This window comes from Benincasa hispida, chromosome 7, assembly GCF_027475165.1.
Source record: "Benincasa hispida cultivar pf3 chromosome 7, pf3_genome.v1.1, whole genome shotgun sequence".
Taxonomy (NCBI): Eukaryota; Viridiplantae; Streptophyta; class Magnoliopsida; order Cucurbitales; family Cucurbitaceae; genus Benincasa; species Benincasa hispida.
In genome coordinates this window covers 45,508,138-45,580,226 of record NC_143484.1, presented here as the reverse complement: position 1 = coordinate 45,580,226, position 72,089 = coordinate 45,508,138, and the positions used below count along the sequence as shown (strand labels likewise).

At 38.5% G+C, this 72,089-nt stretch overlaps 1 protein-coding gene and 2 pseudogenes across 3 annotated transcripts; 1 reads left to right on the top strand and 2 right to left on the bottom strand.

The window, feature by feature from the left end:
- Positions 1–17,304: 17,304 nt before the first annotated feature.
- Positions 17,305–59,665, top strand: LOC120068800 (pentatricopeptide repeat-containing protein At1g11290, chloroplastic pseudogene; annotated as a pseudogene). Its single transcript, XR_016530488.1, has 3 exons — positions 17,305–17,405; positions 55,901–56,000; positions 56,757–59,665. The product of XR_016530488.1 is annotated as a pentatricopeptide repeat-containing protein At1g11290, chloroplastic pseudogene (transcript).
- Positions 57,898–64,697, bottom strand: LOC120068801 (uncharacterized). The gene is made up of 2 exons (XM_039020434.2): positions 63,456–64,697; positions 57,898–58,440 (listed from the first exon to the last, which is right to left on the bottom strand). Exon 1 carries the CDS (start codon positions 64,566–64,568, stop codon positions 63,465–63,467), a length of 1,104 nt encoding a protein of 367 aa, XP_038876362.1. The 5' UTR covers positions 64,569–64,697; the 3' UTR covers positions 57,898–58,440; positions 63,456–63,464.
- LOC120068802 (uncharacterized) lies at positions 59,684–62,426 on the bottom strand (annotated as a pseudogene). Its single transcript, XR_016530824.1, has one exon. The product of XR_016530824.1 is annotated as an uncharacterized LOC120068802 (transcript).
- Positions 64,698–72,089: the final 7,392 nt, after the last annotated feature.

The window sequence follows — 72,089 nt, the reverse complement described above, 5'->3', positions numbered from 1 at the left end:
GGTTGAAATTCAGCGCTGGATTGACTGTCGCATTGCGCCGTCATTGCGTTGATCGTCTCTTCATTGTGGTTCGACAGGTGCAATGTGAAAGAGATGCGTTGGTCAGTTCGTCTTGAGCCTTGATCGCAAACGGTGACTTGGTTTCCAGCAAAACAGAGTGGAAATCTCCTTTTCTTTCATCTTAATGATGTTAATGGGTGTAATTGCAATAATTCATAATTATTGTATTTCTGAGCTAATTTTCATACAATCGACACATATTTACTCACTTTTGGCCGCAATATCTGAATAAGGCAACATAAATAGCTTGTATTTCTACAAGTTATCATTTAGTCCTTTCTGAATCTCTGCTGCTAACGGCATGGTAGGTGAAATGTCAACATCAACTTTTGATTTTCCCGAGATGTACATTGATGCGTTCATTCCACCAACCTTGCATTGATCCCATTAGTATGTGTTATCTTGTAGTCACAATCATGCAGTGACTGCATTCGCTTAATACCGCAACTCTACAGATGACCTCGCTTGACGAGTGCAACTCCCATGCGATGGACGCATACGGTTGATTACCGCAACATCCATGTGTTGATCAAACGCGTTCGCCTTTGCGATGGAGAGTTTCTTTGCATGTGGTCGTCTATGCGATGGTCCGACTTCCGCGTTTGCGTCCACTTCCTGTGTTAGCTACAAAAATAGAACATTGAACACATAATAACGCATAATAATGGGTTAGCCGAGATTTATCATGCTGAACGACGTAAGCTCATTTTCTCATGAATTCCTAACATAATTGCTGCATATTCTACTTAACAGCCCTCATAATTCTTAATAAAAGGCCTAAGATGACATGCAGAAATGCATGTCATCAGGAACCTACCTAGAAAGGTGAATTAGATAGATTTTCAACAAGCATGCGACGATTTGGTCAAAGACTCCGTTACAAAATTTAATGAATGATGATCAAAAGTTGTTTTTACTATCCAAGGTAAAAGTTACTCTTGGAAAAACCTAAAAGTCACTTAGTTAAAATCCTTAGCCGTGTTTTTTTTCTAAGTAAGCTAAACCCTAGGTTATAAAACACTCAGTGGGAGGATGAGGTGTATCTGATGTATCCATGATTTCACTCACGTTTCTTCCTGTATGTTCACACCACGAGATTCATGTTTGGCCTCATGGTGCCCTGGAAGCACCCCCCCTTCGGATGGTGTTTGCATGAGTCAATATCAAGGTGAACAAAGATAGTGTTTATAGTAAGTGGGTGAAGGGTGTGTGTCAACACGTCCTATGATCTCTGTCATTGGTTCACACTGTGAGATCATTCTATACTCCCTCATGTCGCCTTTGAGCATCCCCCTTCGGATGTGTTTTGTGTAGTTGGTCAAGATCAAGGTGAACTCTAGAAATGGATAGAGTTGCTTTAGTTTTTACCTTAATCGGATTTTTTCCCTTCGGATTGGATTTTTGGGCGGACCTCTAGGGCCTAAAATGGCGGGTCTCTTACGGGAGATTGTTAAATATGTTAATGATCTCTTGGCCAAATCAATGATGGCTAGTCGTTATAGGAGCAAGAGTTGTTCTGGTATTAATGACTGGTTGAGAACTTCTCCATTAAGAGGAGGGATAACTTACCTCCCTTCGGCGACTTTTGTCCTAAACCTTTGAAGCATCATTGTGAAACTAGATGTCACACAGGGTTCATATTAGTTTTGCTAAAACCTTATTGGATGTTGTTTTGTTTTACAACGGGTATTTGCTTAAAACCTAACATAGGTCAATGTGTTTTTGTTTCAGCAACTCGTTAGTATTTTCGTTTAAAGCTTTTAAAATGACCGGCTACTTACAGTGGAAAGAATCATGTGAAACGAATTTCGTGGCAAACAACCTCGATCCCATTACTCTCCAAAAGAAGAGGCAAGATAGCAAATATGATTTATTGGTCTTGGAGACATGTCTGGTAGAGAATGATGATTCTGCCTGGATCCTTGATTCGGGTGCTACCAATCATGTAAGTTTCTCTTACCAAGGATTTAGTTCTTGGCAAATGTTGCCACAGAGAGAGATGACTGTTCGAGTCGGTACTGGTGAGGTTGTTTCAGCTGTTGTTGTAGGCAGGCTGAAGTTATTTGTTGACAAGAAACGTTATCTGTTATTGGAAAATGTTTTTGTAGTTCCTCATATTAAGAGGAACTTAATCTCAGTTTCTTGTCTCATTGAACAAGGCTATACTGTCTCCTAGAATAAAGTGTTTATTTCAAGAGTGGAATGGAGATTGGTTCTGGTTCATTGGAGAATAACTTATATGTACTAAGGTCGTTAGTCATAAAAGCCTTGTTTAACACTGAAATGTTCAGTACGCCAATAACAGCTAAAAGTCCAAAGGTTTCTCCTAAGGAAAACGCCCATCTTTGGAATCTTAGGTTAGGTCACATCAACCTCAATAGGATTGAGAAGTTATTGAAAAGTGGACTTCTAAAGAGTTTAGAAGAAAACTCCTTGCCGGTATGTGAATCATGCCTCGAATGCAAGATGACCAAACGACCTTTTACTAGAAAAGGTTACAGAGCCAAGGAAGCCTTGGAGCTTGTACATTCAGACCTTTGTGGTCCGATGAATGTTAGAGCTCGAGGTGGGTATGAATATTTCATCTCTTTCATGGATGATTATTCAAGGTTTGGGTATCTCTACCTAATGCAACGTAAGTCTAAAGCCCTTGACAAGTTCAAGGAGTATAAAGCTTAAGTTGAAAACTTGTTAGGTAAGAAGATAAAAACACTACGATCTAATCGTGGTGGAGAGTACATGGACCTCCAATTCCAGAACTATATGAAAGAACATGCAATTGTGTTCCAACTCTTGGCCCCTGGTACACCTCAGTGGAATGGTGTATCTAAAAGGAGAAATATAACCTTGTTGAACATGGTTCGGTCTATGATGATTTATGCTCATCTTCTAGACTCGTTTTGGGGTTTTGTAGTGGAGACTGCATGTTATATCCTGAACAATGTTCTCTCGAAAAGTGTTTCTGAAACACCTTTTGAGTTATGGAGAGGCTGTAAAGGTAGTTTACGCCACTTCAGAATTTGGGGCTGTCCGACACATGTGTTAGCAACTAATCCAAAGAAGTTGGAACCACGTTCAGGGGTTTGCCTCTTTGTAGGCTACTCCAAGGAAACGAGAGGTGGATACTTCTATGATTCGAGTGAGAACAAAGTGTTTGTTTCTACAAATTCTATCTTCTTGGAAGAAGACCACATGAGGGATCATAAGCCACGGAGTAAGATCGTTTTGCGTGAGATATCTAGTGAGACTGAGACTGCTGAGGGTTCAACAAGAGTTGTTGAACAGGCCAACAGATCAACAAGAGTTGTTGAGGTTGGAACATCTAGTCAACCAACTCAAGAGTTGAGACTACCTCGACGTAGTGGGAGGGTTATGAACCCACCGGATCGTTACATGGGTTTGACTGAAGCCCAAAACATCATTACGAATGATGGGGTCGAGGATCTATTGTCTTTTAAGAAAGCAATGGAGGATGTTTACAAAGATGAATGGGTTAAAGCCATGAACCAGGAAATGGAGTCTATGTACTTCAATAACATCTGGGAGCTTGTTGATCCACCGATGGGGTAAGACCTATTGGGTGTAAGTGGATCTTTAAGCGAAAGAGAGGTGTAGATGGAAAGGTTCAAACCTTTAAGGCTAGACTCGTGGCAAAGGGTAATACCCAGGTCGAGGGAGTTGACTACGAGGAAACTTTCTCACCTGTTGTCATGCTCAAGTCTATTAGGATTCTCTTGTCCATAGCCACATTTTATGATTATGAAATATGGAAAATGGACGTCAAGACTGCCTTTATTAATGGTAATCTTGAGGAGACCATCTATATGACTCAACTAGAGGGGTTCATCGTTCCAGATCAAGAGCAAAGAGTTTGCAAGCTTAATAGGTCCACTTATGGGTTGAAACAAGCATTTAGATCTTGGAACATCATATTTGACACTGCGGTCAAGTCATTTGGCTTTGATCAGAACGTTGATGAGCCTTGTGTATACAAGAACATCATCAATAGCTCAGTAGCTTTCCTGGTACTGTATGTGGATGATATCCTACTCATTGGGAATGATGTAGAGTATCTGACTGACATTAAGAAGTGGCTAGCTGCCTAGTTCCAAATGAAAGATTTGGGTGAGGCACAACATGTTCTAGGGATCCAGATCATTCGGGATCGTAAGAACAAATAGTTAGCCTATCTCAGGCATCGTACATTGATCAAATATTGATCAGGTACAGGATGCAGGATTCCAAGAGGGGTTTATTACCCTTCAGGCATGAAATCATTTTGTCTAAGGATCAATGTCCTAAGACACCTCAAGAGGTTGACGAGATGAGACGAATTCCCTACGGTTCTACTGTAGGAAGCTTGATGTATGCAATGTTGTATACCAGACCCGAAATTTGCTATGCAGTAGGGATTGTCAGTTGGTATCAGTCCAATCTAGGATTTCATCACTGGACGGTGATCAAGACGATCCTCAAGTATCTTCAGAGAACGAAGACTACATGCTTGTGTATGGCGATAAGGATCTGATCCTTACAGGATACACTGACTCTAACTTTCAGATCGATAGAGATTCTCGCAAATCGACATCGGGGTCAGTTTTCATTCTGAATGGAGGAGTTGTAGTCTGGCGAAGCATCAAGCAAGGATGCATCAAGGACTCCACTATGCAAGCCGAATACATAGCCGCTTGTGAAGCAGCTAAGGAGGCTGTTTGGCTGAGGAAGTTCCTTTCAGATTTGAAAGTTGTTCCAAATATGGATTCGCCTATCACTCTATATTGTGATAATAGCGGGGTTGTGGAAAATTCGAAGGATCCTCGGAATCATCATCGGGGTAAGCACATCGAACGAAAAATATCACCTGATCAGGGAGATTGTGCATCGCGGTGATGTGATAGTCACAAAGATCGCATTGGAGCACAACGTTGCTGATCCCTTTACAAAGGCCCTCACGGCTAAAGTGTTCGAGAGTCACTTGGAGAGTCTGGGTCTGTTGGACATGTGCCATCTTGTCTAGGGCAAATGGGAGATGATACTGGGGTATGCCCTAGTTTATTTATATTGTACATTTTTATATTGTATTGTACATTAGTCTCCCGAGTCATTAGGACAAGTGGGAGATTGTTGGGATTGGTGTCCTAATTCTCCCGAGGTCTCGTTGTTTTGTAAAGATATACATTTTTTTATGAATAAAATAAATGTTATTTAATTCTAGCATTTACTCATATCCAATAAACAAAGCTCCATGGTTATCTTATGTGAACTTAAGCATGTATATGTGATATACAAGTGGATCATGCCTTAAGTGATAACCTAAATAGGTCTGTAGTATAAGGATTAAGGTGGGATACCTGATCCTGGTGACACTATGGATACGACCCGCTTTGTAGAGGTTTACAAGTGTTGTAAACTAATACAGATGGTAGATCCTGACCATTCATGTGGAGAGTGCGAGCGAGGGTGTCCTATACAAAGAGTTTGTATAAGACCTAGACCATGAGATGACTAGATTATGTATATAACGTCGTTGATACTAGAGACTTACATCTCACCTAAACTACCATAGTTGACACGACCTCAATCCTGAGTGTTTTGGGAACTTCTTCCTTTAAGGGTGGTCCTTTGATTAGTATGGGTGAGAGTGGCCAGATTGCCAACTTAACATGCCTACCTTTTTGGGGACTTTTCTGATCTGGGAGCTAGAAACTCATCCACAAGATGGAATTCACTCCTTTCCCGAAGCAGGGATAAGTAGAGAGATTGCTCCCTTAAGGGCTGATTCAGTGGTTTTACATAGTGGCCACAGCTTCTCTTTGGAAGAGAGGACTCAGTCATAGTAGGACTAAGACTTATGTTCATTAGAGGGATCAATGGTACTTAAGGAGTTAGATGTAACTACAGGGGCATAACGGTCCAGCTGTACTTACCAGCGATCTGTGAAGGGTTGTCGCACTTCTGATTGGTTAAGATGGACACATAATATATCTATGGTAAGGAGAGTTCAGTTGTCGATCTTTAGTAGAGTGCCTGGTAGTTAACGGATGGTGGATCTTGTGACTAAAGAGTTTAGTCAGTTATTCACGTACCGTTGGAGCTTCGAGCTACAGGTCCATAAGGCCCCTTTGGTAGCTCAATGGATTCAGTTGAGGATTAGTTATTGGTGTTGATTCGAAATGTTCAAATTGACAAGAGATAATTTGATTATATATGATATGATTGGTATGATGTATGAGATACATCTAATGGAGGATTGATGTAAATGAGATTTACATTAAGTACCATGGAATAGAAAAAGAACTATGGTTTATATGTTTCATGACTATCCCCACAGTGTAGCAAATGTCAGGTCTGGTATACAATATCACATACATCAAACTGCCAATGGCATATGCATAGGGGACCCGTCTCATTTCCTCAACCTCTTGAGGTTTCTTAGGATATTGTTCCTTAGACAATGTAACTCCATGCCGAAAAGGCAGTGGGCCCCTTTGGGAGTTCTACATCGAGTACTTGAGCAATATCTTATCAATGTACGATGTCTGAGACCACATTAGCACTTTGTTTTTTTTTATTCTAAAAGATTTGAATACCAAGAACAAACTGAGCCTCTCCCAAATCTTTCATTTGGAATTGGGTCGCTGGCCAGTTCTTAACTGATGTTAGTAAGCCTACATCATTCCCAATGAGTAGGATATCGTCTACATACAACACTAGGAAAACTATTGAATTGTCGATGATTTTCTTGTAGACACAAGGCTCATCAACCTTTTGGTCAAAGTCGTAAGATTTGATCACAATATTAAACCTAATGTTCCAAGATTGAGATGCCTGTTTCAGCCCATAAATAGACCGATTCAGTTTGCAAACCTTTTGCTCTTGACCTTGGGCTATGAATCCCTCAGGCTGCACCATATAAATGGTCTCCTCAAGATTACCATTTAGAAAGGCAGTCTTGACATCCATTTTCCATATCTCATAGCCATAATATGAGGCAATGGATAGGAGGATGCGGATAGTCTTAAGCATGGTAATAGACGAGAAAGTCTCCTCATAGTCAACTCTTTCCATCTGGGTATAACCCTTTTCCATAAGTCTAGCCTTGAAGGTTTGCACCTTCCCACCAACACCACGTATCCTCTTGTAGGTCCATTTACAACCTATAGGTTTTCCCCATCAAGTTGATCTACAAGATCCCATACTGAATTGAAGTACATAGACTCTATTTTGAGATCCATGGCTTTGACCCATTCATCCCGGTCAACATCCTTCATTGCCTTCTGATTAGACAAAGGATCCTCAACCTCGCCATTGACTACCATAGCCAGGATTTCAGTGAAACCCATATAGCGAACAGGTGGGTTCGCAACCCTCCCACTACGTTAAGGTTCCTTCAACTCTTGAGGTGGATCTAACCTACTAGATGAACTTCCATCAACAAATCTTGTTGATGGAGCAGGCCCTTCAACAACTCTTATTGAAGCTTCAGTAGTTTCGTTGGAAAGTTCACGCAACACGATTTTACTACATGGACTATGCTCCCTCATATGATCCTCCTCCAGGAAGGTAGCATTCGTTGACACAAACATTTGTTTTCCTTAGGATCATAAAAGTAACCCCCTCATGTACCTTTGGGGTAGCCTACAAATAGGCACAGCCTCGAACGTGATTCTAGTTTCTTAGGATTAGCCTCAAGCACATGTGCTAGGCAACCCCATGCATTAGTGACACAAGCTAGCTTTACGTCTGTTCCACAATACTCTTGAAAGGAACACAGTTGAGGATATAAGCTGTAGTTTCCACTGCAAAACCCTAAAACGAGTCCGGTAAGGAAGCACTCATCATCGATCGAACCATGTCCAACAGGGTTCTATTTCTCCTCTTTGATACATCATTCTGCTGTGATGTACCAGGTGCTGAGAGTTGGGAAATGATTCCATGTTCTATCTGTTGGGTTTAATGTCCTATAAACTCGTAGTTTGTAAATCATTAAACATATTCTATTTCCAATAAAGACGTTATTGAGGTTATTCAGTAAAAGATGTTATTGAATATGTAAGTTGCGAATATCTAACCTAAATCCAATAAACTAAGATCCTTGGCTATAACATGAAATACTCAAACTATATGTAGAGACATATCATAGGATCAAGTTCAAGTATATAGCCAAAACTGTCTATAGTATAAGGATAAGGTTGGGTACCTTATTCTGGGGACATTATGGATGCGGCCTACTTTGTATTAAGTACAAACAATGAGATCCTAAATCGTTCGTGTAGAGACATGTGAGCGGGGGCATCCTATGCAATGAGTTTGCATAAGACAGGACCGCGAAATTAGTCACTTTCTCTTTATAACGCCGTTTATTGAAGAAACTGACTATTTCACAAGATGACCTAGGTAACTCGATCTTAATCCTGAGCTAACTATGAACTTCTATTTATACGAGATTATCCTTTGATCCGCATGGGTGAGAGTGGCCAGACATCGCCGACTCAACCAACCTACCATTTTGGGGATAAGATCGGATAGATAGCTGGGGATATAGTCTCGCAAGACGGAATTCGCTCCTACCCATTTCAGGGATAGTAGAGATGTTGTTCCCTTAAGTACTAACTCCAGGACTTGAACAAGGGGCCCCACCCTCTCTTTGGCTCGAGAGGGACTTAGGTTTGATGGTTGGACCACAAACCGATTGTTCATTAGAGGATTAGTGAAACTTAAGGAACAAAAAGTACTATAGGGGTAAAACAGGCATTTGACCCGGCTATAGCTACGAACAACCTATGAAGGATCGACTTACCGAACATGGTTATATCAAGTGGACGGAAATATAACTATAGTGAGGGGAGTGCAGCTACTGGGCTACAGTGGAGTGTCCCGGTAGTTAATGAATGTTGGTTAGCTTGGTTAATGAGATTAGTCGGTTAACCTCGAATCGTTGGAGCCCATGATCTGTAGGTCCATTAGGTCCCCCTACTAGCTCATATCAAAATAAAACCTAGAACAATTAGATAGGAAACTTTGAATCGTTCAAAATCGAGAAAGGGTATTATTGTCAATTGTGTTTGACACAATAATTAATGAGAGATAAAGTATTTAAAAGTGTTTTAAATACTATATACATGAATAAGGATTCATATATAATGGATTGCACAAGGTTAGAATGATTATTTGGATTAATCATATGAAGTTAATTGGAAAAGTTTCAAATTAATTACCAAAAATTAATTTCAATTTAGAATTGAAATTAAAATTAAAATGCAAGCTAAAATCAGATTTTGGATCAAGGATAGTGGATTTTGTTGGAATCCCACTTATGCATGGTGATTCAAAGTGGAAAAACAACTCATCCATGCACTCTTGCATGTAATGTTACATGAACACCTAGAATCCACTATTGCTTGCATCTCTACCATGTGTCTTGTTTCTTGAAGCTTCTTGATGCATGGATTCACTCTATAAGTAGAGGTAGAATCAGATTGAGAGCTGAAGACAACCATTTCCATACTGTTATGCTGCTGGAATTTGGTCTCAATCTCACTTACCTTCATATATCTCTCTAGAGCTTGAACCTTCAAGTATTCCCTTCCCATTCCCTATCTCTATAGACTCCCACAATTCGTTCTTGGCCCGTAGAATAGTAGGAAAGACACTAGAGGTGATCCACACACCGTTCGTGAGCAAAGAAATCAAAGGGAGTTGTTGAATCGGTCTCCAAAAAGGTTGGTACAAATTCTGCTCTCTGTTTACGGTATTTGGAGAGCATGCTTTCATTTTCTAAAATTGATGTAGTTAAGTGCCTCCGATCCTAAAATTGCTTCCACATGTGTTATATGAACACCTTCACTATCATATAGTTCTGGAACTCAGAATCCAAAAACTTTCCACCCCGATCAGATCGAAGTGTTTTAATCCATCTATCCAATGCGTTTTCAACTTCAGCCTTGAACTCTTTGAACTTTTCAAAGGATTCGAACTTCCATGGCATCAAATAAACATACCCATATCGTGAGTAATCATCAGTAAAAGTGATGAAATACTCGTAGTCTCCCCTGGCTCGCACATTCATCGGACCACAAAGGTTGAATGCACTAACTCTAGAGGCTCTTTGGCTCGATAACCTTTTCCAGTAAAAGGTCTTTTAGTCACCTTGCCTTTAAGGCATGACTCGCACATAGGTAAAGAATTTTCCTCTAACTCGTTTAAAGGTCATTCTTTACCAACCTCTCAATCCTATTGAGATTGATGTGCCCCAATAGAAGTTGCCAAAGTTGGGCTTTTTCCTTAGGAGAAACCTTAAGTCTTTTATTTTGAGTTACAAAAGTTTTAAACATCTCTATGTTATGGAGGGAATGTGTTGCTAATGGCCTTAGTACATACAAATTATTTTCCAGTTTTGCTGACTAAATCTCAACACCTTCTTTCAGAATAAACACTTTATTCACCAAAAAGTTGGGAGTATATTTACATTTGATCAAACACTTCATAGAAATTAAGTTATGCTTTAACTCGGGAACAACATACACATCATTCAAAATGATAAATTTATTTTGTAGTCAACTGGAGTCCTCCCACTGCCATAGTTGAGACAACGTGCCCGGTGTCACGGTCATGCTTGTCCAGGGCCTGTTGCCCATGGCCACATGCCCGATCCAACCCCCTTCTAGCATACTTTCATATCTTGTATTGTATTAGCTTAGTTAGCTTGCTTTCTTTACATTTTCATTGTAAGTGACCACTCGCCCTTTTGCATATGCAAGGCGCCAGTTGGCTTTTTGTTCAGAATGCACTATATGGGGATAAGACTAACCATCACTTCCTCATACCCGGAGTAGTACTCTATAAAGCTGTTGTTGTTGCTTATTGCTTTCTAGTCTACTACAATCTTTCTTTCTTTATTCACACTCACAAAAACTTCTTACGAAAACCTTTTCTCCAAACTCGTTTTCTAAAACCGTTTTCCCTAAAATGGGGGTAGAGGTTGCGAGAGGCACTCGGTGTGCCATCGACAGTCTGAATTCGAGTTGGCTGACTTGTTCGTGAGTAGGAACAAGTGCCGCACAATCGCTACGAGAAGCTTCCGAAAGAGCGATTGTGACAGTTGGTATCAGAGCCAAGTTGGCTCACAGAGGGAAGATCAGTAATCATGTCGACGACGAAGAACCTGAACAAGTCCCATGTGGATAGGTTGGTAGAGATGGAAGAGCAAATGCTCTACCTGAGAGAGGTCCCAGATAATGTCCGTTTCCTAGAGACTCGGCTACAAGAAGTTGTTGAGGAAGCCGATGGAATTGTTGCGGTAGTAGGCCGCCTAGACGGATTACTCGTCAGAGAATTGATGATGAGGGTAGAGACCCTTGAGACCAAAACAACACGGTCTGGCAGCTTTAAACGAGGCGATAGCTCATCGAGCTCTATTGCCCACATAGAGGAGCGTGTCGAAGAGCTGGACGGCTCCCAAAAAGCAATACTTCAGATGGTAACCGATTTGTCTGAAGACTTTCGATCGGCCCTTGACGTCGTCAGAGCCGAGATAGCGGATGTGAGTGCTAGGGTGAATCTCACCATCCGATCGGTAGGGAACCAAGCCCCATCTGAGGGAGCAATGGCAGTAAGCAGAATAAAAATCCCAGAACCGAAACCCTTCTGTGGGGTGCGAAAAGCGAAAGCCCTGGAAAATTTTATCTTCGACCTTGAGCAATACTTCAAGGCGACGAACACAGTGAATGAAGAGTCGAAAGTCACACTAGCAACGATGCATCTAGCTGAAGATGCAAAACTGTGGTGGAGATCACGCAGACATACAGGAAGAACGATGCACTATTGATACTTGGGATAGATTGAAACAAGAACTTCGCTCGCAGTTCTTCCCTGAAACGATGCACTTTTGCATATGCAAGGGCGCCAGTTGGCTTTTTGTTCAGAATGCACTATATGGGGATAAGACTAACCATCACTTCCTCATACCCGGAGTAGTACTCTATAAAGCTGTTGTTGTTGCTTATTGCTTTCTAGTCTACTACAATCTTTCTTTCTTTATTCACACTCACAAAAACTTCTTACGAAAACCTTTTCTCCAAACTCGTTTTCTAAAACCGTTTTCCCTAAAACGGGGGTGGAGGTTGCGAGAGGCACTTGGTGTGCCATCGGCAGTCCGAATTCGAGTTGGCTGACTTGTTCGTGAGCAGGAACAAGTGCCGCACAATCGCTACGAGAAGCTTCCGAAAGAGCGATTGTGACACCCGGTGCCTACTCGTATTGCCATCTTACCAGCCTCAAGCTACCACCAGGATCTAATCCCCTGAAAAGAACAAACATGATTAGTGGCTCCAAAGTCAATAATCCAGGCAGAATCATCATTCTCCACTAAACAAGTTTCCAAAACTAGTAAATCATATTTACCTTGTTTTTCCTTGGCCTTGGCCTTTTTCTTCTCCTTTAACCAGCGTGGAAAATCTCACTTCCAGTGTCCGTCTTGGTTGCAATGGAAACACTTTCCTTTTTCAACCGGCGCTGGTCGCATACCCCGCTGTGTGGCAGGTTGTGGGTTAGCAGGTGTCTTCCCCTCCCTTTACCACCCTTCTTCTTCTTCCACTTAGAAGTGTTAGAAGTAGAAGGTGCAAACTTAGTCCCTGAGGTCGAACCTCGATGGAACTTCTTTGAAGATGAAGCTACATTTGTGTCACCTACCTTCTTCTCCTTACTTTTCAGCAAGGATTGAAATGTCTACAACTTGTTGAGGAGAGTTGTAAGGGTATAGTTGATAACCGGCAGAAATGCATGTTATCATAATGCTAAAGTCTTAAACAATGCTCGCTTGTGTTGATAAAATATGTTAGATTACGTCCAAAAAGCATCAAATTCATAATATTGCGATCGATGTGTTCATCGCATAGAAACAGTTGATTTTTGAGTTTTTATGCAGAATATGCGTTGATGCAAGGCAGAAATTACGATCATAGGAAATCATTGGTCGAGCGCAGCATTACCGCAAGACTTTGCGGTGATTGTGTTCGCAAACATTTGCTCAAGAAGGATTGTCGCAACTTGGTGGGCGCACTGGGTGAAAGGCATAATTAATCGCGATGGGACAAAAAGCTAATGACGGTCGAATCAGAATTAAGCTAACAGCCACTAATGATAACAAGTACATTCAGCTTTTCGGTGACAAATATTCAGCGCATCAGTCAGGGAATTAAAGCCATCCCATCTGAGCAATCATAAGAGAGAAGTCACATTCATCCCGAAGCTCTATAAATACCAAAGGCATCCTTCAGAAAAGGGGTTCACCAGTTTGAAAATTCATTAGTTTCGATCGCACGTCTTGGTCCATAGTTTTTCCTTTTTATTTTAAGGTGGAGCACGAGAAGAGTTGATAACTGGCAGAAATGCACGTTATCATTGTGCTAAGTTCTTAAACAATGTTGGCTTGCGTTGATAAAACATGTTAAATTGCATCCATTAAGCATCAATTTCATAATATTGTGGTCGCATGCGTTCATCGCATTAGAACAGTTGATTTTTTTATTTTTGTGCAGAATATGTGATGACGTAAGGCGAAAATTGTGATCATAGGAAATCATTGGTTGAGTGCAGCATCACTGCAAGGCTTTGCGATGATCGTGTTTGCAAATATTCGCCCGAGAAGGATCGTCGTAACTTGGTCAGCGCAACATGGCGAGCGCATCTGAGTGAAAGGCTAATTAATCAGGATGGGATAGAAAGCTGATGACAGTCGAATCTAAATTATGGCTATAGTCGATAACGATCACAAGTACATTCAGCTTTTCGGTGACAATTATTCAGCGCATCAGTTAGGAATTAAAGCCGTCCCATCTGTACAATCATGAGAGAGAAACCGCCTTTCACCCTGGATGCTCTATAAATACCAAGGGCATCCTTCAAAAAAGGGGTTCAGCATTTCGAAATTTCATACTTCATTTCGCTCGTCTTTGTGCATAGTTTTCTTTTCATTTTAAGGCAGAGCAAGAGAAGAGTAGTGACACCGGAGATCGGTTAGGGCAATTTGAGAGAGAACCTTGAGGAGAAGAAGTAGAGAGCAGGCCAACTCTCGTGAGAGCAAGATTATCTTTTGAGCACGAGTAGAAAATAGTGTAAAAGCCTGGGCAGCAAGTGATGAACGCAGAAATGATGCGATGCTTAGATGATGTGCTACAAGCTCATGTTGCCATAAACTTGTTGCCATGAATTGAGATATACAATGCAAGCACAGTTCAAGTCCAAAGATATACAGTGATGACTTGACTTGATTCAATTTATGCGATACTACTCTAGATATGCGTTATTAATGGATGTTCTTGTAGTATGTTGTGCGTTGTCACAAGTTTCCTTGCGTTGGAACCAAGTATAATTCCACTGCAAGTTTCTTGGTGTGATCCAAGGTCGAACACAGGGACTGTTTGAGGTTATTGTGTTATGTTTGTGATACATACGACCAGGTTTTTCAATTTATAAAAGTGTTTGTGTACAGGAATATAAACATGCGATAAAGTAAAGGAAAGCAATAAAATGCAATAATAAAATAAAGTGCACTAAACCTAAGCTAAGATGATACAAGATACAAGTTTTAGGATACAAGATACTGAGGTTGAGGCGGGTTGTGAAGATTATACAAAGATCGTGTAATGTGGTGGCAAGTCTTATGTGTGAAGCAGAAAAGAAAAGATAACTAATATAAACAACGCAAGTTTCTTCATTGCGTTAATGATATAATTGCGATTCCACTTTTCCCTTAGCGTACACCTCTCGGTGGTCGGCCGCGTTCCCATATGTCTGTGGTGAAACAGAGACGAACGTAATGAACGCAAGGCTGCTTCCATGTCTGGAAGTACTTCTCGCTTTAGTTAACGCATTCTTCTAACCTTCTCTCAATAGATCAAAATGGCATCTTCACTTCTACTCTCACAGGTGAAGATGTCGTCTAGCATGCCTTAGTTAAACGCATTTATCTCTTTAACCCGGATTAAGTTGCTCGTTTAATCCATATTAACTACCAAGGGATTAAGAAGACTTTATGAAGAAAACGATAAACGGAGGAACGGAAATAGACAGAAAAGGGAATATGAAAACGATCGAGACATTCAATATTTCTATTCAGCATCTGATACATGATTTGTGAATGAAGAGATAAAGAAGATGAAATACAATGATGAATAGAGTTAGAAACAAATACAAATAAGCGCCAACATCTTGGCACCGATCTTGATGGAGATTTGCATGCTGGTTTGGATGGATCATGCGAAAGGATGAGCTTCCTTCTCAAGCTTGCTCAACCGGTAGCAGGGATCTGAGTATAGAGGTTTGCGGCGGGGATCTGGCAGAATAGCACTGAGACTCACCTCTCGGCCTTGTCTCTTCTCTTCCCGGATTTCTTTTGATCAGTACTCAGTTCAGCCTCTCTCTCAATGATCTAGCATCAATTAGCCCCATATTAAGTATATTTTTCTCTGAATTCTATGGGGGTATTTATAGGTGAAAAGCTTTAACTCTTGGCTGGTGATCCCCACTTTTTGTTATGGAAATTCTGAAGATGGTGAGATAATTATTCCTTCTGTTATGCAATCAGACCATCAAATTTGCACAACCGTTGGTTGTACATGTGTCACAATCCTCTGCATTTACATTGCTCAATTGCATCTTTCGATCGGATGCACGCATGCGGTGTTGTTTTTATTACCGTATGCGGTTGAAATTCAACTTTGGATCGACTGTTGCATTGCGCCGTCATTGCGTTGATCGTCTCTTTATTGTGGTTCGATGGGCGCAATGTGACAGAGATGCGTTGGTCAGTTCGTCTTGAGCCTTGATCGCAAGCGGTGACTTGATTTCCTGCAAAACAGAGTAGAAATCTCCTTTTCTTCCATCTTAATGATGTTAGTGGGTGTAATTGCAATAATTCATAATTATTGTATTTCTGAGCTAATTTTCATACAATCGACGCATATTTACTCACTTTTGGCCGCAATATCTAGATAAGGCAGCATAAATAACTTGTATCTCTACAAATTATCAGCAAGAGATTGCCACCAGGCTCTTTACTCTATTCTTGCATTGTTATTTTGTACTTCATCTTTATATTTATACAATGGAAGTTCTTATTCTACATCTGTTCACTCTCTTCGCACACATGAGTAGCTAAACTAGTCGAATGGGTTGAGAAGAGCTACGCTAACATGACCTAGGAAGTTCATTGCTTGCGATTATCTTATGCTACGCTGTGCCAAATATCCCTTTAGAGCTACTCGAGAGAGAGTCTGAAGAAAGAACCTAATACTCGAGAGAGCTAGGTTAGAATCTAGACTCGAGAGAGCAAGATTAGAACTACATAAACAAGAGATAGCGACTTAGAGATAAGCTCTGTTTGTCAACCTGCATCGCATGCATGCTAGAGATGGGTATGATATTATGTGGTCGCCTTATTTGTGTGTGTCATTTTGTCATCGCATAAATAAGAATAGAGGCTTATGTATAGGTCCTATAGACTTATCGCATATATCGCATGCGTTGTAGTCTTAGAAGCTGTGGCATTCACACCGAGAGGTGGTTTACTGTTGTATGCATGTTGCATAATCGCATAGCATGAACGCATCCTAAGAAGTGTTAGCCGAAACTTTTCTCAACCCGTTCACCACATACTCATCGCATTTCCCATTTATCAACTCTTTTCAAACTCCGCCGCATTTGTTTATTTTCATTAACGCAATCAACAACAAAACAAAAACTCTTTATTTATTCAGTTATCGCAATTTTTTCATAAAAGTTACCATCGCAATCTATTTTCACAAGTTCCTGAGTTCGACCCTGGACTTACCAAGAAACTCAGTGGAATTTACACTTGGATTTCGCTGAGGAAACTTGAGTGCACAACGCAATTTCACCATCGCATATCATCCATAATTCACTTCATAAAAATAAAGGATCAATTTTTTGGCGCCGTTGCCGGGGACTTCGGCAAAAATAGTGTGCTAACGGTAATTTTTCTGATTATTTGCAGACTCTCAATCTCTAGCGAATTTCAACCCGGAGATTGAGAGGACATTCAGAAGAAGATTAAGAGACTGCCAACAACAACAAGAGAGAACACTAAGAATGGCAGAACAACCAGACGCAAGGGCCGGTAACGCGAATAATATAATGGCCAACCCCATCCTTCTGGCGAATGACCGCAATAGACCCATCTAGGATTATGCATCACCTAACCTCTATGATTTCTCTCTAGAAATCATGAGGCTGGCGTTAGATGGATCAAGGTTTGAAATGAAGCCAGTAATGTTGCAGATGATCCAGATTGCTGGGAAGTTTGGAGAAAGGCGTGGCGAAGACCCGTACGTCCACTTCCGGAGCTTCAATGAAATTTGCAACACTTTTGTGTTCCCAAATATCTCAACCGAGGAAGTTCGACTCACTCTATTCCCATTTTCCCTATGCGATCAAGCAAGAAAATGGGCATATTCTCTCGAACCAAGAGAGATAACGTCGTGGGAACAGGTGGTGAAAAAGTTTATGAAGAAGTATTTCCCACCAACCGAGAATGCTAGGAGACGAAAATTAATAACAAATTTTGAACAAGAAGATAACGAATTGCTCAGCAATGCCTGGGCGAGGTTTAAGCGGCTGGTAAGAGACTGTCCACATAATGGTTTAATACCAAGGACTGAATCCCTCTTCGCACACCGCTGCCAATGCGGCAGCCGCTGGTGGTCTGCTCGACAAAAATTATGAGGAGGCAAAGAGTATACTTGATCGTATTTCCAAAAATCACGAGGATTGGCGAGAAAGCGATCAGAGGTTAAAAATTAAAGATAATGATGCAAACAATGAGGCCATCGCATCCCTGCAAAATCAAATGACTACAATGATGAGTTTGATACAAGGCATCACAATTAATAATACGGGAGCAAAGAAAGGGCAGGTCAGTGCAATTACTCAAACGACCGCAAGTTGTGTCATTTGCGGAGATGCGCACCCGATGGAAAAATGCCCAACAAACCCGCAGTCGGTATGCTTCATGAGAAATAATCCCTATTCTAATACATATAACCCCGGGTGGCAAAACCACCCAAATTTTGCGTGGAAAAATTAACAACAAAGCTTTCAACTTGTGGCACAAAAAGGAGGGCCACCCAGATTTTTCATGCAAACAAACGGTCCAGCGCATAGCCAAACTAGCAGCTCACAAGCATCGCAAACTTCGTCCTTAGAAAGCTTGCTAAAGCAATACATTGAGAAAAACAAATCAGTACTTCAGAATCAAGCTACATCCATTTGAAATCTCGAAATTCAAATGGGACAAATTGCGGGCGAGCTGAAAATTAGACCACAAGGAGCGTTGCCGAGCTCAACTGAGCTCCCTCGCAATGTTGGGGGTAACGGGAAGGAACAATGCTTAGCAGTCTCCTTCCTAAGCGACAACATCATTGCGGAAGTAGGGGAGAAGCCCATTTCGACCAACTTGAATGCGGTGACAACCGAGGACCCGTTGACCTATAGTTTGGAGAAGCCCGAGAAAATAGACCCTGAAGTTGCGTCCACCCTTAAGCCTCTAGATCTTGAGACAGAAGAAGTTCAACCACCAATAACTCCGCAAAGATTGAAAGAGGAACAAAATGAGGAAGAAAAGATTGCAATAGTGGCTGCAGCGCAAAATGCTATGATCCCACCTAAAATGGGCAGCCCAGGAATCTTCACGATACCATGCTCTATCGAAGGGGCCTACAGTGGCCAAGCACTATTCGATCTTGGGGCAAGTATAAACATAATGCCACTATCAATCTTCAAACAATTGAATGCTGGCACACTTACGCCCATAAAGGAAACTCTCCTGCTTGCAAAAAGATCTCGAATACACCCTGAAGGAGGGTTGAAAAATGCCGCAATTTTAATCGACAAATTCATCCTACCGGCAGACTTCCTCATTTTAGATTATAAAGCGGACGAAGATGCGCCCATCATATTGGGATGACCATTCCTTTCAACCAGTCGCGCTCAAATTGATGTGCGTAAAGGGGGAAATTGTAATGAGCATTCATGGGGAAAAACTTCAGATTAAGGCAGTAAAGATCCCAGAGGACAAAGAAAAGAGAGAAAAGCCACCATGGATGTGAACAAACCAACCTGGAATAAGTGGTCCCTGAGTATTATATGATTCAACCTCATTAGGGACACAACTCTTTTGAATATCCTTTTTTTACTCGTTATCATCTATTATCGCAATTACTTTGTTATACTGACTATCTATCTACACTGTTCTTATTTTCTAAAAACAAAAAATGGTGTGATTGCATTAATGAATTTTGTTTTTAATTTTACCCTCTCTCTGTTTTTCTTGCAACGATTAAGGCACACGATTGCAGAGATGTTACATGAAGCAGCAAATCATCTCACTCCGTCACCGCAATCCAAAAAAGATAGATCGCCGCAAAGATGGATGCGTCAAGACACAATGCGGGCGACAGCGCAAATTTAGGGGTGTATTCTTCCTTATCATTATTTCAAATTTTGCACTATCGCATCGCATGTTAGTTTTAAAAGTTTTATCACCGCATCCTCTTTGATTACCGCAATCATTTGACATAGATAAATTTAGTAAATCGTCGCATGTTATTTCTTTGCCAAGTATGATTTCAATGATGAAAAACATGCTTCTATTTCTTTCGTATATACTAGAGTCATCTTAACTTTAAGATAGTCTCCTCATAAAATATTTCTAGAAGTTAGGGGTTTTCTAGCTTTCTTTCAAACTCTCTTTATGAAACTTTCTAAGAACATCGCATGACTTATTTCAATCTTTTGGCAATGAGGATATTGCCACATTTTAAATTTGGGGCTGAAGTATTTATTTTCGACCTTGCTATTTTTTAAAAAAAAAGGGAAAAAATTTGAGAATAACAACTCCACTATCAACGCAATGGGAAACCTATGTTGACAAAAGTTAAGTTGTGAAAAGCACTTACCTATAGTTGGGTCCGCATGACACACGTGGGGGAAAGCCAAAGCGAAAGTAAGTCACCAGGATCAATGCATAAATAAATTACCGCAACTTCGCTGCCAAGTAGGTATGAGTTTAGTCTGAGGAATAGTGCATTGCTCGTAGTTGGATGTCTACATGACACACGTGGAGGCAAGCCAAAACGAAAGTAAGGCACTTGGATTAGCGCAAGGTCAGAAAAAAAATAATAATGTCAAGAAATATGCCAGAATAAAATCATTTGACACCTCGGTGAAAATTTTTCTTTTTGAAATAAATCATGAGATGTTGCGAAAATTAGTAAAGTCCTTTTGAAGGTTAAACTTGCAGTCCCTAGGTCTTAGAAATATTTTAAGAAGAGACTTGAATAAGACTTAAGGAAACTTTGGTATATAAGATTTGAACGAAGTATCCTTAAGAAATCTAGGAAAAGAACATTGCGGTTGACTTGCTAAAGGAAGTCTTTAGCTGATGCTTGAGGACAAGCATTGTTTAAATTTGGGGGTGTGATAACGGGTAAAAATGCACGTTATCATAGTGCTAAGTTCTTAAACAATGTTGGCTTGCGTTGATAAAACATGTTAAATTGCGTCCATTAAGCATCAATTTCATAATATTGCGGTCGCATGCATTCATCGCATAAGAACAGTTGATTTTGGTATTTTTGTGCAGAATATGTGATGACGCAAGGTGGAAATTGCAATCATAGGAAATCATTGGTTGAGCGCAGCATCACCGCAAAGCTTTGCGGTGATCGTGTTCGCAAATATTCGCCTAAGAAGGATTGCCACAACTTGGTCAGCGCAACATGGTGGGCGCATCTGGGTGAAAGGCTAATTAATCGCGATGGGACGGAAAGCTGATGACAGTCGAATCCGAATTAAGTTGACAGTCGATAACGATCACAAGTACATTTAGCTTTTTGGTGACAATTATTCGGCACATCGGTTAGGAATTAAAGTCGTCCCATCTGTACAATCATGAGAGAGAAGTCGCCTTTCACCCTGGATGCTCTATAAATACCAAGGGCATCCTTTAGAAAAGGGGTTCAGCATTTCAAAATTTCATACTTCAGTTCCTCGTCTTTGTGCATAGTTTTCCTTTCGTTTTAAGGCAAAGCAGGAGAAGAGTGGTGACGCCGGAGATCGCTCATGGAAACTCGAGAGAGAACCTTGAGGTGTAGAAGCAGAGAGCAGGCTGACTCTCGCGAGAGTGAGATTATCTTTTGAACAAGAGTAGAAAGATAGTGTAAAATCCTGGGAAGCAAGAGATTGCTACCAGGCTCTTTATTCTATTCTTGCATTGTTATTTTGTACTTCATCTTTATATTTATACAATGGAAGTTCTTATTGTACATCTGTTCACTCTACGCATGAGTAGCTAAACTAGTCGAATGGGTTGAGAAGAGCTACGCTAACATGACCTAGGAAGTTCATTGCTTGCGATTATCTTATGTTATGCTGTGCCAAATACCCCTTTAGAGTTACTCGAGAGAGAGTCTGAAGAAAGAACCTAAGACTCGAGAGAGCTAGGTTAGAATCTAGACTCGAGAGAGCAAGATTAGAACTGCACAAACAAGAGATAGGGACTTAGAGATAAGCTCTATTTGTCAACCTGCATCGCATGCATCCTAGAGATGGGAATGATATTATGTGGTCGCCTTATTTGTGTGTGTCATTTTGTCATCACATAAATAAGAATAGAAGCTTATGTGTAGGTCCTATAGACTTATCACATATATCGCATGCGTTCTAGCCTTAGAAGTCGTGGCATTCGCACCAAGAGGTGGTTTACTGTTGTATGCATGTTGCATGATCGCATAGCATGAACGCATCTTAGGAAGTGTTACCTGAAACTTTTCTCAACCCGTTCACCGCATACTCATCACATTTCCCGTTTATTCAACTCTTTTCAAAATCCGCTACATTTGTTTATTTTTCATTACCGCAAACAACAACCTCAACAACTATTGATTTATTTGGTTACCGCAAAGTTTTCCAAAAAAAAAATTCCACCGCAACCTATTTTCCAAAGTCCCTAAGTTCTGGACTTACCAGGAAACTCGGTGGAGTTTATACTTGGATTTCACTGAGAAAACTTGAGTGCTCAACGCATTTCCATCATCGCATTTCATCCACAATTCCACATCATAAAATAATGCATCGAGTTTTTGGCGCCGTTGTCGGGGAATTCGGCAAAATAGTGTGCTAACGGTAATTTTTCTGATTTCTTTGCAGGCTCTCAATCTCTGGCACATTATGAACCAGAGATTGAGAGGACATTCAGACGAATATTAAGAGACCGCCAACAACATTAGTCAGACAAAGAAGAGATGGCGGAGCAGCCTGGAAACGGAGCACCAAACAAAAACAACGTCATGGCGAATCCAATCCATCTGGCTAACGATCGTAATAGAACCATTGGGGACTATGCATCGCCAAACCTTTATGATTTCTCTCTAGGAATCATAAGGCCTACCCTCGATGGAAGCAGATTCAAAATGAAACCGGTGATGCTGCAGATGATCCAGACTGCAGGATAATTCAGAGGACGGCGTGGCGAGGACCCGCACACCCATTTCTATAGCTTTATCGAAATCTACAATACTTTTGTGTTCTCGAACATCTCTGCCGAAGAAGTTCGACTAACTTTATTCCCATTTTCTCTTTGTCATCAGTCAAGGAAATGGGCGTATTCCCTCAAGCCAGGAAAGTCACTTCATGCGAACAGGTCATAGAGAAGTTCATGAAGAAATATTTTCCACCTATTAAGAATGCTAGACGAAGGAAACTCATAACAAATTTTGAACAAGACATGGACAAATCGCTCAGCGATGCCTGGGCGAGGTTTAAAAGGTTGGTTCGGGACTGTCCACACAATGGTTTGCCAAGCTGCCTTCAGATGGAAATCTTTTATCATGTTTTAAATGCCGCGCAGACCGCTGCCAATGCGGCAGCCGCTGGTGGTCTGCTTGACAAAACATATGATGACGCTAAGAATATCTTGGATCGCATCTCTAAGAACCACGAAGATTGGAGGGAGAGTGATCAGAGACTGAGAATTAAGGATAACGACACAAGTAATGGTGCTATTACTTCACTACAGAATCAGATGACCGCAATGATGAACTTAATTCAGGGAATTGCGATCAGCAGCCCAACACCACAAAATGAACAAGTCAACGCAATTAGTCAAAACACCGCAAGGTGTGCGACTTGCGGTGATGGGCACGCAATGGAAGAATGCCCACAGAATCCATAGTCTATTTACTTTGTGAAAAATAATCTCTTTTCGAATACCTACAACCCCAGGTGGAGAAACCACCCCAATTTTACATGGAAGAATCAGCAACAAAATTTCCAATCTGTGGCGCAGAAAGAAGGGCCACCTAGATTCTTCCCGCGCAATAACAGTCAGACAAGCAATCAAGCTAGTAGCTCGCAACCACCACAATCTTCCTCCCTAGAAAGCCTATTGAAGCAATATATAGAGAAAAACGAAACGATGCTTCAAAGTCAGGCTACGTCCATCCGCAATCTAGAATTACAGATGGGCCAGATTGTAAGTGAGCTAAAGAACAGACCACAAGGGGCTCTGCCGAGTTTAACAGAACTCCCACACAACCCGGGTGGATCAGGTAAACAGAAATGTCAGGTTGTGACATTGCGAAGTGGAAAAATATGGAATGAGAAAGAAAGGAGCCTAGCCGGATTGCTCCCATTGCGGCAGAACCTGAAATTGCGGTGACGCGAGAAGAAGAATGAGAAAAAGAAGAAATAGAACCAGAAGTTACGTCGACCTCAAAGCCAACACAGAAGGGGACTGTGAGAGTGCAGTTACCACCTTTCCTGCAGAGACTTAGAAAGAAAAAGAATGAAGAGGTACAGTACCAACGCTTTCTGTCTATGTTAAAACAATTATATATTAATATTCCATTCAGTGAAGCGGTTGAGGAAATGCCTGCCTATGCAAAGTTTCTAAAGGATATGGTAACCAAGAAGAGGGGAGCTGGTAAGTTTGCCACGGTAGTGTTAACACAGAGTTCAAAATCAATAATTCCACCAAAGATGAGTGATCCGGGGAGCTTTACTATACCCTGCTCCATAGGAGAACTATACATCGGGCAAGCCTTGTGTGACCTTGGAGCTAGTATCAATTTGATCCCTCTGTCGATCTTTAAGCAGCTGAATGTGGGGAAACTTGTGCTCACAACCGTGACTCTCCAACTGGCCGATAGATCTCTGGTGCATCCAGAGGGAAAGGTGAAGGATGTGCTGATCACCATTGACAAATTTATCCTACCAGCCGACTTCATCATCTTGGGGTACAAGGCCGAAAAAGATGTGCCCATCATCTTGGGGCGACCATTTTTATCAACAGGTCGTGCCCAGATTAATGTGCATAAAGGGGAGATCACTTTAAGTATCAATGGACAGAAGCTCAAGTTCAACATAATTCGTGCCATGAAGTTTCCTGACAAAGAAGACCTGCATAACTCAGACAACGACCATAATTTGATTGAAGAAGAAAAGTTTGAAAAAGAGAATGAAGAAGAGGATGCAAGCGCATCCATTGCTGCCTGTAATGCAATCATAACAAAAACAAACAAGGAAGAAGAGATGATCGCAAACCAAGAAGAAAAGCCAACAGAAAAAGAAGAAAGAAAAACAACGCAACCGTCCCTAGTTGAACCACCAACATTGGAATTAAAGACCCTGCCGAATCATTTAGAGTACGCGTTTCTAGGGCAGAACGAGAAGCTGCCAGTGATTATTTCCTCAGAACTTAATGAAGACCAAGAGAATGCGTTGATGAGCATTCTGAGGAGACATGTGCGAGCCATTGGCTGGACACTCACCGGCATTCGAGGAATCAATCCAGCGTACTGTATGCACCGCATTCGTCTCGAAGAAGATCATAAGGCAATGATTGAACATCAGCGCAGGCTCAACCCTACGATGAAAGAGGTCGTTAGAAAGGAGATCATTAAATGGTTAGATGCGGGCATTATTTATCCTATAGCAGATAGCACGTGGGTCAGCCCCGTGTAGTGTGTGCTGAAAAAGGGTGGCATGACAGTAGTCCCGAACGAAAACAATGAGCTGATATCGCAAAGGACCTTCACTAGGTGGCGCATGTGCATGGACTATCGCAAGCTAAATGCGGCCATAAAGAAAGATCATTTTCCCTTACCGTTCATTGATCAAATGCTAGACCGTCTAGCTGGAAATGACTTTTACCGATTTCTGGATGGCTATGCCGGGTATAACCCGATTATGATAGCTCCAGAAGATCAAGACAATACCACATTCACCTGCCCATATGGGACCTTTGCTTTCCGCCGCATGTCATTCGGCCTTTGCAATGCACCAAACATGTTCCAAACGTGCATTATGGCCATCTTTTCAGACTATCTTGAGGACTCTATTGAAATCTTTATGGACGACTTCTCTGTTTATGGGAACACCTATGAAGTCTGTCTAGCCAACCTGGAGAAGATATTGAAGAGATAAGAAGAGATGAATCTGGTGCGTAACTGGGAAAAATGCAATTTTATGGTTAAGAAGGGCATCGTGTTGGGGCACAAGGTTTCCTAGGACGGGTTGAAGGTAGATAAAGCAAAAATCGAAGCAATTGAAAAACTCCCACCTCCAACAAGCGTGAAGGTTGTACGAAGTTTCTTGGGGCACGCTGGATTCTACAGACGCTTTGTCAAATATTTTTCGAAAATAGCACGACCACTGAGTGCGTTGTTGGAGGCTGATAGAAAATTTGATTTTGACAACAATTGCCTCAACGCATTCAGAATTTTGAAGAATGCGCTGATTATTGCACTCATGTTAATTGCACCTGACTGGACACTTCCTTTTGAAATAATGTGCGATGCAAGCGGGTATGCGATGGGAGCAGCTTTGGCACAGAAGAGAAAAACAATCTTACATCCCATCGCATATGCGAGTAAGACGTTAAATCCTGATTAGACCAATTACACCACCACAGAGAAAGAACTTCTTGCGGTAGTTTTTGCGTTGGAAAAATTTAGAGCATATTTGTTGGGAACAAAGGTACTCATCCATACTGATCATTCGGCAATCAAGTACTTAATGAAAAAGAAGAACGCAAAGCCGAGGTTGATCAGATGGGTTCTCCTCCTTCAAGAATTTGACATAGAAATAATTGGTCGAAAGAGGACAAAGAACCAAGTTGTGGATCACTTGTCCAGATTGGAAATCCTGAGGTTGACCGCAATGAGTCAGAGGTGAGTGCGATGTTCCTGGATGAGCAGCTGTTCCATATTGAAGAATTTCCTTGGTATGCTGACATAGTCAACTATCTGATTTGCGGACAATTTCCTGAAGATTATACCTACCACCAACAGAGGAAGCTCAAACATGAATGCAAACATTATTATTGGGATGAGCCGAATCTGTATAAAAAGGGGGCAGACTAGATCCTGCGATTATGCGTACCAAATGCTGCTCAACAATGCATATTATCGCAATGTCACAACTCACCATATGGTGGGCACTTTGGAGGACAGCGCACTGCAACCAAAGTTTTACAGAGTGGATTCTTTTGGCCAACATTGTTTAACGATGCAACTGACTACGTAATGAAGTGTGATCGGTGCCAACACACAGGTAACATTTCATGGAAACATGCAATGTCGATGAACACCATCTTGAAGCTTGAATCGTGTGAGGTATTGATTTCATGGGACAAATAAACATTATATTTTATTAGTCGTCGACTATGTATCCAAGTGGGTAAAGGCAGTGGCATGCGCCGCAAGTGATGCGGCAATAGTCTCTCAATTTCTGAAGAAGAACATTTTCACTCGTTTTGGCACCCCACGTGCCATAATAAGTGATGAAGGGTCTCACTTTGTCAATCATACTGTTAAGGAGTTGCTACACAAATACAACATTCTCCACAAAGTGGCCACTGCATACCATCCGCAGACGAATGGTCAGGCCGAGGTGTCCAATCGGGAGATTAAGCTGATACTTGAGAAGGTAGTAAGGCCTTCACGAAAAGATTGGGCAACAAAGCTTGACGATACGTTGTGGGCATACTGGACTGCATTTAAAACACCGATAGGTATGTCCCCATATGCGTTGGTATTTGGTAAGGCATGTCATTTGCCTCGGAAGCTGGAATATAATGCACTGTGGGTGGTAAAGAAGGTAAATTTTGATTTGAAGAAAGCAGGAGAAGCACGAAAAATTTAACTGGTTGAGCTAGAAGAATGGAGGATTAATGCATACGAGAACGCAAAGATTTACAAGGAGTGCACCAAGCGCTCGCACGACAAACGTATATGTGGTAAGAACCTCCAAGTCGGGCAGAGGGTCTTACTATTCAACTCACGACTATGGCTCTTCCTGGGAAAATTAAAGTCACGTTGGTCCGGACCATTCATAATTAGACAGGTATTCCCGCATGGCGCAGTTGAATTATCAAATAATGACGGAACCAACATATTCAAAGTTAATGGGTAGCGAGTAAAGGCGTATCATGGAGAAGGCTGGCATCGCCAAGTCGACTCCGTGGAACTAAAAAACTTTGAATAAAGAAGGAAGTAGAAGTTCCCTACGTTATCAGACGATCGCAATCCATCAGGGATGCAAGTTGTGGGAATCATGGAATCTTCAATTCTTCTCTACTACTCAGAATTTGCAATTCACTATATCTTTTCAGTCTTTATCTATTCTTACTCTTATTATTCTATTAAAAAAAAGAGCGATCGTGCTGAACGATTGCGGTAAAAGAATTTTTCCTTGTTTAAAATCATTTGACCCTCTCTCTGTTTTTCTTGCAACGATTGAGGCACTGGATTGCGGAGGTGTTACACGAAGAAGCAATTTATCTTATTCCATCACCGCAATCCAAAGAAGATAGATCGCCGCAAAGAAGGATGCGTCAATACACAATGCGAGCGACAACGCAAATTTGGGGGTTATATTCTTCCTTCACTTTTTTCAAATTTTGCCTTATCGCATCACATTTTAGTTTTAAAAGTTTTATCATCGCATCCTCTTTGATTATCGCAATCATTTAACATGGATAAATTTAGTAAGTTACCGCATACTGTCTCTTTGCCAATTATGATTTCAATGATGAAAAATATGCTTCTATTTCTTTCATATATACTAGAGTCAACTTAACTTTAAGATAGTCACCACATGAAATATTTCTAGAAGTTAGGAGTTTGCTAGCTTTCTTTCAAACTCTCTTTACAAAGCTTTCTAAGAACATTGCATGACTTCTTTCAATCTTTTGGCAATGAGGACATTGCCGCATTTTAAATTTGGGGGTGAGGTATTTATTTTGGACCTTTCTATTTTGAAAAGAAAAAAAAAAAGAAAAAAAAAAGAAGAAAAGAGGAAAATAACAACTCCACTATCAACGCAGTGGGGAAACCCATGTTGATAAGAGTTAAGTTGAAAAGGCCACTTACCCGTAGTTGGATGTCCGCATGACACACGTGGGGGCAAGCCAAAACGAAAGTAAGTCACCAAGATCAACGCATAAATAAATGACCGCAACTCCGTTGCCAAATAGGTATGCGTTTAGTCTGAGGAAGAGCGCATTGCTCATAGTTGGATGTCCGCATGACACACGTAGGGGCAGGCCAAATGAAGGCAAGGCACTTGGATCAGCGCGAGGTCAAAAAAAAAATAATAATAATGTCAAGAAATATGCAAGGATAAAATTATTTGACACCCCGGTGGAAAAGTTTTTTTGAAATAAATCATGCGATGTTCCATAAATTAGTAAAGTCCTTTTGATGGTTAAGCTTGCAGTCCCTAGGTCTTAAAAATATTTTAATAGGAGACTTGAATAAGACTTAAGGAAACTTTGGTATATAGGATTTGAACGAAGTATCCTTGAGAAATCTAGGAAAAGAACATTACGGTCGACTTGCTAAAGGAAATCTTTAGCTTATGCTTGAGGACAAACATTGTTTAAATTTGAGGGTGTGATAACAAGTAGAAATGCACGTTATCATAGTGCTAAAGTCTTAAACAATGTTGGCTTGCATTGATAAAATATGTTAAATTACGTCCAAAAAGCATCAAATTCATAATATTGCGGTCGCATGTGTTCATCACATAGAAACAGTTGATTTTTGAGTTTTTATGTAGAATATGTGTTGACACAAGGCAGAAATTGCGATCATAGGAAATCATTGGTCGAGCGCAGCATTACCGCAAGACTTTGCGATGATTGTGTTTGCAAACATTTGCTTAAGAAGGATTGCCGCAACTTGGTCGGTGCAACTTGGCGGGCGCATCTGGGTGAAAGGCATAATTAATCGTGATGAGACAAAAAGCTGATGACGGTCGAATCCGAATTAAGCTGACAGCCACTAACTATAACAAGTACATTCAGCTCTTGGTGACAAATATTCGGCACATCAGTCAGGGAATTAAAGCCATCCCATCTGAGCAATCATAAGAGAGAAGTCGCCTTCACCCCGAAGCTCTATAAATACCAAAGGCATCCTTCAGAAAAGGGGTTCACCAGTTTGAAAATTCATAAGTTCGGATCGCACGTCTTTGTCCATAGTTTTTCCTTTTTATTTTAAGGCGAAGCACGAGAAGAGTAAAGACGCTGGAGATCACTTAGGGCAACTCGAGAGAAAACCTTGAGGTGTAGAAGCAGAGAGCAGGTTGACTCTCGCGAGAGCGAGATTATCTTTTGAACACGAGTAGAAAGACGGTGTAAAAGCCTGGGAAGAAAGAGATTGCTACCAGGTGATAACTTGTAGAAATACAAGTTATTTATGTTGCCTTATTCAGATATTGCGGCAAAAAGAGGGAAAATATGCGTCGATTATATGAAAATTAACTAAAAATTAGCTAAGAAATACAATAATTATAAATTATCGCAATTACACCCATTAAAACCATTAAGATGGTAGAAAAGGATATTTCAAGTCTGTTTTGCAGGAAACCAAGTCACCGCTTGCGATCAAGGCTTAGAGAGAAACTGAACAACGCATCTCCATTGCATTGCGCCCGTTAAATCAATACTAAAGAGACGATCAATGCAACGATGGCGCAATGCGACAGTCGATCCAAAGCTGAACTTCAACCGCATGCGGTAATAAAAGAAACACCACATGCAGACACACGATCGAAAGATGCATATGAGCATCGCAAACATGGAGGATTGTGACATGTGCACAACTAACCGTTGTGCATATTCGATGGACTAATTGCATAATAGAAGGAATAATTATTCCACCATTATCGGACTTTCCATGACAATGAAATGGGGACCACAAGTTAGAGAGTCAAAGCCTTCAGCCTATAAATACCCTCAAAGAATTCACTGAAAGATATACTTGATACGGGGGATAATTGATACGAGGCTATTGAGAGAGAGGGCTGATCTGAGTGCTGATCGGAAGAAATCCGATAAGAGAAGAGACAAGGCTGAGAGGTGAGTCTCAGTGCGATTATGCCAAATCCCCGCTGAGAAGCTCTGTACTTAGATCCCTTCTACCAGTTGAGCAAGCCTGAGAGGGAAGCTCATCCTGCCATTCACTCCATCGACACCAGCAAGCGATTCTCCATTCCAGATCTGTGCCAAGACGTTGGCGCTTATTTGTATTTTTTTTCTAACTCTCATTCACCGATTGTATTTCATCTTCTTAATCTCTTCATTTACAACCATGTATCAGACGCTAAATAGTATTATTGAATGTCTTGATCATTTCCATTGCCACTTCTCTGTCTATTTCCATTCATCCATAAATCATTTTCTCCATGATATTTTCGTAATCCCTTGGTGATTAATATGAATTAAACAAGTAACTTAATCTGTGCTAAAGAAATAAAGATGTTTAGTTAAAGCATGCTAGACGACATCTTCACTTGTGAGAGCAGAAGTGAAGATGCCATTCTGATCTGTCGAGAGAAGGTTAGAAGAATGCGTTAACTAAAGCAAGAAGTACTTCCAGAGATGGAAGCAACCTTGCGTTCATTACGTTTTTCCCTATTTCACCACAGAGATGTGGGAACGCGGCCGATCACCGAGAGGTGTACGCTAAGGGAAAAGCGAAATCGTACTTATGCCTTTAACGCAATTAAGGAACTTGCGATGTTTGTACTAATTATCTTTTCTCTTTCTGCTTCACACATAAGACTTGCCACCGCATAACACGATCTTTGTATAATCTTCACAGTCAGTCTCCATCTCAGTATCTTGAATCATGAAACCTGTAACTTGTATCATCATAGCTTAGGTTTATTTTATCACACTTTACTTTTACCGCAATTTACTTTATTATCGCATTTTATTGCTTACCTCTACTTTATCGCATTTTCAATTACCTGTACACACAACCTTTTTATAAATTGAAAAACCCCTGGTTGCATGTATTACAAATGTAACGCAATAACCTCAAATAGTCCTTGTGTTCGACCTCAGATCACACAGAGAAACTTGCGGTGGAATTATACTTGGTTCTAATGCAAGGAAACTTGTGACAACGCATAGTATACTACAAGATTCTCATAATTAATGCATATCTAGAAGTAGTATCGTATACAGAGTCATCATTCATTCATACATTGTATGGCGTAAGATTAGAATACATTGTATGTCTTTACAAGTTTATGGCAATGCATCTCGCATTCTATCCTTGCTTGCATCATTGTATAGTTTATGCCCCCATCACCACGCTCTTTATTCTATTCTTGCATTGTTATTTTGTACTTCATCTTTATATTTATACAATGGAAGTTCTTATTCTACATCTGTTCACTCTACGCATGAGTAGCTAAACTAGTCGAATGGGTTGAGAAGAGCTACGCTAACATGACCTAGGAAGTTCATTGCTTGCGATTATCTTATGTTATGCTGTGCCAAATACCCCTTTAGAGTTACTCGAGAGAGAGTCTGAAGAAAGAACCTAAGACTCAAGAGAGCTAGGTTAGAATCTAGACTCGAGAGAGCAAGATTAGAACTGCATAAACAAGAGATAGGGACTTAGAGATAAGCTCTATTTGTCAACCTGCATCGCATGCATCCTAGAGATGGGTATGATATTATGTGGTCACCTTATTTGTGTGTGTGTCATTTTGTTATCGCATAAATAAGAATAGAGGCTTATGTGTAGGTTCTATAGACTTATCGCATATATCGCATGCGTTGTAGCCTTAGAAGTCGTGGCATTCGCACTGAGAGGTGGTTTACTATTGTATGCATGTTGCATGATCGCATAGCATGAATGCATCTTAGGAAGTATTAGCCGAAAATTTTCTCAACCTGTTCACCGCATACTCATCACATTTCCCGTTTATTCAACTCTTTTCAAACTCCGCCGCATTTGTTTATTTTTCATTACCGCAAACAACAACCTCAACAACTATTGATTTATTTGGTTACCGCAAAGTTTTCCAAAAAAATTACCACCGCAACCTATTTTCCAAAGTTTCTGAGTTCGACCCTGGACTTACCAGGAAACTCGGTGGAGTTTACACTTAGATTTCACTAAGAAAACTTGAGTGCTCAATGCATTTTCATCATCATATTTCATCCACAATTCCATATCATAAAATAACCCATCAATAGTTAACTTTGTTCAGCACAACATTGCTGACAAAATGTAGGAAGCTATCTAGCAACGAGTGCAGAATTATGCTAACCTGGCTGCCCTCATCGATGTGTGACCCCTTCATCTCCTCCACATTGAAGTGGACCATCATGTTCAAAATGTGTTCTCGAACAGATGTACCCTTCTCCATTTTGGAGTTGAAGATGCATTCATTTCCTCCACATTGAAGTGGACCAGCATTCCCTGCAGAGACTCCATAATCTCATGCATCGAGACCATAGGCTCATGCCTCTTGGCCAAAACATCATTCAGACTGGCCAAGATATAAGCTTGGGCTTTGTCATTCGCCCGTGTCCATCTCTCATATGCTCTCGAACATTTCGAGTGCCATTTTGAGTGGGAATAGGAGGACACTCGTCCGTAAGGACAAACCTCAAGTCATCAATCATTAATATTGTATTTATCGTGTTTTTCCAACTAGCGTAATTCTCGCCAGTCAATTTGTCAGCACTTAAAAGAGCTAATGTAGCTGTAGCTATTTTATCATTGCTAAAAACCATGAACAAACTTAGTAAGTTTATGCATTGTCACTTTTAACACCAATTTTAGTTTTAGTAAAATAGTTTCCATGTACCTTGAGCGAAAAGACATCTATTTTGCAATGATGCCCCAACGAGGCAAGACAAAGTCACCAACGAGGTAATCAAGTGCCCCTTCACTGGGATGAGACGTTCTCAACCATTAGACAGAAACAACTCTTGTAACCGACTCTAACAGTAACCATTTTTTGGTCTAGAACTGTTATCCTTTAACAATTCTGCGTAAGTGTAACCTCTCATTTTAGGCCCTAGAGTCTCGCTCTAATGTGCCCACCATAGGGAAAAAGCATATTAGGACAAGAGACTAAAGCGACCTTATCCTATACAGGAGATCATATAAAGAGTCATACAAAACTTCCATCCTTTAGGGGGACACTCCTAGGGTGCCTTGAGGCGATGCACAGAAATGTATCCAACCTAATGAGAGATACCGTGGGATATGTTGTCACACGTCCTGCTCCCACTTACTATGAACATTCTCTCCATTCACCTTGGTATTGACCTACCCAAACACCATCCTTTGGGGGGACACCCAGGGTGCCTCGAGTCCGAGGATAGATCTCACAGTGTGAACATTAGGGAGAAACATGAAGAGGTTTAAGTGAAGTATCATATACCCCAAGTACCTCCCACTGAATGTTCTACCTAGGGATTCATTAACTTAGACAACTGGACTACTGATTTTATCTAAGTGTGAGTTTAATTTGCTAAAAAACAACTCTTGTCTTTGATAATTAAACAAGTTCAAATCAAGTCCCATTAAACTCTTTAACGGACTATCATCAAATTTTCATGCATGCAACAAATCTATCTAATTCACCTTTCCAGGTAGGGGTGTTTCGTTTCCGTCAACTTAAGTACCCCAGCCTAAATAGAACCCGTCTTAGACAAAAGGTCCCTTATAGATAGATTTGGTACATATTTAATCTTTTATTAGTCAATTTAATCCTATTAAACTGATTAAAAAATTAAATTTTAGGTTTATAATCTCATTAGAACCGTGATCTTAGGTCTATCTCCATCAAATTTTAAAACTCTTTTAAAACATGATTCAAGCCCAAGTTCGCATGCATGTCTTTCTTATTGATTTCAGTTCCAATTTCCACTATAACTCTTATAAAAGGAAACAACCAAAACCATTCACATTGCTAAGCAAAACTAGGTATTTATAACTCTTATAAATTTAACCTATGTGTCATGCCTCATGCAATGTCCATTCATTACTATATATAACTCTTATATACTTGGTATATAACTCTTATATATTTAGTAATGAACTAAGCATACATGCTTCCATACACCCTTATACTATAACATTTATAATATAAAGATGATGCACGAATATACTTAATGGATGCATAAATATAACTATTATATTATATGATGCATGAGCATGCTCTTAAGTAATGTAATCATGCAAACTACTATATCATAACTCTTACAATATAGAGATGATTCATGACCAATGCATAACCTATGGTGGGATTTAAAACTATATGGCATACTATATGACATATAATTAAACATACATCTTATGTACATTCACCAAAATTAATGGACCGGGATGATTAGCCTAAAAAAACTAGAAATTAAATTCTATCTATTACATAAAACCATCAAGCAAATCGGTTCACAAGTGAACCGGGTCTTGAACCGTCCGGGCGAAATCTTCTTCCTAATCGTTTAGTAAAATGGGTCGAGTAACCACGATCGTTCAGTGCACTAAGTTAGAACGTAAGCCTAGACGATCATGTAGACGACTACGATGCTATGAAGCATGATCGTCTAGATGATCGAAGAACAAGCGTTAAGTAACATTTACTGAGCGATCATGTAGTCAGTGACTATGCTATGAAGCATGCTGACCTACACGATTGTTTAGTGCGTGCGCGTCTACCTTGCAATGAGTATCCCATACTCAACGATCGCTTACCCCATCGTTTACACAATCTGACCAATGCTTGGTCTTCTTCTTCCTCGAAGTAATGTGCATCTCCATGCCTTGAAGCTTCATCACGAGTGACTGATCTTATAGACTCAAACACTTTGAATTACAGACTCGATAGCAAGTTAATATGCCCAAAAACACAGGGGCCTTTACAATTAAATTTGAAAATGTAAGAGAAAGTAATAACCAGAGGCAATCATCCCAGAAACTCCATTAATCCATATCCACAAACACATTTAACACTTAAACAGAATGTAGACATGCTTACACACCCACCAAGAATGTAAATGCAATTCTATACAACAATGGATTTGGAATATCAGAACTTGGCTCTGATATCAATTGAAGGAACTCTTATCCAAGAGAACCCATGAGCGGAAGCAAGAACTTTCCAAGCCCATTGTGAAAGAATTCAAGGCATTCACAAACATACAGAACAGTTATGCATCTTAAACAAAATTACACCATGCTTTCTCAATTGAAATAAAAGGAATGAGAGACATACCTTTGAGAACTCTTCTTCTGTGAATCTCTCGCTCTCGTCAATAAGTGGACAGCAACCTCCTGCTCTCATTCCGATCGCCTACCCAATCGCCTAGTAATCACGAACAGTCTTCTCCATGAACAAGCACCCTTAGACACCACCACTTGGCAACCTTGGTATTCTCGGAGTGAGAATCCAGGAGGTGTGGGCTCTTTTATGAATTTTGTAGAGGGATGGAGGCAGGTAATGATCGAACTATACGATCAAGCAAGTGGGAGAATGTATTGTCTATGACATAGACTGCGTATGCTTTATCGTTTAGTAAAACTCGAAGGTACACGATCGTTTAATAAAGCACACTAGATCGTTTAGAAAAAAGCGCTTAGCACGCGATTGTAATGCGTGTGGATGGATGATATGAATTGCTCACTATGATGCGATACTACGTCTAATTATGCGTTAATTATGGATGTTCTTGTAGTATGCCATGCGTTGTCACAAGTTTCCTTACAATGGAACCAAGTGTAATTCCACCGCAAGTTTCTTGGTGTGATCTGAGGTTGAACACGGGGACTGGTTTAGGTTATTGCGGTACGTTCATGATACATGCGACCAGGTTTTCAATCTTTAAAAGTGCGTTTGTACAAGTATATAAATTGCAATAAAATAAAGGAAAATAGTAAAGATGCGATAAAAACATAAAAAAACAGTAAACCTAAACTAGATGATACAAGATACAGACTACATGTACAAGATGCTGGGAGTAAGGTTGGTTGTGAAAGTTATGCAAAGACATGGGATGCGGTGACAAGTCTTATGAACAAAGTAGAAAAAGAAAGACGAATAATATAACCAGTTCAAGTTCTTAATTCGATTGAAGGTACAAATACTATTCCACTCTTCTCTTGGCGTATACCTCTCAGTGATCGGCTGCGCTCCCACATGTCTGTGGTGAAACAGAGACTAACGTAATGAACGCAAGGTTAATTCCATGTCTGGAAGTACTACTCACTTTAGTTAACGCATTCTCCTGACCTTCTCTCGATAGATCAGAATGACACCTTCACTTTTGCTCTCACAGGTGAAGATGTCGTCTAGCATGCTTTAGCTAAACATATTTTATATCTTTAATACAGATTAAGTTCTTAGTGATTCATATTACTCATCAGAGGGTGACAAAGATATCATGGAGAAAGTGATTGGTGGGTGAACGAAAATAGACAAAAAATGGTAAATGGAATTTATTGAAACATTTAATATTTCTACTAAGCGTTTGATACATGGTGTGTGAATGAAGAGATAAAGAAAACATGGATTACACAATGAAGGAGAGAGATAGAACAAATACAAATAGTGCCAATGTCTTGACACAGATTTGATGGAGATCTGCTTGCCGGATAGGATGGATTTGATGGTAGGAAGGGCTTCTCTCTCAGGCTTGCCCTACCAGTAGCAGGGATCTTTGCACAAAGCTTCCGATCGGGTGTTTGGCAGGTTGGATCTGAGATTCACCTCTCGGCCTTATCTCGTCTTCTTCCCGGATTTCTTCTCTTAAGCATTCAGCTCAGCCTTCTCTCTACAATCTAGCAACACTTAGCCCCATATTAAGTAGCATATTTATCTCTGAAATCAATGGGGTATTTATAGGTGCAGATCTTTGACTCCGGCCTTTTGGTCCCCACTCGTGGTTATGGTAATTTCGAAGATGGAGGGATATTATTCCTTCTGTTATGCAATCAGACCGTCAATTCTGCACAACCTTAGTTGTACACGTGTTTCAATCCTCCAATCTTGCATTGCTTAGCTGCATCTTTCTATCATAGGTTCGCATGCGGTGTTTTTTTATTACCACATGCGGTTGAAACACAGCTCTCGGATCGACTGTCGCATTGCGCCGCCATTGCGATATTCGTCTCTTTATTGTTGATTGACGGGCACAATATGATAGAGTTGCGTTGATTAGTCTCTCGTGAGCCTTGAGCGCAAGCGGTGACTTGGTCTCCTGCAAAACAGAGTAAAGTTCGTCTTGTCTTCCATCTTTTTGGTGTTAGTGGGTGCAATCGCAAACATTTATAATTATTGCAATACTAGGTTAATTTTCATACAATTGGCGCATAATTACTAACTTTTGGTTGCAATATCTAGATAAGGTGGTATAAATAACTTGTATTTTTACAAGTGATTAGTGATCGTTTAGTAAATCGCTTTATGCGATCGTTTAGTAAATTACTAGTACACAATCATTTAGAAACTCGCTTGAAGGTTATCGTGTAGTCTCTCGTGGGCTAAACGATTAGCCATGCACACAATGAAGCGATGTCATGACAAAATGAAAACTCTTTTCATTTTATCCTTTAGTTAAACTAAACATAACCTCCCACTTTCACGGTTAATGGAGAAAAATAACCAACCACAATTATCTTATAATTGTTTAATTATAAATAAATACAATAACTAACTTATCATATGATATTTATGACCTATAGTTTTAATATCACATCATATGTAATATTTAAACCATAGTTCTTTTCTCCTTTAATTAATATAAATCACAATTATATCAAAATCCTCCTATTAATGTATCTCATACATCATGTCAATTATATCACATATAATTGAATCAGTTTATATCATATATAATCAAACTCCCTCTTGTTAATTTGAACACTTTGATGACATGCAGAAATGCATGTCATCTTAGGCCTTTTATTTAGAATTATGAGGGCTGTTAAGTAGAATATGCGGCAATTATGTTAGGAATTCATGAGAAAATGAGTGCACGTTGTTCAACATTAAGAATCTCGACTAACCCACTATTATGTGTTATTATGCATTGAATTGTCTATCTTTGTAGCTAACGCAGGAATCAGACATAGACGTAGAAGTCGGGCTATCGTATAGACGATCGCATGCGAAGAACTTCTCAATCGCAAACACGAACGCATACGATCAACACATGGGTGTTGCGGTAATCAACCGCATGCGTCCATCGCATAGGAGTTGCGATCGTTAAGTGATTGTGGTCATCGTGTAGAAGTTGTGGTAACCAAGCGATTGCAATCATTTCAAGATTGCGGCTACACGATGATAACCATAATGGCAGGATTACCACAAGGTTGGTGGAATGGAAGCATCAATGCATATCTCAGAAAAATCAAAAGATGATGTTGACATTTCACCTACCAAGTCGTTAGCAGCCGAAATTCAAAAAAGGACCAACGCACCGCTAATGTCAAAATCAGAGCAGGTCCATTAATGCTGTCGGCGATCAAGCTTTATAAATAGAAGCCGCTTAGCAGAATTTCAACTCATCCAAGGTTCCCTACCTTCAGGTGGATCCTTGTGATACAGACTAACGCGTGAGAAAGAAGCTTGAGAGTTCTTCATCTCCTTCATCCATTCCGAGTGACGATCGGAGCCTTCGCCAGAGTTAGATCTCGAGAGAGTTAGCTCCACCATCCATCCATGGCACCACCGGCAGCCTTGGCACACATTTGCTGGAAGCAAGACATTGCTTCCAGCCGGTCCTTTCATGTTTTCTTCTTTTCTTATATTATATTGTATTACATCTTGGATTAAGAAATTAATACATCGTGTCTTCAATGCATTTCTATGCTTCCTTCGATTCTAGCTCCATCTTTCTTTACTTAGCATCCTTAACTTTCATTGCATCACTTAGTAAGACTGTTAGAGTATCGCATACTTAATCATGCGGATTAGAGATATGAAGCATGTAGCAAACCACCGGAAGGTGTGCGTTGTGCGAGTGTGTGAGAAAACCTTATTTGCTTAGTGTGAAGCTGTAGCAACACCTGTCTATAGGCGGACGCAATGCTTGTCTATGAGTAAAGTCAGCAACAACTAACTGCCCGGGAAGGTAAGTGGTTGGTCGCATTAAGCAATGTAAGCCAGTGTTCACTAGAGATAGGAATAATCTTGCGTCAGCCAGGTTTATGTGATTACCTTGTCTTATGAGCGCATCATTCATCATTTAGGCATACTTGGAAGAGTAGTCTAAAATCCAAATCTAAGTCTCGGGAGAGCAGATTGGAACACATAAGCAAGAATGGGGAATTTAGGAATAAGCTCCGTTTGCTATTACACAGTGTATGCACGCTACGGGGAGGATATTGCATGCATCGAAGAAGTAGGATACGGTGGCGATATGCGGTCATCTTGTTTATGTGTGAGAGCACATGAGCAGGAATAGAGACTAAGGAATAAGGCCTCTCGACATTTCACATACACATCACATATGTCCTAGATTTAGGCACAAGTGTGTGTAGCATGATCGCATAGCTTGCGTTGGCTGAGGTTGCCCTTGCGGTCAATCTTAAGGGTTGCGATGAAGACATCCTCACATTTTATCTATTTTCCATCCATTTACTTCACGTCAACAGTTGTCGTGTCTCTACCTCTCGTGCATACTTCTCTTCCGTTGTATGTTAGTTAGGAGTAGGAGTAGTTGTAGCATAAAAGCCCATATCATTCTTTTATTCAACCGCCGCAAACACATTATCGCATAGCATTTAGTTACAAGTCCCTGAGTTTGCCCTCGGATCACCCAAGAAACTTACGTTCGTGTTATACTTTGCGTGAGTGCAAGAAAACTTGTGACAGGAACGCATGGTCATCGCATATATTCGTTAACGCATAGTTTCATTCCAACGCATGACCACCGACGCATGAGTATCAATGCATACCTTAAGACATGCATCGCATATTGCATCCCACATAATTTTAGTCATCAAGTCTTTGACAGCTAATTTTCATCAACAAGTTTTTGGCGTCGTTGTCGAGGACTTGGCAGCTAATTGTTTGTTGAGTTTGTGTCTCTGTAGGCAACCTTTTTATCTTGGGAGTATTGCAGCTTGTGCGACCAAGTTGCAACCAATATTGAAGTGTAGGCGATGCGCCAAAAGCCAGTATTGACGCCAAGATAGAAGGGCAATCAGTCGCATGAGCTGAAGGTAATTCTAAGCACATGGTGGCCAACATGCACCCAACAATTGCCGGAAGTTCCAATGGTCAAGGCATCTTGACCTAAGCAGTTGAGAGAAATCTCCTGCATGGGAGACTCCTTGCGGTGACAACACTCCAATTTCTCCAGGGACGTCTTCTATTCTATCTTTATCTTGCTTTCTTAAGTTTAGTTTATTTTTATTTTATTGTTATTTTGGATATACGGCTGCTTCCTTGGTTGTGGTGTATTTACTTCTTGTAGGTGCGACAATAATTCTCCTCAGTGCGCAGTTACAACAGAAGAATTCCCTCTATCCTTCAACGCATGGCTTCGATCACGTGGATTCCAACGCATGATCGCATGCGTTATTCCGCTTAAGGTCCTTTCTTGTTATCCTTTACGCATTATCCTTTTGAAATTCTCCTTGTCTGATTGTGTTCCTTTGCGATGCATCTATGATGGTACGTATAACTCACAGCATCCGCTAACTAAGCATCGCAAGGCACTCCCTACTTGTATTACCTTCTTCAAATTTTGAAAGTCTTAAGTTTTATTATGTGCAAACCTTGGCTCAAACATTTATTACCGCATTCCTGTTGATTTTTTTTTTAGCTTTGCGGTGAGAGCGCTGCCAACCTCTAAGTTTGGGGGTGGTAGTGGTCTCGGAGAATTACGTTCATTACATTGCAGTCATTTAAAAAAAAATTGAGAATAACAACTCCAATGTCAATGCAATGGGGAAACCCATGTTGATAAGAGTCAAGTTGTGAAAGGCACTCACCCATAGTTGGATGTCCGCATGACACACGTGGGGGCAAGCCAAAATGAAGGTAAGTCGCCAGGATCAACGCATAGGCGCAACTCCTCTGTCCGATGCAAGCCAAATCGAGCAAGACAAGAGTTGAGTTGAATATGGAATGCAACCGAAGTTGGATGCCCGCATGACACACGTGGGGGTAAGCCAAAACGAAGAGCGTAACCAGATTCAACGTCGTATTCGAATAAGTAATCGCGAAATTTATTTTGAAGCGTTTTGAGCGAACGCATTCTCAAAATATAAACACAAAGTTGCGGTGAATGAATAAAAAGTTTTTGAGCAAAGGCTTGTCGGATCTAAACTTAGAAAAGATCTTTTTGAAGAAGCAGCTGAAGTGAAGGAGGGCATTGCGGCGATGGTTAGAGGTATGAGTAAATTATACTCTGAAAGGCTAGTCATCGCAAAGGAAAGCCTAATGGTAAGTTAGAATTTCTTGAGTATAATGCATGCTTGAGGACAAGCATGATTCTAAGTTTGGGGGTGTGATGACATACAGAAATGCACGTCATCTTAGGCCTTTTATTTAGAATTATGAGGGCTGTTAAGTAGAATATTCGGCAATTATGTTAGGAATTCATGAGAAAATGAGTGCGCGTCATTCAACATTAAGAATCTCGACTAACCTACTATTATGCGTTATTATGCGTTGAATTGTCTATCTTTGTAGCTAACAGAGGAATCAAACGTAGACGCAGAACCCGGGCTATCGCATAGACGATCGCATGCAGAGAACTTCTCAATCGCAAACGCGAATGCATACGATCAACGCATGGGTGTTGCGATAATCAACCGCATGCGTCCATCGCATAGGAGTTGCGATCGTCAAACGATTGTGGTCATCATGTAGAAGTTGCGGTAACCAAGCGATTGCGGTCATTTCAAGATTGCGGCTACATGATGATAACCATAATGGCAGGATTACCGCAAGGTTGGTGGAATGGAAGCATCAAGCATCAATGCATATCTCGAAAAAATCAGGATTACCTACCAAGTCGTTAGCAGCCGAAATTCAAAAAAGGACCAACGCGCCGCTAATGTCAAAATCAGAGCAGGTCCATTAATATTGTCGGTGATCAAGCTCTATAAATAGAAGCCGTTGAGCAGAATTTCAACTCATACAATGTTTCCTACCTTTGAGTGGATCCTTGTGATCCAGACTAACGCGTGAGAAAGAAGCTTGAGAGTTCTTCATCTCCTTCATCCATTTCAAGTGATAATCGGAGCCTTCGTGGGAGTTAGATCTCGAGAGAGTCAGCTCCACCGTCCATCCATGGCACCACCGACAGCCTTGACACACATCTGCTGGAAGTAAGACATTGCTTCCAGCTGGTCCTTTCATTTTTTCTTCTTTTCTTATATTGTATTGTATTACATTTTGGATTAAGAAATTAATACATTGTGTGTTCAATGCATTTCTATGCTTCCTTCGATTCCAGCTCCATCTTTCTTTACTTAGCATCCTTAACTTTCATTGCATCACTTAGTGAGACTATTAGAGTATCGCATACTTAATCATGCGGATTAGAGAGATGAAGCATGTAGTAAACCACCGGAAGGTGTGCGTTATGCGAGTGTGTGAGAAAACCTTATTTGCTTAGTGTGAAACTGTAGTAACGCCTGTCTATAAGCGGACGCAACACTTGTCTATGAGTAAAGTCAGCAACAACTAACTGCCCGGGAGGGTAAGTGGTTGGTCGCATTAAGCAATGTAAGCCAGTGTTCACTAGAGATAGGAATAATCTTGCATCAGCCAGGTTTATGTGATTACCTTGTCTTATGAGTGCATTATTCATCATTTAGGCATACTTGGAAGAGTAGTCTAAAATCCAAATCTAAGCCTTGGGAGAGTGGATTGGAACGCATAAGCAAGAATGAGAAACTTAGGAATAAGCTCTGTTTGCTATTACACAGCGTATGCACCCTACGGAGAGGATATTACATGCGTCCAAGAAGTAGGATACGGTGGCAGTATGCGGTCATCTTGTTTGTGTGTGAAAGTACATGAGCAAGAATAGAGACTTAGGAATAAGGCCTCTCGACATTTCGCATACTATAAGGATACGAGATGTATATTGTGATGTGTATGTTATGTATCGCTTATACACACTACTGATGATGAAAATGATTCAAGTTCATGTTGCCATACACTTGTTGACTATAATTTAATCTCTTTTTCTTTATCTAGCTCTAACGCATGTTTTGTGAATGAAATGAATGAAGTGCTATATATGTGTTCAAGTGCTTGCGATAAAGACATTTTTATGTGATACTACGTCTAAATATATGTGTTGATAGTGCTATGCTCGTAGTATGCGATGAAGTAGTGTGTGTCACAAGTTTCCTTGCGCTGAAACCAAGTATAATTCCAACGCAAGTTTCTCAGAATGATTCGAGGTCGAACACAGGAATTTTTTTCGTTATTGCGATACTTATGTGATACATGCGACCAGTTTTTAACAATGAATAAAGAATGGTGGTTTATACAGAAATATAAATTGCGATGAAAGTAAAAATGCATTAATAAAGTAAAGTAAAAATGCGTTGATAAAAGAAATTCCTAAGCTACTATGATACATGATACATGATACTGAGGTCGAGAACTGACTGTGAAGTTGTACAAAGAATCGATGTATGCGATGGTAAGTCTTATGCATGAAGTAGAAAAAGAAAGAGTAAAGAGTAAAAACATCGCAAGTTTGTCAATCATGTTAAGGACGCAACTAAGATTTCGCTTTCCCTTGGCGTACACCTCTCAGTGATCGGCCACGTTCCCATATCTCTATCGTGAAACAGGGATGAACGTGATGAACGCAAGGTTGTTTCCATCTCTGGAAATACTTCTCACTTTAGTTAATGCATTCTTCTAACCTTCTCTCGATAGGCGGAATAACATTTTCACTTCTTCTCTCACAGGTGAAGATGCCATCGAGCATGCTTTAACTAAACTTAATTATTTCCTTAACAAAAATTAACTCACTCGCTTAATTCTTGCTATTTACCCAGGGGATTAAGAACACTTCATGGAGAAAATGGATTATGGATGTATGGAAAGAGACAGAGAGATGACAATGGTGATGATCATGACATTTAATTCTAAAATTAAGCGTTTGATACATGTTGTGAATGAGAGATTAAAGAAGATGAATACAGAAGATGAAATAGAGATTAGAAACAAATACGGAAAGAGTGTCAACGCCTTGACACAGATCCCGATCGGAGATTGTGCTTGCCGACGTGTAGAAGTGGTGGAGAGGAAAGCTTCCCTCTCAGGCTTGCTTTCTCAATAGAATTTACCTTCGCACAGAGCTTCAGCTATGGGAATTGGAAGGATTCTCTACTCGGAGACTCACCTCTCGGCCTTGCCTCGTTGTTCTCCCGGATTTGCTCTGGACAGTTGCTTCAGACCAGCCTCTCTCTCAGAATCAGTATATGCACGTCTCTATGTATACATGTATATTTTTCAGTAAATTTGAAGAAGCTATTTATAGGTGAGGCTTGGCTCTTTGAATTTGTGGTCCCCACTGTATAGTTATGGTAGTTCCTGAAATGGCGGTATGGAAAATTCCTTCTATTACGCAATCAATCCATCAGAAATGCACAACTGAAAGTTGTACACTTTTCAAAATCTTCCGCAAATGCGTTGCTCTGCACATCTTCGATCTATCGCCGCATGCGGTGTTGTTTTTTATTTTCGCATGCGGTTGAAATTTCGTTGATCGCTAAAGCTCTTGATCGATTGTCGCATGCGCCGTCATTGCGTTGATCATCTTTTCGTTTTTTATTGATGTGCGCAATTCGACATAGATACGTTGTTCATTTCATCTTTGAGCCATGAACGCATGCGGTGACTGATTTCCTGCAAAATAGAAACTGAAACATTCTATTCTACCATCGCTATGGTGTTAGTGGGTGTATTGATGACATTTCATAATTTTCGTATTTCTTAGCCAATTTCTATACTATCGACGCAACTTTTCTTTCATTTAGCCACATTATCTAAATAAAACAGTATAAATAACTTATGTGTGTAGCATGACCGCAAGTTATCACATACACATTGCATACGTCCTAGATTTAGGCACAAATGTGTGTAGCATGATCGCATAATTTGCGTTGGCTGAGGTTGCCCTTGCGGTCAATCTTAAGGGTTGCGATGAAGACATCCTCACATTTTATCTATTTTCCATACATTTACTTCACGTCAACAGTTGTCGTGTAACTACCTCTCGTGCATACTTCTCATTACGTTGTCTGTTAATTAGGAGTAGGAGTAGTTGTAGCATAAAACCCCCCATCATTCTTTTATTCAACCGCCACAAACACATTACCGCATAGCATTTAGTTACAAATCCCTGAGTTTGACCTCGGATCACCCGAGAAACTTGCGTTCGCGTTATACTTGGCGTGAACGCAAGAGAACTTGTGAGAGGAACGCATGGTCATCGCATACATTCGTTAACACATAGTTTCATTTCAACGCATGAGTATCAACGCATAGCTTAAGACATGCATCGCATATTGTGTCCCACATAATTTTAGTCATCAAGTCTTTGACGGCTAATTTTTGTCAACACACTTCAAACTAACCCAAAAACTAATTCTCAATTTGAATCCATTGAGCTACCAAGGGGACCTTATGGACCTGTAGCTTGAAGCTCCAACAGTACATGAATAACTGACTAAACTCTTTAATCACGAGATCCATCATCCGTTAACTGTCGGACACTCAACTAAAGATCGACAGCTGCACTCTTCTCACTACAGATATATTTCTGTGTCCATTGGATATAACCAGTCAACAGTATGATAACTCTTCACAGATCACTCGTAAGTACAACTGGGCACCGTTTTGCCCCTATAGTTACATCTAACTCCTTAAGTACCACCGATTCCTCTATGAACAATACGTCATAGTCCTACTATGGGTGAACACCTCTTGGGCCATGAGAAAGTGTGTGGCGTCACATCGTTCAAGCCCCAGAATCAGCCCTTAAGGGAGCAATCTATCTATTTACCCCTGCTTCGGGGAAGGAGTGAATTCCATCTTGTGTAGCTGAGTTCCCAGCTCCCAATCAGATGAATCCCCAAAGTGGTAGGTTTGAGTCGGCAATCGGACCACTCGCACCCATGAAAATCAAAGGATCTTCCTCATAGGCAGAAGTTCCCAACTCACTCAGGATTAAGGTCATATTACCTATGGTCATCCTAGTGAAATGAAAGTCTTTGTCATGAACGACGTTATATAACGAGACTAAACACTTTGTGGTCCAGTCTTATACAAACTCCTTTGTATATGACACCCATGCTCGCATGTCTCCACATGAATGATCAGGATCAGACCATCTGTAGCACTTTACAACACTTGTAACATCTCAAAGTGGGTCGTATTTGTAGTGTCACCAGGATAAGGTTTCTTTCCTTTAGCCATATGCTACAGACCATTTAGATTATCACTTAAGACATGATCCACTTGTATGTCTCCACATACATGCTTAAGTTACAACGATAACCAGAGATCTTAGTTTATTGGTTTGTGGTAAATGAAACTAAAATATCTCATATTTCATAGAAAACAGTGAAGAAAATATCTCATATTATTACATCACAAGCGTTTGTTTATATAGGTGTTTACAAACTATAGGACCCTACGAGATTTAGGGCATCAACCCCAATAAAAGGGCATTTATTTTACCTAGAGGACTTGCTTTCACACCCAATTACCGGGAACCTAACCTCTCTTTTCTCGTGAGACCCTAACTAGACACGGCAAAGGTAGCTCTTTTTACCTCTATCCATGCACACACACACTTTTTTTTTTTTCTTTTTTTGCAGTTACACTGGCTTATGCCTCATTTTCTATGCATTTTTTTTAAAAAAGAAATAGATTTTCTTTTTTTTTCTTTTTTCTTTTTTCTTTTTTTTTTATTCACATAGGCCCAATTTTATCCACTTTGTCTAGTTTTTCTTTAAAACAAGTAAGATTACTCCTAAGTCAAAGATGGACCTTTCGGGGTGACAATAGAAATACAAACCAGATAACCCAATTCTAAGCATGCAAGACTTTAATTTCGCAAAACAATGACTTAAAGATGCATGAGAGACAAGAAAAAATTTTAAAATTAGGCTAAAATCATGATCATGCTTTCCTAACATTCTTTCATGAAAATTTTATTACAAGAAGAGTGCGTCATAAATCATCATAATAACAACAGAGCAACAGAGTAAACAAGATAATCAAAGCACACAAAACATAATCCAAGCATAACACTCAAGGACCCCAAGCTAAAATATACTACCCAATGGGTACCCCACCCTCAACTTAAAATAATACATTGACCCCGATGTATCTCAAATATAGCTCAAAAGAAAAGAACAAGGGAACATAAAACCTCCCTTGAAAACATAGTCGTGCACGGGATGGTGGTGGTAGTAGGGCTCGCCTGTCAAAAAGATGTTTTTCTCTTCTAGGTTGTCCCTATAAAACAAAAAAGAAAGAAAAAGAAAAAAAGAAAAAAAACCTAATCTAGAAAACAAATAAAGAAACCAGATAATTTTTATCACCTGGCTCCCTGCAAGAAGGGAAAACTTTTAACGTTGATTGCTCGACGTAACATGTCCCCTGTTGTTCGCCTTGTGATTTGTTTCTAAAAGTGCTTATGAATGAGGGTGAAAGATGATAACTAGATTAATGGAGATGAATGAAGAATTGCTTCTCTATGTGAGAAGAGTAGGCGATGCGTTGAAGTGACTGTAGCACACTTGTGTAATGCATAACAAGCTTTATTAAATCAGACCCAAGTATAAATCTAATTCAGGCTTTCTAGTAAGTCCAGGGTCGAACACAAGGATTTTAAGATAGTCTAACACGGTTCTTGCATTGCTTCAATTGTAGAGGGTTTCCAGATTAATGAGTTAAGATTATTTACACTAATCTCAATGCACGCATACAAGAAAACGTAGGAGTTCAAGGGAAAAATGAGAATTTATGAGTGAATGGTGCTAAGTGTTTGGGGATATGCATTGATTCTAAGAAAGATGAACAAGTGTGTGTGAATGTGTGAGAGTGGAATGAAGATTATATAGATTCTTGTTTACAAACCATGTGTATGTATATGCGTTAGGTCTTTGCTCCAATTAGATCGTGTTGCTCAACATTTCTCAATGCGAATGCCACATGTGTTCCTATCTCTATGGTACATACGTTGGTGACAGAGAATGGTAAAAATGCAAGTATTTTTATCTCCAAACATACTATGCGCTCTGACTCGATGCGTTCTTTAGTTAACCTACTCTCTCGAATAGTTTAACTACTTAATAACTCCAATCAAGTGATCAATATGATTAAAGCAAACTTGCAAAGAGAGGGCAAATACTAAGACAAGGGTGCCTAAATACACACACAGAAAACATAAAGGGCATCTATTTTACCTAGAGGGCTAGCTTTTACACCCAACTACTGGGAACCTAACCACTCTTTTCTCGTGGGGCCGTAACTAGACATGGCGGAGGTAGCTTTTTTCACCTCTATCCATGCACACACACATTATTATTATTATTATTATTATTATTATTTTTTGCAGTCACACCGGCTTATGCCTCATTTTTTATGCATTTTTTAAATAGATTTCCTTTTTCTTTTTTCTTTTTTTTTTTATTCACATAGGCCCTATTTTATCCACTTTTTTGCCTAGGTCATCCTATTGAGATAGAAACACAACTAGTGAACGGTGTTACATCTAGTGGTTATATTTTTGGTCCAGTCTTATGCAAACCCATTGCATAGGATACACCCACTCGTGTGTCACCTACACGAACGCGTTGGATCATTGCATTTGTATCAAATACAAAGTGGGTCATATCCATAGTGTTACCAGGATAAGGTACCTAACCTTATCCCTATACTATAGACCCTTTAGACTGTTTTTTGAACATTGATCCATGTATGTCTCTATATACAGTTCAAGACTCATAAGACAATATTGGATATTAGTTTATTGGATTTAAGATTATTAAGAAAAAATAGACAATAATACAAATAATAACATTTATTGATTTAACATCTATAACTTTTTGTTGATGACGCCAATTAATAACATTTACTATCTACAAGTTTTAGGGCATAAAACCCTACACTCCGATGGAATTGATTCAATTCAATCCTTAGCTCGATCTTTAATAACTCATATCTAGTTTCTATTTGCTCTTAGTTTGTTTAGATAGTTATAACGTAGTCTTTATTGCGTGATTTATCCCCTTATTGTACATTTTTAGTTTTTGCCGTATAATATATTATCTTGCAAACCTTTTAGTTATAAATTCTCTGTGTTCGACCTTGGATCATTCTGAGAAACTTGTGACCTTGTTATACTTGACAAGTCACAAGAAAACTTGCATACATTAGCGCATATTTAGTTTAGCACATAGTCCATTGAGCTTAAGTTTACACCAGATCACATAATCACAACAAGTTCAGCACAACAAGATTTTAAATCCCAACAGTCTTGCGAAGAGAAAGGAAATAATCTCAGTCTTATGGCATCATTAGAAATCCCATTAATTTTTACCGTCCTACACATTTCAAGGAATGATCTCAAATGCTTATGAGGATCATCAATAGGGTGTCCTTTAAAAGCAATATCCTTCGCCATTTGAATCAATGCCGGTTTCAACTCAAAGTTGTTTTTATTTATATGTGCATTCAAGATCCCAGATTGAGCTATAGGAAAGGATGGTTGGAAATAATCCCTAATGGCATTCTCCGCTTCTTCGACCATCACTTCTTCCACTTCTTGCTTGTCTCTAAGATTTCTCCTAAACATAGGTTCAATCTCGGGGTCAAGAGACAAAATAGGTGTGTCCTTATCATAGGGCATGCACAAAAGAAAACTCCAACAAAGTTAGCACAAAAATAAGTTGTAGTCTAAAATTTCTCCAATTATTGAATAATAAGAAAATAACCATTATTTTGATCCTCGAAAACGGCGCCAAAACTTGACGTGAAATGTTTATGAGCAAGTGAATGCGGACAAGTTATAATATATTAAAATGGGTTAAGAAGTTGACTATCGTCCTCAGGGATCAAACAAACAATAATTACTTATCTATTTAGAACTGTATCGATTTTATCTAGGAAATTAGAAAGTCATTTGAGTGATTTTAATTTAATTGCAATAAAACAAAACAAACAAATGTAATTTCAGAATTAAAGAGTGTTCTAGGGTGTCGGTTTTCAGTACATATATCATTGAACGATACTTAGGTTAATCATGGAATTAAGTAATTCCATTTATCTAAGTTTAGAAACTAACATCTGAATCATCGTTTTTCGAAAATAATTCTTTCTCATGTGATCCTAAATGATAACTAACGTCGTGATATCAAATTAAAACCCATGGCATTAAACATTGCCATCATCAACTTTTACTACTCTCCTAATTACGCATGTGATAGGTTAAAAGTAATTTAATGTTACAAGTCTGATTAAACATGCAATCTACCGAATTCAACATTCAATCTAGCATTTATTGATGGCCAATCAATATAAATGAAAACGGTAAAATTAAAAGATAAAGAGTTATACAATTCCATAAAATTCACAAGTATTAATTCAAATCCATATATAAATCTAGCAACATCCTGAAACAAAGAGTCTTGTCACTCATGGTTCTCAAAATCATATTCGCATACAAAACTAGAGCATTCAAATAGAGAAAAACAAATAATTGGAGAAAACCTCGTCCGGAATGCTCCTCCTCGAGTGGAAATCATCACTCTTCTCTCCATTAGCACGTTGGAAAGTGAAAATTGCCTCTCTTTTCTCCATTAGGTTTATAGTCTTCCAATTAGGTCAGAATCATCCCCTTAGTGTTTAGAGTCGTCAAATTAAATAGAGGGTCAGAAATTTGGAACAAAATCCTTGCCAAAATTTTCAAATAAGGAAAGCCAGCGCCGCGACACTTTGATACAACGTTGCGGCGCTGGTCTGATTTTGCTGTAGCATTGCAACGCTTAAACACAGCATTTCAACGCTACATCTTCTAATGCAGCTATTGCCTTCTCTCATTAATCACCGCTTCACGTCGTAGCGTTGCAATGCTACGGCCAACGTTACAATGCTCCCCTATCTTTTTACTTCATTTTTTGTCTCTTTTCTTCACTCCCTTTGATCTATTGTTCGATTTTGACTCCATTAAGCCTAACTTAGTCCTTTTTGGCTTATTTTGAGTATGATTAACTTCTCGATCATAAATCATGGAAATCACTAGCACATACGTTAGATCTGATAAAAACATATTAAAAACAATCCTAAATCTAAGGCAAATAATGTACATTTTGTGTGCATCTCACTTTCTTCTTAGGTCACACCTATAACATATAAATAAAATTTATGGCTTTCAAGATGGGCCAATCCAAAAAATTAGCCCCAATTGGGTCAAACATATTACCCAACATTTTAGGCTCACAAAACACAAGTTAAAAAATAAAGTTTTGCTTGTGCAACAAGTGAGTTGGACACCAACAATCATCTCTCCCTCCAGACCAACACAAGGAAGACATAATCACATCCATGATCACTTGAACTTCATCCTGGCAAGCTTACTACAAAGCTCAATCTTACTTCTAGGAACTATCTTAGTCAACATATTTGCATTGTTTCTTGTTGGTGTAAACTTTCTTTAGATTCAATCTCTTCTCTTCATTTACATCACATAGCCAATGATATCTAATGTAATGTGTTTGGTGCGAGCATGATAAATTAAATTCTTATCAAATCCATAGCACTCTAACTATCACAGAATATTACATACTCACATTGCTTCAAACTCAACTCTTGAAGGAATCTTTTAAGCCATAACATCTCCTTGCTTGCTTCTACTGCTACAATATACTCTACCTCAGTTGTGGACAATCCTACGCATTTTTGTAGCTTAGATTTCCATGAGATGGCTCCCCCTGAAAATGTAAACACATAACCTGAGGTAGACTTTCTGTTATCAAGATCACCTGTCATGTCCGCATCATTACAGCCTTCAAGTATAGGTTTGCTCGTAAGTATCTGAAAATCCACATCACTCCTTCCTTGTGTGTCTTACCTGGATTGGATAGAAAATGACTCACTAGACTAATGACATGTATAATAGCAGGTTTAGTACATACCATAACATACATCAAAAAACCAATAGCAGAAAAGTAAGGAATGGATGACATAACTTCTTTCTCTTTCTCTTTCTCTGGTGTAGGACAAGCTCTCTTACTTAGCTTGAAGTGAGTTGCTAGCGGTGTACTAACAGGCTTAGCATGTTTCATATTGAACCTTTCCAACACCCATTCAATATACTTCTATTGGGATAACCCAATTTCCTATCTTTCCTATACGAGCAATCTCCATACCTAAGATTTGATTTGCAAGACCCAAATCTTTCATGTCTTGGACAAATCTTTCTTCATATTTTGAATCGTATCTGCATCTTGTCCAACTATCAACATATCATCTACATATAAAAGAAGAATGATAAAGTTACCTATAGGGAACTTTCTAAAATATACACTAGAATCAGGTATAGTTTGTTTATAACCGTTACTTATCATAAATGAATCAAATTTCTAGTACCATTTCCTTGGTGCCTATCTAAGCCCATAAAGTCTATTCTTCAACTTACAAACAAGTTCATCTTTCCCTTTTTCTCCAAATCCTTCAAGTTGTTTCATGTAGATGTCTTCATGCAAGTCCCCATATAAAAAAGTAGTTGTTACATCAAGTCACTCTATCTCAAGACCAAGACTTGCTACTAAACCCAACATTGTTCTGATAAATGTCATTTTAACTAACGGAGAGAAGATCTCATCAAAGTCAATGCCCTTTTTCTGGTTGCATTCCTTAACCACTAATCTGGCTTTGTACCTCACTATCTTCTCACCATCCTTCTTGTGAAAGAAAAAAGATTTGAAGTTCTCCTATCGATATCACAATGATCAATTTGTTTGAAGTTTTCTTGAGTTTGAAAAGAATCAAATTTTAAAACAAATTATATAAATATCCTCATTTTTTTTTTGTCTCAATACTCCCATTTCTTCTCTTGTATGTCCAATTCTTATATCAATTTTCTCAACAGACAAAATAAAAACTAAAACTTTAAGTTAAAACATAAAATTCCACAAAACCTTACATGATTACAAAATCAAAATTTTTCTTAAAACATACCAAAATGATAACTAACCAAATACAAAAAAATATATGTATTTGACTATTAACACATACTCAAATACTAACATGACCTCTTGTTAAAACATTTAATTCTAAAGATCTATTGGTACTTCAGTTATTCTTTTTCATCTTGTTACAGTCTATATACCTTAACTAGGTTGGAAATTTTATCAATTTATTTTTTTAGATAAAAAATTTCAAATGCTTACAAAAAGGGGAGTAAGAGTGTAATGAAGAAGAGAAACTGGCTCAATAAGCTTCCCATTTTAGGGATAAGATCGGGTAGATAGTTGAGGACATAGGGTGCAAGATATAATTCACTCCTACCCGCTTTTAGAGATAGTAGAGAGGTTGTTCCCTTAAGTGCTAACTCCGGGTCTTGAATAAGGGGCCCCACCCACTCATTGGCTCGAGAGGGACTTGGCTTAGTGATTAAATCACAAATCAATTGTTCATTAGAGGATCAGTGGGACTTAAGAAGCAAGATGTAATCTCAGGGGTAAAACAACTTTTGGCCCAACGGTTATTACAAACAACCTGTGAAGGGTTAACTTACTAATCATAGTTATATCGAGTGGACATAATATATCTACAGTGAGGGGAGTGCAACTACTGGGCTTTAGTGGAGTGACCCGGTAATTAATGAATGGTGGTTAATTAGGTTCAAGAGTTTAACCGGTTAATCACGGATCGTTGGAGCCCATGATCTGTAGGTCCATGAGGTCCCCCTACTAGCTCATATCGACCTAAATCTTGGAATAGTGTGACGAACGAATTTGAAGTGTTCAAATTCAATTTTTGGAGCAAAGCGGTAAATATATACGATATATTTAACCTATTGTTTAATTGTGAATTAAACATAAAGAAAGAGAAAATAGGAGATATTTAAATAAGATTTAATTATCAAGATTATGAATAGGGATTCATATTCATTAGGATTATTGATGGATTTAATATCAAATTAAATTAATTAAATTGTTTAATTAATTATTTAATATTAATTTAATTTTAAAATTGATTATTAGAATTAATTTTGAAATTAAATGGAATTTGTCAAAATTGCATTTAAAGTCAAATTGTTGATTAGGTTAAAAATACAATAGAAGTCAAATTGTTGACTTTTGACTTTTGAAAGTCAAAAAGTCAAATTTGTTGACTTTGGACTTTGAGAGTCAAACTTTGACCAAGTTAGTGGAAAGATTCAACATTTGTAAGTAGAAAATGTCAACTTTTGCATGACTAAGTGTTGTCTTCTTTTTTAAGACACTTGTCCCACTAAATCTCACTTTGAGTTCGTGGATTTTTTAGTGTCAAATTCTCCTCAAACTCAAAGTTGCATGTTTTGCATGTAATGGTCTTTAAAAGAGGGTGTTTAATGAATTTTAAAATTCTTAGCCATAGTGGAATTTGATGAGATTATATGATAATTTCATAACTTTTTTTCTCTCAAAGTTTTAGCCTTTTTCCTCTCCAAATTAGTCACTCACTAGATCCCACCATCCCATTCTAAGGCCGGAGAATAGTCTGGAAAACTCTCGTGGTGGTCTACGAATTGTTTGTGAGGAGATTGGAGCTAATTTGGAGAAGATTCAAAGTCTACAAGGTTGTATTCTTTTTCCCCTTTTATTGTTTTATTTGCATGCTTATTTTTGTAATTAACCTAATTAGAGTACTTTAGATCCATTTTTCTTCCACTGCGCATGTGTTCATTCCATCAATTTGTATCAGAGCATATGCTTAAAGTACTCAATTTTTGGTTAATTTATGCATATGGTGAGTATTGATTCATGTGATGAATGTTATGTGTGATAAAATGGATAATTTCGGTTTTGGCATCCGTTTTTCCTCTTGGATTGTAATAATTATTGTAATTACCCGATGTTTTATGGGCTTTAAACTGTCGTGAAGGATTTGTAAATTTTCTAGAGTTATTAGAGTCGAAATTAGGGTGTAATTGCTCGGTTCCAGCTAGGAGGACAACTGTAATTTGGTGAATTTTAGCTTCCAGGCCCGAATTAAGCTTCCAGACCCGATTTTTTACCCTCGACCCGACCCGGTTGGCGCTTGACCCGAGCGAAGGATTGCGTGTTGGTTCCCAGACCCGACCCGATCCATCCGGTTGAAAGCCCAGCGCGCTCAGCTGACCCAAGTCCGTGCGCAATTCAGCCCAGCCGCGCCTGCCCTCCGTCCGACCCCCGTGCGCCTGGTGGTGGTGGCTCGACCGGTCCAGATGGTCTGGACCGGTCCAATTCGACTGTTTGATCAGTTTTAACCGGTTTTGGGCTGTTTTTGGGCATTTTGCAGTTTTGAAGGCCGGTTCAAGCATTTTTCAAGCAGTTCGGGCTAGTTCGAAGTATTCGAAGACGGTTTGAGACTGATTTCCGCTTATTATTGTAATAAGTGTAGCTTTTAGCTAGCTTAGGATGCCAAACCCGGTCCATTCTATTGTGTTTATTTAATTATGCATTGTGAATGTATGAATTAAATATTTTATCTATTGTGTGCATATTGTATGCCATGTAGATTTAAAATCCCACCATATGATAAGCATGTAGTAAGCATTGCAAGTATATTATAAATGTTATAATGTATATAGTATGCATGTGTATTATAAGGGGAGTAAGAGTAATGAAGAAGAGAGAGGAAAAAAAAAAGAGAAAATAGAGAAGTACTAGGGTACTAACGGTTTATGTTAATATACTAACCTTAAGAGTATTTTTAACCTTTTGTTTTTTAAAATTTAAGAGTATTTTTTAAAAAATTTGACAACTTAGGGGCATTTTTGATAATTTTCATCCAAAATTAACGATAAGATATTTTTGGACTCTTCTTTTGGAAGTTTAAGAATATTTAGAAACTTTTAAAAGTTCATGGGTATTATTCACACAAAATACAAAGTTTAGGGTATTTTGTGTAATGTAACCTATAATTTGTAATTGATTACATAATACATATTTTAATCTAAAAGATGACTATATGTGATAATCTGAAATGTTGTATTTCTAAATGTAGATAATTTTTTTTAATATAACTATGCATCTTAAGGTTTAAAATTCAAATTTTAAATATATTAAAAACATAAAATTGTTATTTTCAAAATTCGTAAAGACTTCAAATATAAGGGAAAACAAACCATATCCAAAATGGGTTTGCAAAAAAAGGCATTGGAGTTGGTTTCGAGAATGCAAGATGAAGGCCAAAGGCCTGATTCGTTTACATTGATTACTATTTTCCCTGCTGCTGCTGATGTTGGATCGGTAATGGTGGGGAAGTCTATTCATGGGTATGCCATCAGAGCTGGGTTTGCAAAGTTTGTTAATATTTCAACTTCTCTGGTTGATATGTACTCAAAATGTGGGTCAGTGGAGACAGTCAGATTGATTTTTGGTAGAATGCATCAAAAGACTGTTGTGTCATGGAACTTCGTGATGGATGGATATGTGTAAGGTGGTGAACCAGTGATGGCTATTGCAGTTTTTTAGATGTTGGAGGAAGGGATAGAGCTAACTAATGTAACCATTATGGAAGCATTGCATGCCTATGCTGGTTAGGGTAATCTTGAGAAGGGTAAGTTTGTTCATAAGTTCGTGGATCAGTCAAATCTTGGTTTTGACATCTCTATTATGAACTCGTTGATTTCTATGTATTCCAAGTGTAAGAGAGTTGACATTGCTTCTGACATTTTCAACAACTTAAATGGAAGGGCACGTCTCATAGAATGCAAAAATATTGGGTTATACTCAAAATGGAAGAGAGAGTGATGCTTTGAATTGTTTTTCTTAAATGCAGTCTCTAGGTATGAAACCTGATTCATTTACAATGGTAAGTGTGATGCCTATGCTTGCAGAATTATCAGTTACTCGTCAAGCAAAATAGATTCATGAACTAGTTAATAGATATTGTTTGGACAAAAATATTTGTGTGACAACCGCTCTTGTCGACATGTATGCAAAATGTGGAGTGATTCATATGGCAAGGAAGCTTTTCAACATGATAGATGACCAACATGTCATAACATGGAATGCGATGATAAATGGGTATAGAACACATGGACTCAGAAGAGCTGCTTTAGTTCTCTTTGATAAAATGCAAAAGGGAACTGTTAAACCAAATGATGTTACGTATTTATTTATCTCTACTTATAGTCACTCAGGTCTGGTGGACGAAGGACTCCATTATTTCAAGAGCATGAAACAAGACTATGGATTAAAGCCTTCATGAATCACTATGGTGCTATGGTCGACCTTCTTGGTCGAGCTGACAGGATCAAAGAAGAATGGGATTTTATTAAAACATGTCTATTAGTCCAGGGGTTATTGTGTATGGTGCCATGTTGGGTGCTCGTAAAATTCACAAAAATGTTGAATTGGGAGAGAAAGCAGTTAACAAACAGCCATGTCTTACGAGCTAATATTTGTGCATCTGCTTCAAAATAGGGCAAGGTAGATGAAGCAAGAAAAACAATGGACAAGAAAGGGCTTCAGAAAACACCTGGTTGCAGCTTGGTAGAATTGAAAAATGGGGTCCATTCCTTCTACTCAGGGAGCACAATTCATCCACAATCCAAGAGAATATATGCCTTTCTTGAGGAACTTGAGGATGAAATCAAGGCAACTGGCTATGCACCAGACACTAACTCCATTCATGACATGGAAGACGACGTGCAGAAGCAACTTCTCAATAGCCATAGTGAGAATATCACCATTGCTTTTGGTCTTTTAAATACTAGTACTGATATTACGATACATGTCCAAAAGAACCAACGAGTATGTGGAGAATGCCACAATGCAACCATGTATATGTCACCTGTGATTAGAAGGGAGATCATAGTAAGAGATATGCTGAGATTTCATCATTTCAAAAATGAAACTCGTTCTTGTGGTGATTATTGGTGCACTCTTAAGTCTATAATTCTTCATCTCTGTTAGCTGTAGTAACACCCACCATTCATAACATAAAGCAAGAATTTTGTTGTACTTATAATTATACCAACAAAAAGGTAAAAAACGGTTGAAAAGAATTCTTAGGTATTACCATTTTCTTTTCTTTTTTTTTTTCTCAGATGTCAACTCATCAAGAACTCATAATATCATAGGAGAATTAACAAATCCATTGGATTAAATTGAAACTAAACAAATAACACGATAAAGGATTAGCAACTATCTAAGACAAAGTCAATAAATGGCTATCTTTCAATAAGATAGAGAATAAAATTATTTTTATTTTTTTAGTACAATAATGATAGGAGATTTGAACCACAAATGTTTTAGCCACAAACACATCTATAAACCAAAGCTTAGCTTTTGTAAACGAATTGATATAAGTTTTCACCCTTTTATTGTTGATTTTGTATCACGTAAAGTCCATCTTCATTCGATGAAATTAACTAAATGATTTCATTCTCTCCTTTCTACAAGTACCTTTTTTAATTTAGAAAAAAGAAAAAAAAGGAAGGCTCATATGTTAACCTTGCTATTATTCTATTATTATTAACTTTTTATATCCGTGAGTGTTTAGAACAAAACTTACACGCAATTCGACCAATTTCACGGGACAATTGAATAATTATGGTCAAATTGACATGTATTATATCTGGAATGTTCAAATCTCCTCAACCTACTAAAAACCTAGCAAAATAATTGTCTAGAGTCTCATGGCTCTCATCTCACAGTTGGAAGGAAAAAAGCCTCCCCTATTTCAAAATCATTAGATTCAAAATTAGTCTACAAACTTAAAAAAGTTCAAGAAAGAGTAAAAGATTAGGAAGGGAAAAACCAAAGGCCTCCCATTTCAAGATCATTGGAACCAGAAATTAGGCTACATACTTAACAAGCCTAAGAAATGTATAGCAAAAGATTTAGCTAACAGCCGAAAGTTGGAAGGGAAAACAACAGAACTCTCACACTTGCGAGAGGTCTAGAAAAGAAGCAGTGTTCTTTGAAACAGTAGGCTCAATAACAAAAAAAAAAAAAAATGCTCTCCCATTTGAAGACCATGATATGCTGAAATTTAGACTATAAGAAGATTTTTAACTTACAACCATCCAATCCTATAAAACAGATCTGGTTTCGGCTGCGACATTGCCCCAGTATATGTCCATAAGATCTGGGATCTTATCCAAATGCTTAAGAACATAATTCTCCACAAAACTTCTCTCCCATGTAAAAGCAACCAAGCAATCTTTTTGTTCTTCTTAAGAAGATTTGTCACCTTCAAAACCTCATTTTTCACCTTCAATCTGGTATATTGTTCTCCGCTTGTTGAGTCCACACATGAAGAACTTAGGGTAAGAAATTACAGTTCCTGGATCCAACATTGCAGTGTTGAAACAGAAATCTGCAACATCCCTCATTTTCTCATCTGAACAAGCTAAACAAAGTGGGTCTCTCTTGAATGCTGTAAAAATCTCCTTCTCAGACCATCCCAAACTCTTCAAAACATTTATTTTCTTCATCCAAGTTGATTCATTCATTGAAACCATTACTCTAACTGCATAAATAAACATGCGAGCCTTTGGTTCAGTGCCCAATTCTTCCGTTTTCACAACATAAATCCCTCTATCAACCTTTTGCATAATAGCTCTAGGCTGCAGTGCAATCAATTTCGCTATATTCCTAGAAGGTACTCCTTCATTGACTAGAACATTAATGTTAGATTGCATAATACCCTTGAAATCAGAAGTTAAAAGCCACGAAGAACGACGAATAGCAACAGTTACTTGTTCATCCGATTCAAGCATTCCCTTTGTGAAACAAAATGATGGTTTCAACTGAGAATCTAAGCTCCTCAACAAAATCGTAGGGTTCAATAGAATTACCTTAGGAAGTAAAGGACCGACGATCCCGATTTCCTCGAGGAACTCAAATTTAGGCTTCAGATTGTTGGATACTCTCGATTGAAGGATCGAGGTCGCCTCGAGACCAAATTGGCGATCTGCGAATTATCGAATCCATGTGATTTGAAGAAACCGATAATGGCTTCGTACTTGTGGGAGTTTTTTTCATCGAGTTGGAGTGTTTGACAGGCAAGCCCACAAGAATTTTTGAGGAATTCGATAGTAGAGACAGATGGTAAAGGCAATGTAGAACTAGAAACCGTACTGAGGAAACGTTTTTGGATGAAATATGGAAGAAATGTGGAGGAAATTTTAGACATTTTGGGATTGGATTGAAAAACTTCAAGGGTTTTGGTTAGGGTTTTAAGCTCCACGAACATCCGCATTGTGGAAACCGGAAACCCATTTCATGTCTGATTTTGAAGTTTACAGCTCTCGAATTTGGGCGTTTCTATAATATAATTATATATATATGGTGGTATAGGGAGATTTGAAAATAGAAAATATATGGTTGAATTTTTTATGAAAAAATACAATTAGAATTTGTCATGTGGCAATGATTTTTTTAATAAATGAATTGATTTTTTTTATTTACAATGTAATAAAATTGAGATCAAATTAGGTGTCAAGGATATATTTGACCAAATTCCAAAAACAAAAAGTTTTTAAAAGCTATTTTTTTTAGTTTTCAAAATTTGGCTTGATACTTTAGACCATTAGTAAAAAGTAGAAAACAAGGAAAAATTTGAAGGTGAAAGAGTGTCAATAGACTTAATTTTAAAAAATAAAAAATCTAAATCTAAATAATTACCAAATGGGTCATTAATAATTAGGTATTATAATTTCTTACCTTTTCTTAGATGTCAACTCATCAAGAATTTATAGGTGTTTGGCTCACCAACATGAGTTGAGTTGGTAGAATATACCAACTCATTGTTTGGCCCACCAACTTTAAATGTTAGTAGAGTTGAATAGATATATTTTAACAACTCACCCCAACTCTTCCTTTTTCCCATGTTTTCAATGACTTCTGAGAACTAACTCCGGGCTCCAACAACTACCTTTGATGACAACTCCGACCACCAACCCCAGGCTCCGACACCCACCTCCGATGACAACTCCGGCGACTAACTTCGGACTCCGATAACCACCTTCGATGACAATTCTGACAACAAAAATCCGGACTCCGACAACCACCTTCGATGACAGCTTCGACGACCAACTCCGAACTCCAACAACCTTCGCGAGATCAACTCTGACAATAAAGTCTGGCCTCTAACAACCACCTCCAGTGACCCAACTCCGACGACCACCTTCGCACTACCAACTCCGACGACCAATTAGCTCCGACAACAAACTCCAGGGACCAACTCTGACAACTACCTTCATAGGCTCCGACAACCACCTCCGACTACAAACTTCGACGAAAATTACCTTCGATGATCACCTTTGAGCGAGCAACTCCAATGCCCAACTCAAGACTTCGTTAACCACCTTCGACGACAAACTCCAACAGCCAACTCTAATACCACTTTCATGCGGCTGACTTCGGACTCGAACGGTCTCCTCTGACTACAATCTCCAGTAAAAATCATATTTGATGATCAACTTCGACGACCACTTTCGTCGACCAACTTGGGGATTCGGAAACCACCTCCGATGACAAATTTCGACAACCAACTATAATATACTTTCATGTGACAACTTCAGGCTCCGACAACCATCTCCGAGTACAAACTCCAGCAAAAATCATCTCCGATAATCAACTTCAACAACTACTTCCGACTACTATAAGACTGATGACCGTTAAAGTATGTTATAGAACTGTTGATTATATAAAAAAATATATTATTTTGTCTACATTAAATGCAATATTTATACGTGATGAATTCATATATAAAACGAATGTGAAGAATATTTAAATGAAAAGTATGTATGTAGTTGAAAAGTATATAACATATAACAAAAAAATACCATAAAATGAAAAAAAAAATTCCTGGAACATTTTCTAGCAAAAATTAGTGAAAAGTAGATATTTATTCTCTAATGATACTGCAAATTTAGAGGAAATGAAAGTGAAATTGTTGAAGAAATATGGTGACATTCTATTGGTTATTATGATGATGGAAGAGATTTAATTAAAAAAATTCATTACATAGTAAAAATATAGAGCAACAATAGGAAGAAGAAGAAAAAGAAGATGATGATAATGAAATTCATGAAGAAAAATTAGCTAGAATCAAAAGTTTTGATTTCACTTTAGTTTCTCGTTTTATTTAATCATATTTCTATAAATAAAAAAATGTAATGGGTTAATTAGCCTAAAAAAGAAAGAAAGAAAAGTTTTAAAAATTAAAAGAAAAAATTGTAATTCATATTTCATTCAAACAAAGATGGATAGAATTATTGAATAAAAAGGTTTCAAAATAAAAATAGTAATCATAAAAGTATATTATTTAGAGTTCAAAAAACTGCATCACAGGCATATGATCTCAATTCTGCACCCCAAACACAGACATATGAACTCAGACCAAGACATGAATTCCCGACATTTTATCTCAACTCAACGCCCCAAACAACCCCATAATATCATAAGAGATTAACAAAACCACTAGATTAAATTGAAGCTAAACAAATAATATAATAGGGGATTCGTTTTCTTATCACAAATGGCATCTTTCGACAAGATAGAGAATACAATCATTAATTACTTTCAATTTTTTTAGTACAATAAAGATAAGATGGTTCAAACTACAATCTACCGCTGGTTGCTCTAAGAAATATATAGAAAAAGATTTAGCTAACAGCCTCAAATTGGAAGGGAAAACAACAAATCTCTCCCACTTCACTTGAAAAGAGAGAGATCTTGAAAAGCTCAAGAAGCAGTGTTATTTGAAACAGTGGGCTCAATAACAAGAAAAATGCTCTCCCATTTGAACATCATGATGCTGAAATTTAGACTAGAAGAAGATTTTTAACTTACAACCTTCCAATCCTATAGAACAGATCTGGTTTCGGCTGCCACATTGCCCCGGTACATGTCCATAAGATATGGGATATCATCCAAATGCTTAAGAACATAATTCTCCACAAAATTTCTCTCCCCTTGTAAAAGTACCCAAGCAATCTTTTTGTTCTTCTTAAGAAGATTTTTAGCCTTCAAAACCTCAACAACTTTGTACCTCGGCCGGAGCCGCTTGTCGAGTGCACACATGAAGAACTTAGGGTAGGAAATTACAGTTCCTGGATCCAACTTTGCAGTGTTGAAACAGAAATCTGCAACATCCCTCATTTTCTCCTCTGAACAAACTAAACAAAGTGGGTCTCTCTTAAATGCTGCAAAAATCTCCTTCTCAGACCATCCCAAACTCTTCAAAACATTTATTTTCTTCTTCCAAGTTGAATCATTCATTGAAACCATTACTCTAACTGCATGAACAAACATATGAGCGTTTGGTTCAATGCCCAATTCCTTAACGGTTTTCACTGCATAAACCATTCTATCAACCTTTTGCATAATAGCTCTAGGCTGCAGTACAATCAATTTCGCTATATTCCTAGAAGATACTCCTTCACGGACCAGAACATTAATATTAGATTGCATAGTACCTTTGAAATCAGCAGTTAAAAGCCACGAAGAACGACAAATAGCAAAAGTTACTTGTTCATCCGATTCAAGAATTCCCTTTATGAAACAAAATGATGGTTTCAACTGAGAATCTAAGCTCGTTTGCAGAATCCGGGGGTTCGATAGAATTACCTTAGGAAGTAAAGGACCGACGATCCCGATTTCCTCGAGGAACTCAAATTTAGGCTTCAGATTGTTGGATACTCTCGATCGAAGGACCCAAGGTCGCGTCGAGACCAACTTGGCTATCTGCGAATTATCGAATCCATGTGATTTGAAGAAACCGATAATGGCTTCGTACTTGTGGGAGTTTTTTTCATCGATTTGGAGTGTTTGACAGGCAAGCCCACAAGAATTTTTGAGGAATTCGATGGTAGACACAGATGGTAAAGGCAAAGTAGAACTAGAAACCGTATTGAGGAAACGTTTTTGGATGAAATATAGAAGAAATGTGGAGGAAATTTTAGACATTTTGAGATTGGATTGAAAAATTTCAAGTAAGGGTTTTAGTTAGGGTTTTAAGCTCCACGAACATCCGCAGTGCGGAAATCGGAAACCCATTTCATGTCTGATTTCGGAGTATACAGCTCTCAAATTTGGTCGTCCCTATTATTTATATTATATTTATATTATTGTAATTTGAAAATATAAAATATATGGTTTATTATGATTTGTCCAACTTCCCCTTATGATTTTTTTTTCTTTGAGTTTAATGATTTTTTTTCTTGTGAATTCTTGAGGTCTGTGATATGTTCGATAATTTTCCTTTTAAAAATATTATCATTTCACACAATTAAGAGTCACGAGTGCGACATTTATATAATAGAACAATTAATTTTAAATTTTTAATATGTCTATCAGATTTATTTTTTTTAAAAGAAAAATATTTGCTTAATAGTAGATAATTTACCCTCCTTCTTTAAAGGTCGAAGATTCGAACATCTATCCTCATAATTGTTGATATAAAAAAATATATTTAAAATATATTTTTAAAAGTTCAATAATTTAACCAGATACAAAATTTAAACTTAAGAAGGCATTTTTCTAAAATGGCCACAAAACTTGAAAATTAGGGAAGTTTAACCAAAAGATGAATAGATTTTGGTGTGAAGTGTATTATTGGATAATTAATTTATTTTTGTTTCAATAGTAGCTTCATGACACATCATTTTTTAACTCAATTAATAATAATTAAGTTGTAAAAAAAAAACTCGATTAATAATAATGAAGTTGTTAGAAACTCTTTTTTTAAAGTTTAACATGAACTGTATCTATTATACTACTTTGTTTTCCAGAGTTCAACAATCAAAAAGTTTTATCTAACGCCAATTCTTATATGTATATCATTACTTTAGATTTATTACATTTTCATTCTTATATTCTTTTTGTTATAACTTGTCAAACGTAAACATTATCCAACATACTTACTATCATAATTTACCATTCAGCTCAAAGATAAATTCATATTTTCACACTCACACATTGTTAAACCCAAGTCCCCCCTAAATTGATTCCATAAATAGGTAAGCAAATTTACTATTAAAACAATCAGGTCGTGCATGCAAAACTTTATACAAACAAATACAAGTCTAATTCATAAACATCCTTACTTTAATGTGAAGTAGATTTGTAGTCATTTGAGATAAAATTTCTAAAATATTTTTCCATGATCCACATACGATTTTTAAAACATTTCAGAAAAACAAAGTGTATTAACGATTTCAGTTTTAAAAAGATCAATAATAACTACAATCTCCAAGTAGAAATCCTTACTTGACTAATGTTTCTCCAAGGAACCATTGCAGACATACTCATAAACAAGTAGCAGCCTACGAGTTGCTTCTCTACACGTACCTAAAAGCATCACCAAATTCCCATGGCTTACTTTGCTAAGAACATTAAGCTCAGATCTAAATTCTTTTTCCCCTTGAGAACTCACAAGTATATGTTGCTTGACAACAATCCTGATCCCATCAATTTCACTGCTATAAGTCGAATGAAACCTGCCTTCCGAAAGGAAATTGTGCCTAAGAATCCATCAATAGCCGCATGAAAGAGCATATCATCATGCAGCGAAAGCAACAAGGATCAATAAGCATTATAATTCATTAATTTTTGCAGAAACTAAAGCATGTTCATCTAATATAAGAGGGTTTGTAGTCTTACCTTTGTAGAACTCTTCAAGATCTTGATCTTCAGCAGTTGTCTTGTCCAAAACTCACTGTGAACCACCTCAAGATCTTCTTCACTATCCTCTTGGAGCTTTAGAAAGAGTTGTGGGACTCAAGAATAGCTTGAATGAACGAAAATTAGGAAGAAGCTCACTGTTACAAAACCACTTGAAGAACTTTTCTTCTGCCCGATTTTTCAGTACAAATCTTTTGAATGCATGCCTCAAATTCACTCAAATCTTCTTTATTTATTGCAGGTGAACATGCAAAGAAGATGGTTGCATGAGATGTAGCTCATGCTTGGAGTTATTGAAACCAAGGTAATTGGTTTTTGTGTGAGCAAGTTGAAGATGGTAATGGAAAAACCCATTTTTCCATTGTGCAATTTTCCAATTTTTCTATTTTCATCAAAAATTGATTTCAAAATCCACTTGATTTTAAAAATGAAAATATTATTAATTTTAATTATTTAAATAATTCTAATTAATTTAATATCAAATATTAAATTAATTTTTACACAAATTCATATTCACATATTTAAATCATATTTAAATATAAATTCTCCTATTCTGTTTCATTCTAATTTGAACGTTTCAAATTAACTTATCATGCTACTCTAAAGCTTATCCATTTGTGAACTAGTAGAGGGACCTCGCGGACCTACATATCATGAGCTCTAACGATCCGAGATTAATTGGCTAAACTCATTATACCGAATTAATCCTCATTCATTAACTAATGGGTCACTCCCCTATAGCCCATAGTTGAACTCCCCACTGTAGATATATTATGTCCATTTGATATAACCATAATCAGTAAGTCGATCCTTCACAGGTTGTCGGGGTCAAGATTACTGTTTTACCCCTATGAATACATCTTGTTCTTTAAGTTCTTACTAACCCTCTAATGAACAATTTTGATTCATAATACCTACGAATCAAATCTTTTCTCTATCATGAGAAGGCGGGGCCCCGATTGTTCAAGACCTGGAATCAGTACTTAAGAGAACAACCCATCTGCTAACCCTAAATCGAGTAAGAGTGAATTCCATCTTGCAGGGCTATGTCCCCAGCTATTCATCCAATCTTATCCCAAAATGGGAGGCTTATTGAGCAGTGTTATTGGACTACTCTCACCCATGCAGATCAAAAGATAATCCCGAACAAACTGGAATTTATAGCTAGCTCAGGATTAAGATCGAGTTAACCTAAGTTACTTAATAATGAAATAGTCAATTTTAATAGTAAGCGGTAATTATAAAGAAAAGTGACTATTTTTGTGGTCCAGTCTATATGCAAACTAGTATAGGATACCTCTACTCACATGTCTCAACATGAACAATCTGTGGATCACATCGTTTGTAGCACTTTACGATTTTTTGTAACAACTACAGAGTGAGTCGCATCTACTAGTGTCATCAATATACTTATTAGACCATTTAGGCTATATACCGTTAACTGGATCCTGTTTATATCACCACATAAAGTTAAAGTATTCAGACTATAGCCATGGATATGTTTATTGGATTTTCATAATAGAATGCAAAATCAATAACTTATTATTATTTATAAATAGAATGTTTAACACGAACTGCGAGTTCTAGGACATTCCCAACAAAGATTTGGTAAGTGAAATCCCTCATCCATCCAACAACGGGCGTCGGATATGGCAGATCAAACAGGCGTAGGTTTTCAAGTCATCAGAAAGAAAGATAAATTCTTTTCTCCTAAGAAGCATACTTGTCTTTAGCATTTGAATGACATTTACGGCTATTTCTTTAAGAGTTAAAGTTAAATTACTATTATCTATCAAAATTCTCGTCTTTCATGCAAGAGTGTCATTTAACCTTACTAGATAAAGCTATTTGGCCAAAGAATCCATTGGGCTTATGTATTTTGACTCAAGTGGGTTAGAAACTGAAAGAGTAAGTTTGACATTGTAAATATGATATTATTATGATTGATGAGTATTTATGAAAGAAATTATCTTTGTAACGACCTGACTCCCTAAGACTTATACTAGGTCGTTACCACATGCATGCATACATTTCAAATCGACACATTTTCATGATTTGGTAAAAACCAACTAAATATTATGAAATAAATAACTTTATTAAAAGTAAATAACTTAATTTTATTTAGTAGCGTACCCTTAAAACTATAAAATAAAACTACAAAATTCTCATGAAAAGTTTAAAAGCACAAATACCAAAATTTCAAGTTCAAACATCATGACTAGAAATTTTAAAACATAAAATCCTGAAAACATGAGCGGAAGCATATGACTGGTTCTAGTGGCTTGATCACGAATTCCGCCTCTCATTCGCCAGTGTACTTTTACCTTTTCCTGAAAAAAGAAATATGAGAAAGAATGAGTATAAAATACTCAGTAAGTAGCTCACTACTAGGGTCAGGTTAAACATTTATGTCAAATAAATGTAATATGAACTGTAACTCTGTACTAGTGAGACCTGAAGATTTCTCTTACTTGACTCACTCTTTTACCTTTCCCCTAGACGTGCACCACTTTCACACATATTAGGTTCGATGTATATCTCTTTCATATACATTGAACCCTCCGGGAATGAAACACTTTCACACACCCTAAGTCTTCTCTACGAATATAGAGATGTGCACCTCTTTCGTACACATAGTTATGTATACACTTCTTTCATATACACATAACCCTCTGAGCATACGCCTCTTTCGTATACATCAAGCCTCTTTGGTTGTGTCAGGATGTGCACCTCTGTCGTACACATGGTTATGTATACACATAACCCATGAAGCGTGCACTTCTTTCATACACCGCAGTCCCCTCTAAGTATGCATCTTTCATACATATCAGCCCTAATACATCTCTTTCATGCACTAGTGCCCTTGGACATGGACCACATTGTTGCAGTCAAATAGTATGGAAAGAAAAAGAGAAATTTGCATATAAATTCATATTATATATAACATCCACATGTTCACGAGTCCCATAAAAACTCATAATCAATGTCATCCTAATTAGCCTCAACACACATGATTAATCTAGTTTTAATGAATCTACCCTAATACATCACTGTCATGCACTAGATCATATACATAACAAATTAGTCATAATTTCATAATAATTTACATGGCATACTTTCATACTTACACAATAAATCATAGGTAAACATGTATATCGTAGTGTCACTTGCTTCAGAATTCAAGTCTATGCTCAATTGTCCTCTTAAATATATAACACAAAATTCTAAATCATGCTCATACATATAACATGGTTTCAACATATCTATCGCATGCTCACCTAAGTCTCAGAACCAACAAAAATATCTTTAATTTTATCGTCAAACATGAAAGCGATTCAAGTAGTAAAATTACTTACCTCAAAATTAAATTCAAATCAACTCAAGCAAGTTTAGCTTCTTCTTGCCAAGCAAAACCTTGAAGCAACACTTAAAATAATAAATCCAATATTTAAATTAATCTTTTGAGTCTAACTCCAATTAACCAATTTATTCAAAAGGTCTCCAACTTAATCATAACTTAATTTTCAATAATTACCCTCAATCCAAAAAAAGACCAAACCAACTACTCACCCAAAAATTGTGCCAAAATCCATCCTTTATAATGTCGGACAACACAATTCGACCTTAAAATTCTTCCAATGCTCGAATCTATAATGGGTATCAAAAATTTCAACCCAAAATCAAATGGGTAATCAAGACAAAAAAAAAAAAAATCCTAAAAGACTCCAATCTTAACCCCAAAATAAGAATTTCCCACGATTCACGGCGGATTCTGACGATGAACAGGCTGGGCGGCGACGGCTAGACAGCTGGCACTGAACGGAGCTGGTCGGCGATAAGCGGTGACCGGCGGCGTCTGGAAGGGAGAAACGACGACGTTGGCTAGGCTTGAAGACGACGACCTCATCAGATCAACATCAGCTACATCTGGAGAGGAGTGGCAAGACCGGAGGAAAGACGGCAACGATCGGCTACGGCGGGACACGAAGCTGGCGTCGAGGCTAGGCCCAAATCGATGGCTAGAACGAGGGCGGCACGTGCTGGGATGAGTGACGCGCACGGCTTGGCTCCTCGACGAACGTCCGGTGGACGCGCGACTGAGACAAGCGGCGACTCCTGAGATGTGCAGTTGAAAGATGATGGATAGCGTGAGTCGCGACGGCAGAAGAAAGAATGGCGGCGCTAGGGTTTGGGACCTACTCCCACACGTGAAAAAGAAAACAGAGGTACTCCATGAACGAGAGAGAAGAGAATTCTTATTTTATCAATATTTTCATCCAATCCAGTCTTACTTAAACCCTTAACAACAAGCCGCTGGGCGTAATTTTCACTTTTCCTCAGCAAAATTTGTACGGATGACCCAAAAATTGGGCCCAAAATGTCAAAGGACTCATTTTTAAAAAATAATGTCAATTGACCTCTGCTGACATCATCGTCATAAAAATTACGTAAATTGCCCTTACACCGGCCTCATGAGATAAATCTCGCTCTCGCTTGAAATTCCTTGGTTTGATGTGATTGCTTGTCAGTTGATTTGACAAAATGTCACGACGGAAGCCTCAAATCAAATCAATAATACCTAAACACAATACAATTGTGCTTTCTTTAAACTCTAAACTCCATTTCAAAGGTGATTACTTCTCTGGTTTTTTACGGTGTTTTGTTGAACAGAGATTTCCAAGACAAGGCTTTCTCAGAAAGGAACAACTTTTTCAGAAAGGTGAATTATTTTGAGTCTGTTTAATTATTTTTTATGTGTTATTTTTGGAAAGGTAGCATTACGAAATTTTATATTGGGAGAGAGTAAGAAAGAGGAAGAGTAAAAGAGAGAGAGCGAAATTATGAGAGAGAGTGGGATTACGAGAGAGAGCGAGATTTTGAGAGAGAGCGAGATTGAGAGAGTGAGATTTTGAGCGAAAGTGAGATTTAGAGAGCGAGAGCGAGATTGAGAGAGCGAGAGCGAGATTTTGAGAGAGAGCAAGATTGAGAAAGCGAGATTTTGAGAGAGAGCGAGAGTACACTTCAATTGCTTGTACAGCTTAATGACAAATGTTTTCTTGCTTTGTAGGATGACAGAAAAATGTCTATTTATTCGATTTGGAGGTGATTGGGATGAGAATGAAAGTTCGTATATTGGGGGACAGTTGAAAGGAATCGTTGTGCCCCCTACAGTGAATTATGAAGAACTTAAATCTCGCATTTATAGGACTACAAAAGTCAGTTCTTCAGAGTTTGATCTTATCCTGAAAGTTAAATATATTCTTGAATTTGAAGCCTCTCCACAATGCATAATGGATGATGATGATGTTCACTTCCTTCTTTTGCGAGAAGAGCTTAGTAGACTTCCGATAGTTGTAACGTTGAAGTCTAAACAAGATGAAAGGGTTGGAATGGGGTTTGGAAATGTGAGTTATGATGATACGACTGTGGACAGACAATATAAGGAATCATATTAGTTTCGTCGGGAAGAGGATGAAATTCCATTGTCTACCAATACTGTACCGTCAACATTAGATTATATGGATTGTGGTCCTTCAGTGGATGTGGATGTGAATGAGCAACCAACAGGATTGAATGAAATGGATCGTGATCATGGAGATGTGCGTCGTTCTACAACAGCTTCAGTGGTTCCACCATCTGTGTCTTCAAGTCATAGGAAAAAGTTGATTATGCCTGGCACCTCTTCATCTGGGACAGAGGACGTTGAAGTTGGTCAACTTTTTTTTAGCAAAAAGGACTTGAAAATGAGATTATCTATTCTATCCATCAACAAAAATTTTGAATTTAAGGTTAGAAAATCAACCA

Bases quoted from the DNA above. Each gene is read 5' to 3' on its own strand.
- LOC120068801 (XM_039020434.2), bottom strand. From the start codon at position 64,568: ATGTCTAAAATTTCCTCCACATTTCTTCTATATTTCATCCAAAAACGT.